Source organism: Myodes glareolus, chromosome 3, assembly GCF_982192425.1.
Source record: "Myodes glareolus chromosome 3, mMyoGla1.1, whole genome shotgun sequence".
Classification (NCBI taxonomy): domain Eukaryota; kingdom Metazoa; phylum Chordata; class Mammalia; order Rodentia; family Cricetidae; genus Myodes; species Myodes glareolus.
The window spans coordinates 64,706,777-64,778,865 of NC_142028.1; the positions used below are offsets into that span (position 1 = coordinate 64,706,777).

The following is a 72,089-nucleotide window of genomic DNA, read 5'->3' on the forward strand; positions in this document are numbered from 1 at the left end:
CACCATGGTTCTCACTGAGTGAGAGGTACATTGGGTGGCACAGTCAGCATTTCTGTTTTGGTTTTGGTTTATTTGTTTGGTTTGTTTGTCTGAGACCAGGTTTCACTATGTAGCTCAGGCTGGCCTGGAACTCATGTTCTTTCTGCCTCAGTTTCCTGAGTGATGAGACCGCAGACTTGTACCAGCATGCCCCGCTCAATCAATGTTTCTGAACGAGACAAGTAAGAATTACGGCTCTGCTACTTCCTAGACATATGACAGTGGGCAAGTCACCACTCAGTCTGAGCTTCCATGCCCTAGTGCATAAAACAGAAACTATCACTGCCTGCTCAAAAGATACTGGACTTAAAACTGCGCACAGTGCAAGGTACATGGTAACTAACCTTCAGATACCATACATATTACTTAAACGAAAAAACAGGACACATAATTATACAATTACAACTACTCATGAGGGAGAAAGGAACCCTTCTTGTTAGTAATGGTGGTTACTGGGTGACAGGACAATTTTTCTGCTGTTTTTATTTGCTTGTTTGTTTGTTTTTGAGACAGGGTTTTAGTATGAAGTCCTGGTTGGTTTAGACCAGGCTGACCCTTGAACTCAGAGATCTGCCTGCTTCTGCTTCTCGAGAGCTGTGACTAAAAGCTTGAGCCACCACACCCAGCTAGGACAGAGTTTTTTTGTTTTTAATTTTTTTTAAAGGTTTCTTTATTTATTGTGTGCACAGTGTTCAGCCTCCATGCCTGCAGGCCAGAAGAGGGCATCAGATCTCATTACAGGTGGTTGTGAGCCACCATGTGGTTGCTGGGAATTGAACTCATGACCTCTGGAAGAGCAGTCAGTGCTCTTAACCTCTGAGCCATCTCTCCAGCCCCCAGGACAGAGTTTTTTAATACAATACTGAAACTTTTCTTCAATAAACTCATTTTAATTTTCATCCTGCAAGTATCTTTAAGCTCAGTATCATGTCTCATATCTATAACTCCAGCATCAGGGAGGCTGAGGCAGGAGGACTGTGGTAAGTTTAAGATCAGTCTGGACTACAGTGAGACCTTGCCAGGAAAAAAAAGAGAGAGAGAAAGAAAAAACAAATAAGCCTAAAGAAAAAAAGAAAATCCAAAAACTTTTTTTAAAAATGATTTTATTTTATTTGCTTTGGTGTTTTGCCTACGTGTATGTCTGTGTGAGGGTGTCAGATCTTGAAGTTATAGACAATTGTTAGCTCCCACATGGGTTCTGGGAATTGAACCCCAGTCCTCTGTAAGAGCAGTCAATACTCTTAACCACTGAGCCATCTATCCAGTCCTGAAAAATCCAAAAACCTTTAAAGATTTATAGGAAGGAAAAAAATTGTCATTTAGAAGACAAAAGAAGCCAGGTATGGACTGGAGACAGTCCAGTCCAGGGGCTCATCTGGGAAGAGCACTGGCATCTCTTGTAGAGGACCTGGGTCCAGTTCACAGCACGAGTTGGCTCCAACACCTACCTCTGCCCCCAGGGCTTATTCATACATGCACAGACACATACATAAATAAATAATTTTATTTTGTATTTTAAAACCTCACATGTGGTAGCACATACCTGTATCTGGACACTTGGGAGGCAGGGCAGGAGGACAGATTAAATGGCTGGTCTACACCGTGAATTTGAAGGCAGTCAGGCTTGTAAAGTCAAGACTCTGACTCAAAACAAAAACAAATACAAAAAAATCCCCAAGACCAATATAATAATATAAAAAGGATCTATATTCTTAGAACATGGAACAAAACGTCTTCTTGCTACACATATTATTTGACATAGCCCAATTATTTGCAAAGAATGGAGGCAGAGGCGGGTAGATTTCTGTAGTAGGTTGAAGTCCACCCTGATCTACATATAAGTTGTAGGCCAGCTAGGGCAACAGTAAAATTCTGTCTCCCCAAAAACAGGGTGGGGGGAATAGAGGGATGGCTCAGAGGCCAAGAGCACCCACTGCCCAGCAGAGTGTTAGGGCTTCATTCCAAGCACCTAAATGGGGGCTCACAGTCATCTGTAACTCCTATGCTAGTGAACCCCATGTCCTCTTCTAGCTTCTCAGGTAGCAGGAACACACAGTGCACATGCATACCGCAGGTAAAACATGCATACATATAAAAACAAACACATCTTAACAACAATAACATACGCCAAGCTCAAAGCTCTCTCCTCACCTATTTCCTGTCTTACCCCGTGAGTTTTCAATGTCAGGAGGATATGAGTAAGGAACAAAGAGGCTATAAATTAACCTAAACATGACTCAAATATTTATATATTCATTAAAGTTTACCTATTATCAATCTTAGGGTTCTAGGTGTTAATAGCAACTCTAAATGAAAGTCAAATATAAGCATTTACATAAAAGCATTAGAAGATGATTAATAGGCATTTCCACACAGCTGCAATCTATTCTGCACTTCTACAGATGAAAAAATGCACAACTAAAAACATTTACCTATGCTAATCCTCATGAAATTGCAGAAAGAACACCCTCCAGTTTTCCATGCACTCAACTTTACTAACAGTGTTTTCATTACTGAGGTCACACCCCACACTCCAGATTTTGAAAAGGCATGACAATTGGGCACCCTTGAAAATCAGGCTGATTTCCATAATAATTCCTTGAATATTTATGTGTTGGGTTCCAGAAGAAGAGAGTGATTCGATCAACTCATGTTAACAAACTCCCATTTATGAGTTTTAGCGTTATCTGGAAGACGTTTTCCAGTTGCATGGGGCCTAAACTTGAAACACCCTAAGAAGTCGGTGGACTTAGGTAGGAAATGTTTTTTTCAGAAAAGTGATTTATCTATGCTGACTGAAAGCTGGGCCACTGGCAGCTCAGATCCAGTTACGATTCCTAAAACACATCCAGGCTGGTTTTATCTGATGCCTCTGCAGGAATTGAGGCCACACATTAATGCACTGAAGATAAAATCAATTTGAAAATTTCCTAAATCAAATACCAATCCTGGGGTAATACTCTATGTGCAGGAAAGGCAGCCAACAGTAATAAGAAGCCAATTATAAACTATAAACCACTCGGCTCAAATGTCCTGGTCTGTTACTGGCAAGGCCCATTACACACAGTTTGCACAAGTTGAAGCCACTGACAAGTCAGAATTGCTATACACACGCATATGCACAAGCATGCCAACCCTCTCCAGCCCCCACACTGAATATAAGGATGCAGCTCAATTAACAAGAGCTCCTTTGCAACGTCCTATGCCCAAGAAATTCCCAGCAGATCTCTTCCCAGTCTACAAAGCGGTCCAGCTGGGCAGCAAAGGGCCCAGTTTAGTCAGTTCCAGGATTAGTATCCTGACCCTGCCAGGGCCTGCTCACTCTTTACTTTGTAGTCTGTCACTTATAAATGGGACCGGCGGTGAGGCCTATGAAGACTAAATTCCAATAGGCATGTAAAACCCTAAGAACAGTAGAACTAGACAGATACTGGTAGTGTTAGTCCCTTGCTTTTCCCTATTTCTAACTCCCTACCTTTAAAACAAGGAGACAGCAGTGCCAGTGTGCTACACCTGCCAGTGGCCTCTCACAGGGCAGATGGCAGAGCTGCAAGCCTGAAGTATTCTAATTGCTTTCTGTCTATGTGATCTGTGGAGACGGGAGACAGGTGGGCATGGGAAAGGTTAATTACACCTTTCTAAGGCCACCAGTTAACTCCTTCAACTGTTAACTGAGAATATACTGCTTGCCTTTCACACAGATCTACAGTGTTGGTGAGAAGTGAACTTTTCTACCCTAGGCCTCTCTTGCTCTATCGTTAAGGCCTGAAACTTGTCCTGGACCACGGCAGCCGGTCATTAGTCGTTAGGATTCCTCAGCTTCTAGCCTCTTCAGTTCGTTCTTATTTAGTTGGCTGACGCATACCATATGCACAGTACAGACCTTACAAATATAGCCTCTAACTCAAGGAGATTCTTACATAACCTTTTCTGTACAGAGATCTGACCTTGTAACTGCTGGGACTGCTGACCTTCAGTGGCTCTGCTCTGCAACAAGCAACAATCTGCAGGAAGAAGTTTCTATTCAGCTGATGTGTGTGCCGGATGTCATTCTGATCCCGTGATTCCAGCCCCTTGGACACTGAGACAGGAGGATTGGGAATTCCAGCCTAAACTAGGCATAATCTTGTCTCAAAAACAAAACTAGTAGTATAGACTTGTGACACCAGCACTAGGAGGTAGAGGCCGTAAGATCAGAATTCAACATCATTCTCCATTATTCATAGCCCAGTCAAGGCCAGCCTGGGTGATATAAGACCCTGTCTCAAAAAAAAAGAAAAGAAAACCTCCAAATAATATCAATGTATCTAGACATGAATATTTTGAATAAGACACATGACTAAGCCTATCCCCTCAAGAAATACACTGCCCATTTACTGAGATGCCTGTCTGCCATATAAATCAATCACAAACCACCTACCCAACTATACTCATTGGATCTGCACTGCTGTGCCCAAACAAACCAAGCAGCATTTCAAGTTTACACAAACTGCTTGAAAAGCAGGCTCTTCCTGCAGTCCCCTGGCCATCCTACCTAACTTCATTTATAGTCACTGCTTACTATGCTCTGTGCTTTTTCTTCCTGTTTCCCCAGAACTGATCACGACCTGAAAACTTATCCAGAACTGACCAGTTTGTCATATTCCCCTCCGTATTCTTGGTGCCTACAACGGGAGTAAACGGGTGGTGGGGCATCATTTTCCCTCTCAGAGGGGGTTCAGTGTCAGCACTCAACAAGCTGTTTAATCTCAAATCATGACAGGAGCTATTGTAGCCCAGGTTACACCAAACTCAAGGCCTCCACCTTCCAAAGGCTGAAATTATAGGTGTATGCCACCACAATGTGCCTCTTGGTTATTAGGAAACCTCAGTAATATGTAGAAGCAGAAGAAAAGCCACTGGGAGCTCTAGGCAAACCTGGGTTACATGATCCAAAACAAAACAAAATTAAGAGCTGGTGAGATGGCTCATCATGCCCTGACAACCCCAATTCAATTCCTAGGACCCACATGGTGGGAGAACAAACTCCTGCAAGTTGTCTCTGACCTCCACACAAATGCTGTGGAGTACACGTGCGTGCGCACACGCACACACAAGTGTAATTTTTAAAATTAAGGTTCAAAGTCAGGTGTAGTGGTACACACCTTTAATCCCAGTACTTGGGAGGCAGAAGGCATTCAATGTCATCTTTGTCTATCAAGTGAGCTCCAGGACAATCAGAGCTAGCTACATAGTGAGACTCCAGTTTGGACAGGGATAAAAAAAAAAAAAATGAAGGTTCACAGTGAAGTATGATGGCACACACCTGTCATCCAGAACTATCACCAGGGTGGGCGTTCCAGGCCAGTCTGAGCCAGAGTGAAACCTTTCTACAAAACAAAGAGCGGAAGTTCTCATGCTACAGTTCTGTAGATTTCAGTGGCAACAAAGCCCAGGTGCTGCAGCCCCCCCTTGGTTCTTTCCTTGCTTTCTTTGGGCCCTAGGTACTGCCAGTAATGCTGGCTTGTGTCCTTCATCCATCTTCAAAGCCATTCAATTGTCCTGATCAGCCAGATCACCTAAGAAGTGCCTATTTTGATGACACAATCACATTCACACCAAGTCACCTCACCCTCAGGTTCATATTCATAGGGCCCAGGGACTTTGAGGGACCATTAAGTTAAAATGTCACTAATTCCATCATGTAGACATGCCCAAAGAATGGAGAATCTATCACTGAACTAGGAACAACAGAGCTTCTGACAATCCCACCAGGCGGTAGTGATACATGTCATTAACCCCAGCACTCAAAAGGCAGAGGCAGGCAGATCACTGAGAGTTGGAGGACAACATGGTCTACAGAGCAAGCTCCAGGACAGCCAGAAATGTTACAGAGAAATCCTGTCTCAACCACTACACCCACCCAGCCAAAAAAAAAAAGATAAATCCAGTAAAGTCAAAATCTCCACTGGGCACCAGCAAGGATAATGAATTCCTGACTCCCAGCACTTAAAAGGGGCAGGATGATAAAACCCCAAGATGAGACTAACCTTGTCTAAATAAAAAGGGGCAGGATGAAAAGACCCTAAGATGAGACTAGCCTAGTCTAAATAAATTTTAGACCAGCTTAGACTAAAAAGACCCTGTCTCAAAAACAAATTTATTATTTTTATGTTCGAGATTTCCTTTGATCAAAAACAAATTAAAAAAAAAACACACAAAAGAAAATCTTTGCTGGACCAGGTTCAAGAGAATACAGGTTTGGTTTTACTGCAGTTAAGGAAGCTTGATGGTAGTGTTTGCCCAGCATGCTAAAAATCTTAAATCTAATTCCCAGTAAAAGGGATGGACGGCAGGGGTGGAGGAGCAGAGGAAAGGTAGGCATGGAATCAATCAGGTTTCTATCTTTTTACATGTGTACAGGTACACATATGTAGCATAGCATGGGCTCCAAGAATCAAAACTGTCAGGCCTGGTGACACTTGCCTGTAACTTGCTAAGTCATCTTGCAAGTCCTCAAAAAGATGTTTCTCTTTTTCAGTTTTTCGAGAAAGGATTTGTGTAGGCTTGGCTGTCCAGAGACTAGCTCTGTAGACCAGACTGACCTCAAACTCAAACTCACCTGCCTCTGCCTCCAGAAGATATGAACTACCACCTCCTGGCAGGTTTTTTGTTTTCTTTTTTTAATGACAGGGTCTCTCTACATATCCCTGACTATCCTGGAACTGACCAAGGAAGTCTTGAACTCCAGAAGCTGGAATTAAAGGAATGAGCAACCAGGTCCAGCTCATTTTTTGTATGCAAGAAATAGCATGTTTATAGGTTGGTAGGAATGATATAGAAAGAAAATAAAAATAAATAAAAAGGGCATCAGAGAAAGGAATTTAAATTTGAACCCTTTATTCAAACAAGGGATGAAGTCAAAATCAATGAAAATGCTTTCCTTAAGCTTAAAAACAAAAACAAAACAAAACCTGAGTGAGAGGGCTGGGCAGAAACTTGATGGGCAAGTGCTTTGCTGGTTCTGTAGAGGACACGGAGTCCTGAAGCACCAGTTCCAGGAGATCCAATTGTCTTTTTCAGCTTCCATGGACCCCAGCATACATGTGGTACACACAAACTCAAGCAGCCACCCACATATGCACACTTTTTAAATCCTAAAAAGTGTTTATAGAACAGACCCTTTAAACAGGGGTCCATTGTGTTGGTATTAACAATTTAAGAGTACCATAGGTGTCCACCATAGATGGGTGAGATGTGTGTCAGAGAGCTGTGAAGGGTTTTAGAGCTTTGGTTCAGTGTTGGCACATTAGCCAAGGCACAGTGTTTGCTTGTAGTTGTTTCAAAGCATCACGGTTGAGACTATGCAGCACTATCTGTGCTAACCTGGGAGCTTCCAGACAGTTCTGCCTCTGCCTTCCATCTCTCCACAGAAGTGCTGGATTATAAATATCCAGCTCTTTAAGTGGCTCCCGGGATGAACTTAGCCTTTTCCCTGCTGAGCAGTCTTTCTGGCCCCTTGTTTCTAGGTTTAAAAACCAAACAGCTAAAAAGAGGGTAGAAAAAAGGCATTAAAGATATTGGGACCCTCCAAGAATGAAGAGTAAATCAGATAGATGTGGCAGGTCTGTGAGATAATGGCACGAGGCCACAAGACTTTAGACTCATCAGCATATTTAGCTGCACAATTTTAGAGACGGTGGAGTACTTGGCTTAACCACACACAGTCCAGGCAGAATGACAAGGTGTAACAATTTCCTGTAGAGCTAAGAGCAATTATAACAACCAGCCACAGAATCCAAGGGGGCTAATACAAAGGACAAGGTTAACGCTAAACTGTGGGACAAACAGCTTGTAGCTGACATAGCACAAAGCCATCCACTATAACCTTGTTTACCAAGACAGGCTCTTGTCATGTAGCCCAGGGTAGCCTTGAATGCCCTGATCCTTCATGCCCCTAGCCAGAGTGCTTAGATTACAGATAACCCCACACCCAGCTTCTATCCACTATAACTCTGTTTCCTTATGACTAAGGTCCTCTAAAGTAGCATTCATCTTTTCTTTGTACCTTGGCACTTATCTAGCTTACCAGCGATTGAAGAGAAATTATATGATACATAAAGCAGCTAATTCTCCACTTCTAAGAGTTTAAAGAAAAATCATTATGCCTTATCCAAACCTATGATGTAAACAAATTCTTTAAACTGAGATGCTGGAATTACTATGTTGCACCCAAGAGTTGAACCAGAACTGTATTACTTGTATCCGAACTGCAGTCGGGCACATCCTACTGAACACCTCACTTCACCTCTGGAAGCACAAGATCAGGACACAACTCGGGCCTTGAGAATACCAGAGACAGGAGATCAAACAAAGTCAATTTGGAGGTGGGGAAAAAATGCACAAAGAGCATGTAAAATATGTTTTATTGTTCTTTAAAAGGGTTCAGGGTTTGGTTTTAAATCAGGCTGCACACCTTTCAAAAGTCTGACATCTCTCACCATGCCAAACTGGCTTCCGCTAGCAATACTTCATTAAATCCAAAAGAAAAATAAAAAAGTTTTAATTTTGAGGAAAAAAAAAGTCCAGTTCTGAGAACAATTAACATTAGTCTTATTTAAAACAAAATGAGGGCTGTTTTATGCTGTTTTATACACCTTTCTCCTCACACAGAACGAGGAATGTAACTCTGTCTCAGGCAGGAACTGATACTGACGGACACCTGCATGCACACACCCTCAAGGCGCACACGTGCTCATGCACAAATGCACACAGCAAAGTTCTGAGCATGTCTAGTGGAAAAGGCTTTGCTGGTTTTGATCAAAACCCCTGTAGTCAACAGTAAATCTAAACTTAGAGGGCAAGATATTTTGATCTTGAGTCTATGTTAAAGCAATCTATTGTCATGTTCTGAAATAAGAAAATTTTGGATTGTATCATCATTTTCTACTTTAAATTCTAGAAACAATGTAAAAAAAAAAGCATTATTTTTCATTTTCTGGAAGGCAGGAAGGATTCCACAGATCTAAATTGAGTTAAAAGCAGAACAATTCCAGCAACAGTAAAGAGGCAGCATACAAAGCTGCCAGCATCTGAGGGACCAAATGAGATGTCCATCCTACTGGCCTAACCGATACTAACAAAAAGGGAAGTTTATGGTTCTGCATAATAAATTTCCACTGGGACAAGATGATGCTAGGCCTGCACTCAGGGCTTGGGCAGCAGGGCACTGTCAGTAAGGAACATTTAGGGGAAGAGGTCCAGAGTCCCTGGAGATGCCCCTCCACTTGCTTTGTCACTGCAGCCTGGCCAACTGCCTTCTGCAAACAGGGAAAAGCAGTTTTCTGTGTCAGCCCATTTAACAGAGAATACGAAAAACACTACCACCTGATGCCATAGCGCAGTCCCCTTCACCACTCACTCTAGTGCTGACCACTGCCTGTGACAGCCTGTGGACACACACTCTCAACACATTACTGGCTTTGACAGTGATTTTTTTTTTTCCCTTTAATCTCAGAAGAATCTAGTAGTAACAAGGTAATAGGTGGTTACACTAACTATACCTATAGAGAATAATTTGGAAAACCACCACCAGACATTCCTCAAGACCAAAATACTGCAAATGTTCTGTTGCTCCTCTTTTCTGAAATCAGCTCTAAAGTTTTAACTATTGCTTTCCCATGACACTGTCAGAGAGCAAATCCACAGCCCACAGTTCTACAGTTAGAAGCATCCTAACTCTCCTGGACAGGCTAACGATGACCTGGGGTTGACTCTTCAATAAAGTTTCTGGGATGCCCACTCCTTCCACTGTTGGGAAAAAGGACTCTACTCTCAGCTAAGTTCCAGCAGACAGACTCCTCTTTAAGATGTCATTTCCACACCATTTACCAAAAAAGGTTCCTGGCTAACTTTCATACCTAACTAATGTCAGGCAGGGTCGTGATAAAAAGAAACTAAGATGACCGCCCCACCAAAAACCTCTTATATGGCATAAAATATTTGTACTGCTTTTCTTTTGCTCATTTTTTTTGGGGGGGGGGAGGGGGGTGATGGGCTTTTTTTGTTTTGTTTTTTTTTTAATTTTCCTAAAAGTGCCCAGGTGGGCTTAAGGCTGCCAGACACACATCTACAGCAACAAGGCTTCTTTCTATTCCATCTACATGTATCAGGAGGTGGAAGAAAGGGTAAGGGGCAGGAAGGAAGAGAGAAGATGGGGAAAATTCACCTCCTCAAATCCCACAAGAAGACCTATGTGCCAAGCATAATGGAAGTGTGTGCTCCCCAACAACTGGCTCCACACTGGTTTTCCTCAGACATCTATTTTGGAAAAAAGTTTAAAAAACACAGGAGATTTTGAAATAATTCAATCCTGGCAGAAATCAAAACTCCAAAACTAGGAGCAAAATCATCTTTCACTAAATTAATCCCCTTTCCTTTCTTTTTTTCTTTTCTTAAACATTTTATTCGTGTTATAGAGGGATTTATCGTTTGCTTTCTTCTCAATCATTAGGAGTTGAGGAGTACTGAATCCATCACTACTTTGATGACACAGGTAAGATTCCAGATTCACATTTCCAGGTACCAAGAGTTCCCTCTAGTGCCACGATCCAGTAAGCCTTCCTCTACTTCTACTGAACACAGCAATGCCCATTGGTATCTCTGAAGCGTAATCGCATCTTAGGTCGGTATTTCTCCAAGTAAAGCAGCTGTTTGGAATTGAATGCTCCCCTTCTTTTTCTGAAAATACAAGAACAGTACACTATTATCATGTAGCCAGAGCTGCATGGCTTACAGAAATGTACTATTTATAGTATAATGCCTTCTAGCTAGCTCTCCCCAGATGAAAACCTGAATATTCCCCATATCACATCACTTTTAAAAGTTAGAACATGAAGGGGTCTTTTTTTTGGAGGGGAGGGTTAATGTGTGTGAGACAGGGTTTCCCTGTGTAGCCCTGGCTGTCCTGGAACTTGATTTATAACCAGGCTGTTCTCAAACTCATGAAGATCATCCTGTCTCTGCCTAGTAAGTATTGGGATTAAAGATGTATGCCACTACCTACCTCTCTCCACTCCACCCCCCCACAGGGTTTCTCTGTGTAGCCCTGTCTGTCCTGGAACTCACTCTGTAGACCAGGCTGGCCTCAATTCAGAGAACTACCTGCCTCTGCCACTAAGTTTGGTTAGATTAAAGGCGTGTATTACCACCGCCTGGCTGAGTAGGATGTCATTCTTTGCCTGTAATAGTAGTTTATTTAAACAAAGATCAGCAAGGTTTATCGGTTTATCGAGAACAGCTGGCTATATTCTTTCCAATTAGATGAACAGATTCTTCAAAACAAATATTTAGTGCACTCTTAAAAACTAAAACTAGATCATACTAAGACAAAGCCTCAGGTTCAGGACAGACTGAGGTGGCAGACAGTGGACACCACTGTCCCAGAGCTGAGAACCATACATTTCATGTTTCCTGTCAGCCATCTGTTTCCTTTGTTAAAGAAAGGAACAGCATGATGATCTATTATTTCAGACCAATGTCAGGAATGCCAGGTTACTACCATTACAATTTTGTATGACAACAGGTCATTAAAAAGTACCAAGTGGCTGGGTGGTGGTGACGCATGCCTTTAATCCCAGCACTCGGGAGGCAGAGGCAGGCAGATCTCTGTGAGTTCAAGACCAGCCTGGTCTAAAAGAGCTAGTTCTAGGACAGGCTGCAAAGCTACAGAGAAACCCTGTCTCGAAAAACAACAAATAAAGTACCAAGTGGGGGCTGGAGAGATGGCTCACTCTTCAGAGCTCTTCCAGAGGACCTGGTTTCAATTCCTAGGACCCACACGGCAGCTCAAACTACTTGTAACTCCAGTTCCAGGGTATCTGACATCCTCACACATACATGCAGGCAAAACGCCAATGTATTGTGAAGATTTGTCACTCATACTGGTTTTTAAAAACGCTGACTCATCAGTAGCCAGACAGGAAGTATAGGCAGGGCAACCAGACTAGGAGAATTCTGGGAAGAGCAAAGGCTCAGTCGGCAGTTACCAGCTAGACACAGAGAAAGCAAGATGAGAATGCCTCACCAATAAAAGACAAGAATTAATGGGTTAATTTAAGTTGTAAGAGCTAGTTAATAATAAGCCTAAGCTAATAGGCCACAGTTTATAATTGTTATAAGCCTCTGTGTGTTTCTTTGGGACTGAATGGCTGCAGGACCAAGCAGAACAGAAACTTCGTCACACCAATGCACATAAAATTAAAAATATAAAGTTTTCTTAAAAAAAGCACCAAGTGCCTAATCTGTTTTTCCATGTACGCCTTTTGCCTGCTGGTCATACGAAATTGCACTGGGTGCTATTATGGAATACACTGATCAATCTACTCATTGTCAAGATTCCTAGACATCCAACCATATACTATTATGCCCAAATTTGACATTTAAATTATAAGAACAATATTAAAAACTCCTGGTAGTCTTTGTCACTTGTCTTTATCTTTCCCTCTATTTTCAAATAGTATTTTAAGCCCAAATCAGCCACTTCTTACATATTCCAAATGACTGTTTTCTATAACCTCTTCCTCATGCATAACACCCACTTGGGATTTCTGAACATACAACTTCATACTCACTGTCTTATAAACTGAACAGCATCTTCATACTTCATTCCACATTCAATCAATGCCAGTGCCACTAGCACAGGAGCCCTGCAGAGAGGAGGTCATCATCATAAGTATCCACAAGAATGTAAAGGGTTTGTTTTTGTTGTTTAAACTGAATGCTTATACATTCCAATTTGAGTTTTGTGCTGGGTATGGTGGCACACGCCTTAAATATCCCAGCATTTGGAAGACAGGCAGATATCTGTGAGTTCAAGGATAGCCAGGTCTACAGAGTGAGCTCTGGACAGACAGGACTATAAAATAGAGAGACCTTGTCTCCAAAAAAGTTTAAAAATAGGAGAGGGAGAGAAAGGGGGAGAGAGAGAAGATTAAAAAAAAAAAAACTCAAGATTTTCCTCTTTAACTTAGTAATCTAATGTTTTCTTTAATTCTGAGACAAGGTCTCACTATGTAGACCAGGCTGGCCTCACATTCACTCACCCAGCACCACTATACTCAGCTTCCCTACACCCCACCCCCACCCAAAGAAAAGCGTCTTGGAAAGCCCATTAATAGGACACCATCTCTGAATACCTGAGAAAAGCAGTAAGCAGCGCTAACGGCCCAAATCACCATCACCTTGAGGCAATGGCATCTCACAGTAATATTCTGAGTCACAGGGCACACTATAAATTGGCATTTAACCTTCTGTTGATCAAAGTGTTGAAACACTATCTCAAACAATACTTAGCCAAAAAAAAAAAGGAAGGTTCTAAAATCAGTCAATTCTCATTGTCCATACATCAACTGTTCAAGAGTTTAAAAGTAACCTGTCAAATTCCCTTTCATCTCAATCCAAACTCAACTATGTACATATAGTTTAACCTCTAAAATTATTTTAATTTTAATTTGTTGCTCATTTAATGACCTAAATATGTCTATTTCTTGAAATGGGGTAGGGATCCTCATTACAGGCAATATAACATTAGAATCAGATCCAGACCCAATACAACTGGCTCTTAAGAGAGCTTATTACACTGGCATTTGCTCATTTTCTTTCCAGTAATTTAGCATTATTTAGTTACTAAATGCAAGTTCTACCAAGGTGAAATTTTCAATTGGTTTACTTAGATTCAACAACTTCAGAAAAAAAAAGTAGAGTTTTTACCTTCCCAATCCTGCCACACAATGCACTGCAACACAGCAACCTGGCTCTTCACGAAATTTGGTTTTTAACAGGTTTAGCCAATCATCTACTATTTGATTAGGGGGTGGAGCTCCATCATCAAATGGCCAATCCTGAAAAGAAATGACTTCTTATATTAAATTGGGACTAACACCTTAATACAGATGAACTGAAATTAGCAGTCAGGACAGGCAGGCAGGCTTAACTGAATTAACTATATCACTTAAACTTATTCTTTTGTTTGTTTCTGAGACAGGGTTTCTCTGTGTGGTCTTAGCTGTCTTGGAACTTGCTTTGTAGCTCAGGATGGCCTCGAACTCATAGAGATCTGCCTGCTTCTGCCTCCCTGGTGCTGGGATATGCCACCACTGCCCTGCTCTGTACCTATTCCTAACACAATTTTGATCACCGCTGAAAAACTATCCAAGACCAAAATTTGAATCTGTCAAGTAAGTCTCCTCAAATGAAATATAATCAATGTCATAAACATCTAAAGACAGACAAATATACACATAAATACTGTAAACTGAACCTAGGGACTTACTGATACTAGGCAAGCATTCTTACCATAACACCGAGCACTATCTTTCTTTTTTTTTTTTAGGTTTATTTTATTTGTTATATATACAGTACTCTGTCTACATGTCTATCTGCACGACAAAAGAGGGCTCCAGATCTCATTATGGATGGCTGTGAGCCACCATGTGGTTGCTGGGAATTAAAGAGCAGTCAATGCTTTTAACTTCTGAGCCATTTCTCCAAAACCCCCACACTCCCATCCCTGCCAAGCACTGTCTTAACCAAAATCTCTGTCACAAATTCAGATGTTGTATGGTCAGAGTAGCAGGTAGACATGATAGAAATAACTACTAAAGCTAAGGCCAAACATTGCTAATGTGATATAGGTCCCACCTGGTCATGTGTGCCAGATGAAATCCCACTGGTTTATTCACAAGTGCTTCTGAGAATTATTCCCCTTGGCTATATCTCTTCCTTAGAAAAAGGTTTCCTGAAATCACCTTTATCATTTCTTTCTGAGATACTATTATCCTCGTGTGAATAAAATTAGTTTTAGGTGGGGAGAGATTAAACCACCCAAATTATACATATGTCAGTTAGTAAGGACAATGTCAATGATAGGCTCCTGAGACTGTTTTCTTAAACATTCTCTTTATGGTCCCAAGTAATCTAAGCTGGTCTTGAACTTGAGAATTCTTCCACCTCCCAAATTCTAGGATTACAGATATGTGCTGAAATAACCTCCCCTACTATTTAGTGAAGAGACAGGGTCTCTAGATAGCCCTGCCAGGCCCTGAACTTCTCAGCGCCCTCTGTCCCCCACTGCTGGGACTAAAGGTGTGTGCCAACAGGAGCACATCCAGCCCCTCTGTCCAGCAGTCCTCCTTGCACTTCCCTAACAGCACACCTGCTTGTCAAATCTTCCTTGATACTAGGCAAGAGTTCCTAGCCAGGCGGTGGTGGCGCAGACCTTTAATCCCAGCACTTGATAGGCAGATCTCAGTGAATTTGAGGCTAGCTTGGTCTACAGAACTGGTTCCAAACAGGAAAACAGGCTCCAAAGCTACACAGAGAAACCCTATCTCAAAAAACCAAACGAGTTCTTAGTAACTCCAACAGAAATGGACAGGATTTATCACATTTTATGCACTCTTTCCCCCCCTCCCTAAAGGACAAAAATGAAATGGGAAATTGTTTTATAGTTCTTGAGACTACTATACTGAAACTAAAAACCCTAGAAAATCAATAGGCACTAAACCGATCCAGCAATCATTATTGGCACTAGTGGAACATTCTAAGTAGTCCACTGGTCACAACAGCAAATCATGTTTGAATTGTCACTGATGTCTTATATGAAGGGCTACCACAGTATTACTAACAGTTGCCACTACATTTCAACTGTACACAAGCACCCTAGAGGAGAGCTGACTTCCTCCAACACTTCCTTACAGCACACCTGGATACGAAACAATGTGCAGAACATGCTGCCCTTACTAATAATAAGCAGTTTCTTTCTGTGGTTTTTTTGTTTGGGTTTTTACATTTTTAGACAGGGTCGACTCAGTATATAGCCTTGGCTGGTCTGGAACTTATATAGACCCGGGTTGGCTTCAATTTCACATATATTTACCTGCCTCTTCCTCCCAAGTATACCACCATACTTAAGCTCTTTCACTTGTTAAATGTAATTCAAATTGGCTTCCCCCACCTCCTGCCTCAGTTTCCCAAGTGCTAGGATTCCAGGCATAGCCAACACAACAGCAGTAATTTTTTTTTTTCCTTGAACAGGGTTTTGCTGTAGCTTTGGAGACTGTCCTGGAACTAGCTCTTGTAGACCAGGCTGGCCTCAAACTCAAGATATCCACCTGCCTCTGCTTCCCAAGTGCTGAGATTAACAAACCGACTTAACAGTCCTTTTTAAAAAAGCATTATAATTTAGAAACATCAGAACCTATACACTAATGATACTGACATCACCACTAGCTAGCTTATCTCAATGTACCTGGTGACTTGCAAGAGTACTTAAGGAATTGAAAGGTGACTACCCTTCAAGAGGACTCTTTCCAAAACCTTTTTTCTGGGAAAATACAAATAAACCTGTGTAGGAAAAAGTAACTTCCCTATTTTCTTCAAGTTTAAGTTAGACCTTTAATTTTATCTGGGCAAAGCTATTTAAAACAAAACAGAAAGCCAAACTTAAAGGACTGAAATAAATCCTAGATCTAACATTATCTTCTACAAACTAATTTAGGGTTGGTAGTTCATTCTGTTTTATAAAGGTGTTCGTCAACATTACTGATTCAAAGAGTGTGGTCAATCCAAAGTCTTCTCATGCTGCTCATTATCAAAACAAGGTGATTTCTCATGTACCCACTAAAGAACACAGAAGAGGAAAAATTAACTCGCATTCAGCCTAATTTCAGAATCCGAATCTTCTGTTTTTTGAAACAGGGTTTTATTATGAAGCTCTGGTTGGCTTTTACCTTCCTTCATTGTAACCAATCTAATCCTAAACTTATAATTTTCCTGCTTAGCTTCCCAAGTGCTGGGTCAGAGATGCACCACAGTTCAAGATTCTAAACTCTTTCCTTAAAATACACAGGGCTGAGGGAGGGAGAGCTAGATGGTTCTACATATGAACACAATAATGAAAGAAAATTTTATTCATAAAAGTTTAAAACAAGGCTAGCGAGATGGCTCAGTGTTTAAGAGCACTTACTGCTCTTCCAAGGACCCAGGTTCAATATCAGAATCCTTATCAGATGGCTCACAATCACTTGTAGCTTCAGCAGAAGTGTTCTGCTGAACATGCTGAAGTGTTCATCAGAACATGAACACACAATATGCACAAAATTAAAAATATTAATATTTTAAAATTAAAAAAACAACAACAAACAGAACTAGGCTGGGGACATAACTCAGTTGGCAGAGCGTTTGCCTAGCATATACGAAGTACTGGGTTCACGCCCCAAAAGTGCATAAATCAAATGCACCAGCATATAGCTGTAAATCCCAGCACTGGGAGGTAAAAGAAGGAGAATCAACTACAGTGAGTTTGAGGCCTACCTACAACATAAGGCTTCCTCAAAAGATAAAATCACAGGGCTGCACTGTACACATGTATTGTTACCAACAGCAGCTACAGTCCAGGGACTGGAGTCTTTTAGAATAGAAATGCAAGCCAATTGTTTCAATGCCATTCAAATTGTTTTAAAATTATTTATTTGCACTTTATGTGCATTGGTGTTGCCTGCGTGTATGGTCTGTGTGAGGGTGTCAGAACCCCTGCAAAAGGAGTTACAGTTATGAGCCATCACCATGTGGCTGCTGGAAATTGAACCAGGGTCCTCTGAGCAGTCAGTAACCTTAATCACTGAGTCATTTCTCCCAGCCCCACAGTGAAATGATTTTTTAAAAAACACAATGTGGCAGTAGTTTTAATGTTTTTACTAAAGTAAAAGTCAGAAAAGTATGAATCACATACATGAAATGACTAACTACCTATCTGCATCAACCTTTCAAAGTCAGGCAGTACCTGGGATCACAAAGATCTACCTCTCCTTATTCCCAGTTACTTACAAAAGCCCCAGCTCTCTTCCTCCTACACTGCTCTAACAGAGGCACATAAGACCTCACAGCCCTGAAGACTGCAAAGTCATTTCATACCTAAGAGTTAACTCTTGTGATCCAATTATTCAGGGGAAATGGCAGAGCTTTTTTTTTTAAACTAATCGAGTCTCTTATTGTCTGTAAAGAAATAGCAGTTGGCAAACTTGCTTTGTATTCAAACTGAACTGAACTAGCTCTAACCCTACTAGAGAGCCTAAAGAAACCTATTGAAGCGTTATTCTATACTAAGATGCCTTTAGCCCAATCTTTAGCCGATTTTTGCCTCTCTTTTAGTTCTCTATAAATTATCCACAAAATATTAAGTCACTAATCTAGTACTTACAAAATGGAAGAGGATATTTCCATATGAAGTATTTCTGATGGAAATTACTTTGTTATATTCAAATCAGTAGCCTAGAAACAAAAGCTAAATACTGCATTAATCTCCAAAATACAAGAATGACAGTTTTCATTGTGTGTGTGAGCACGTGGAGAGTCTTGAGACAGGGTCTCACTGTGGTAGCCTTGGCTGGCCTGAAACTATGTGGACCAAGATGATTTTGAAATCAGAGAGAGCCTCCTGCTTCTGCCTCCTAAATGCTGGAATTCAATAAAGACAGGAGCTACCATATCCATCCTTTTTTTTTCTCTAAAATTTCTAAGACATGATCTTTTAATTCAGATTCTGGGGGTCAATCTCAGGTTCACACACTTTGACTCAAGCACTTCATCCTGTGAGATATTCCCCAGTCCCCAATTTCCATGTTTTAAAAATAAATTAAAAATAAATGTGTACTCAATTTTGCTTTCCATTTGTTGAAAATACATTGCAGTTGTAGACTCCAAAGACACAATGAATAATGCTGCTCACGTATTAATCCAAAGAAACTCAAAAAGACTGCTATTAAAACTGCCTATTAATGTGGCACTTGAGTAACAAGGTTCATAAATATCAGTGTGAGAATGTCAGTATATATTTGTAGGAACGAACAAAAACACTATACACTCACTAGAACGTGGATTCCTTCTTTTTCAACTGGAGCTTTGTCATATGTAGCATCACAAACTCGAACCAAAGTTGTCACTCCGTACTTCTTAAGTTCCTTAAAAAAAAAAAAAAAGACATCAGGGAACTTTTTGGGGGCTCTGAAACCTGATTTTTTAGAAATGTACTATTATAAACAGAAACTACACGGTGTCATTCTTAGGCAAAGTTCAAAACTGATCTCACTGCAGCAACACCTAACAGACACACTCCTTGTGGGAAGATTCATCTTTCTATAGGGCAGTGTAGTAGCACAGCACAAAAACTTCACAGTTCATACACACACTGACCTGAAAATTCTACTCTTGGAATTTCATTTTAAAGGGGTAATTAAGACAAAACAGCTTACACAGCATCTTCATCATAGGTAGAACAGAATGCTAAACACTAGAAATGTTTATTAATGTTCCCCAAGAAAGGGAATGGCTGAGGGATGGTACACCCATACAAATATTATGACAGCTATAAAAGTAATACTGAAGAGACTGGGGAAAGTTTTAAATATGTGATATGATCTTACATGTGCATACACAACACGTAGGGGGGAAATCTAGAAGCCAAGTTATTTAACAATTCATTATTTTTTGTTGTTGCTTTGTTTTTATTTTTTTGAGACAGGGTTTCTCTGTGTAACAGTCCTAGCTGCCCTGAAACTCATTCTGTAGATAGGCTGGCCTCGAACTCACAGAGATCCACCTGCCTCTGCCTCCCTAGTGCTGGGATTAAAGGTTTGTTCTGCCATGCCTAGTCAATTCGGTGTTTTGAGTTTATATTATTTTTTTTTTATTTATTTATTATGTATACAATATTCTGCAGGCCAGAAGAAGGCACCTCATTACAGATGGTTGTGAGCCACCATGTGGTTGCCGGGAACTGAACTCAGGACCTTTGGAAGAGCAGGCAATACTCTTAACCACTGAGCCATCTCTCCAGCCCCTATTATTTTGCTTCTGTTTATTTGGATTTTGTTCTTGACTATTTTTCAAGACAAGGTTTTTCTGTGTAATAACCCTAGTTGCCTTTGGAGACCAGTCTGGCCTCAAACTCAGACATCGGCCTGCCTCTGTCTTCTGATTGCTGGATTAAGAGTATTCAATACCAAGCCTGGCTCTTATTTTGCTTTTCTGTATGCTTTGTTATTTGTGTAATAAGCACTTATTGATTTTCTCCAAAAGTTTAATTTTGAAATTAGAAAGAAAAAGTGATTTAAAATTATAGACAAATGCCTTGCTCTTTTAAGCAGAAAACACAGCCAGGAATGGCTCTCCAGAGGCAATGTCAGGCAGATCTCTACAGCTCAAGGACAGACAGGGTCATAGAGTGAGACCCTGTCTTTAAAAAAAAATTATTTACATTTATTCATTTTTGTGCCTGTGCTTATAAATATACCACAATGTACACATGGAGATTCCAAGACAATTTTCAAATTTCAGTTCTCTCCTTCCATATGGGTTGATGGCCATTAGGTCTGGTGGTTAAGTACCTTTACGCACTGAACCATCTCACGAGCTCCCAGCTAGGAATTTTAAAAATTAATTTCAGTTGGGCAGTGATGGCACATACCTGTAATCCCAGTACTTGGGAGGCAGAGGCAGGTGAATCACTGTGAGTTCGAGGCCAGCCTATCTACAGAGTGAGTTTCAGGACAGCTAGGACTGTTACACAGAGAAACCCTGTCTCAAAAAAATAAAAAACAAAGCAACAACAAAAGATAATGAATTGTTAAATAACTTGGCTTCTAGATCCCCCCCCACGTGTTGTGTATGCTTATAAGTACACATATGTACACTGAGAAATTCTGTCTCAAAACAAAACAAAAAAATCTATTTGACATCAGCTTTTCCCTCAATAAAATGAGAGTCCCAGCTGCTCTACCCTATAACACATCAACAGAATTCGCATTTGACGATACAATCTATAAAAGATTAAAAACTTTACATTCAAACATTTGCTAAAGAGTAGAGTTTCTGGGCTGGAGAGATGGCTCAGTGGTTAAGAGCACTGTCTGCTCTTCCAGAGGTACTGAGTTCAATTCCCAGCAACCACATGATGGCTCACAACCATCTGTAATGAGATCTAGTGCCCTCATCTGGCCTGCAAGTATACAGGCAAACAGAACACTGTATATATAATAAATAAAGATTTATAAAAAACAAAAAAAGAGAGAGAGAGAAAAAAAAAAAGAGTAGAGTTTCTTCATTCTAAAAGGCGGGGGGAGGAGAATGAGACTCTGTTCTACTACCAATGACCACTTCCTTCCCCAAGTTTCTGGGTTCCTATACTGTGCTAACTACTGTTACTAAGTAGTTTGGAGTATCTTTTCACTGAGATTTGAAGTATAACATAAGTTTTTATTTTTTTAATTATTACATTTTAATTTAATGTACATGGGACACACACGTTTGTTATAGCATGTGTATGAAGGTCAGAGAACAACTTGGGGGAATCAGTTGTCATAGTCCCAAGGATAAAACTCAGGTTGTCATACCTGACAGCTGGCTCCTTTACCCATCTCATCCACCCCTTAACCTAAGTGTCATTACGACAGACTTCAGTGTCAGTTCTACCAAATACAATGAGCCACTGGGCAAATTAAATAAATGGGTTTGAAAATGAGTGGTATTATCTGTAAGAGGAAGGGAACAAGAGTGCCTGTGTCATATCAAATTTTTGCACCTAGACAGAAACAGTGCTCAGTGCTTATTGCAATGTTGGGTATAGACTGTGCTCAACAAATGTGTTTTATTACTGAAAATGACAGAAAGTACTGTTAATAAATGGAGAAAGAACACAAGATTTAAAGTACTAATCATAGTATCCCCAAATTTCCTAAATATTCTTTCAAAAACTCTATAGAAACAATTCAGCCCAATATAAACTATGACAGGATAAACCATTTATAGTTAGATTACACAATTTTATGTTAATTTTAATAGGATTTTAACTATAAAAATCAATCCCAAAAGTAGACTACGCTACAATCTTACCTCTGTGAACTTGTTGAGAGTAGCGTTGGTGGGGTTGTGAGTTATCAGAAAACGCATGTTCTCGTAAGAGATCTCCACAGGGGCTGGACGGTTCATTATGGCAAATAAAAAGTGTGAGCGTGCGTGTGTGAGTGTAGTAGGGAAAATGGGGTTGGGGGGCTTCAATAAATCTTGAAATGTTCCTCAGCAGAAAACATTAAAAAGACCACTAAAATGCCTATTATTGATCACTATTTTCTCTATTCAACTTGTTTACTCCTTACAAAGCTTCTCTCTTCAACACAGGCAGAAGTATTCAGAATCCACGTCAATCCAAATTCAACTTGGGCCTCAATGTCTGCAGATGGATACCTTCAGCCTCCAAAAAATCCAACTACATACAAAATTTAAGCAGCCTTTAAACTACATTTAGGCACTAGTGAGACAAGTTAAAAGTGTAGGTTCTTTTCCACTTTTGTTTACTTGATGCTTAATTTTACTGGAGTCATTAAAAGAAATATGCTTGCAATTAAAAAGAAAAAAAGCCTACTACTTCTGAGGCCAGTCTCGGTGTCCAGAGTCTTCAAGGCAATGTTAATTATGGCACATATATCCCCCAAGCTCACTTGTCAGCGAAAATGCTGTGCTGAGCCTGGCAGAAGTCTGCCCTCACACTCAGAATCGCCATAAATGTGCAACGTATATTCCAACGAAAAACCTGGAGAAGAGAAGCATACGGAAAAGGAAGTGAGATTCAGAACAAAATAAACATGAAGTCTTAAATAAGAATGCATTCTCTAAGAGCCCAAAATAGGTCAAAGGAGGCCAGTGACAACCACCTGTAAAGATTAAAAAGGTGCACACATAGTAAGAGTCTTAAACACCAGTCTTTAAGTCTTTTTTCAAAACTGATTCAACACAGTTAATGGGGGAATAACTTATTTCTAACTCATTTTTCAATGTCTAGATCTTAAAATTCGTTCAAATCCTAAATTACTTGAAAACTTTCATTAAATAATTTTTAGCTGTTCAGGTCACAAAAATACTATATTTTTCTGCTTTTGATAGACCTTTCACATATATTCTTTGTTAAATGTGGTATCTATTTGTAAATAGGCTGAGGACATTTAACAAAATCCTACTTCAAAGATTTGATCTTATTAAATTGTACGCATCGCCCTCCTCAGCAATACTAATCCATCAAGCATGTCAAATATTTTATTTTAGGGCTGGAGCTGTAACTTAGCTGGTAGAGTGCTTGTCTAGCATCCACAAGCCTAGTTTCATCACCAGCACCTCATATAAACTGGGTACAGTGGCATATGTCCAGTAATTCTAGCACTTGAAAGGTAGAAACAGGGATATCATTCTTGGCTGCACAGCAAGTTCAAGAAGGCATGTCTGAATAAATGAATAAATAAATAAATGGAAAAAAGGAAAAAAAAAAGAAGAGGGCAAGTCTGGGCTCCCTCCGCCCCTGTAGCTTGCTTGTTTATTTATTTATTTATGTGAAAAGAAGAGAAAGGACTTGTCTCAAGTCACCTGAATTAACTGGGTCTCAATCTATTAGCCCTGTGGTTTTTATGATTTACCACCATTGTCTGCTGACCACACATGTACAAACCCAACCTCCTATTTCCAACTCACTTTACCCTTACTACTATTTTTCACATCACTGCCTCAAGATTACAGAATCAGCAGGCATGGTACAGTGCACCTGTAATCTCAGCTCTCAGGAGGTTGAAACTGGAATGTGAATTTTTAGGCCCTCCTTGGTTACACAGTTACATAGTGAGCCCCTGTATTAAAAATAATGTAGGAAATTTTTAAAAAAGAGAGCTGGGAAGTAAAGGAAGATGAATTTCTGTATGTTTGAGGCCAGCCCGGTCTACAAAATGAGTTATTACACAACAGCCAGAGCTACATAGTAAGACCCTTTCTAAGAAAATATAAACAATAATTTTAGGGCTGGAGAGATGGTTCACTGGTAGAGAGAGTATACTGCAAAAATAGAACCCAACTTCAAATTTCAGTATCACACTGGGCAGCTCCCAATACCCTGTGATTCCAGCTCCAGAGAGATCTAAAACCTCTAGCCTCCAAGGGCACCTACATTCATTCATATGTGCATACCTAGCACACATACACAAATAAGGCTAGAAGTGTTAATAAATCTTTCAAAAAAATAATTATGGAGCTTGGTGTGGTAGAGCACACCTTTAATCTCAGCACTCAGAAGGCAGAGGCAAACCAATCTCTATGAGTTCAAGGCTAGCCTGGTTTACATAGCTAGTTCCAGAACAGCCAATGCTCCACAGAAAACCTGTCTAGAAAAACCTAAAAAAATAAAAACAAACAAAATTTTTTAGGACTTATTTTATTATGTGTTTCGGTGTTTTGCCTGCATATCTTTACATCATATACATGTAATGTCTATGAAGGCCAGAAGAGGGCCTAGAACTGGAGGTACAGATGTTGTGAGACACCTAGTTGGTGCTAGGGATCTGGGCTCTCTGGAAAAGCAGCCAATGCTTTTAACAAGCATTGAGCCATCATCTCTCCAGGCCTTAAAAAAGTAATTTTAAAAGGAAAAAAGAAATGTGAAATCAGTAGTTAACAGTACTTCTTGGTTTTTCAGAGGACCTGGGTTTGATTTCCAGCATCCACACTGCAGCTAACAACTGTCTGTGGCTCCGGTTCCAGACAACCTGACACCCTCTTCTAGCCTCTGAAGGCTCTTGCATGCATGTTAGGAGCAGTTACACATATAAGCAAAACATCCACATACATTTAAAAAAACAAAAGAAAATATAAGATATCTGAAGGTCAGTGATCCCACAGCATTCTTCTCTCCAAATATTACTAAAACACAAGGCAAGTCAGAGCAGTAGCAGAATCCTAATTTTATTTTAGGCCTGCTGCTTTGAAACAGTTTAAGATGTTTCATTACAAACAGGCTCATTCAAATGGTAGGTTCCTCTGGAAACAGGGACATGGTCTAAAAAGTTCTTTTTCTTGCCTCATCTATAAATCACCAATAACTAAACGCTTATTTGATATTTCAAGGCTGAAAGTATAACCCAGAGGTAGCATGATTGCCCAACAGGCATAAAACCCTGGGTTTGACAACCCAGCACTGCAAAAATCAGTGTAATAATAATTTTAAAAGCTGGGCATAGTGGCACAGGTCTGTAAATCCCAGTACTTGGGAAGCAGAAGCAGAAGGATCACCAAGTTCCAGGTCAGCCAGGGCTACATTTTTAGACTTTGTCTCAAAAAATACATTAAATTTGTAACAATAAATATATTTGTGCTGGGTATATTTCAGTGACAGAGGGCTTGTCCAGCATGCACAAGGCCTCAGGTTCTATCCCCAGCACAGAAAATAAAAATAAAGGCTGTATATGACCAGAAAGAAAAGAGTATGAAAGATATATTGGTGAAAGTCACTTAGTGAAGAAAGTGAAATACAGAGAACCTGGGCTGACAAACATCTTCTATTCTCACATCTTTCTTATAGTCTCATTTTATAAATGGCATTATTTGTGATATTACCATGGACACAAAACTAAAACATTCCTAAAATATGGCCCAGCCTGGTGGTGCATATCTTTAAACCAGCACACAGGAGACAGAGGCAACCAAATGTCAGCCTGCTCTATACAGCAAATTCCTAGCCAGTCAGGGCTACAGAGTTGAGACCCTGTCTTTAAAAAAGGAAAGAGCTGTGCAGTGGTGGTTCACGCCTTTAATTTCTAGCACTTGGGAGGCAGAGGCAGGAGGACCTCTTGAGTTGGAAGTCAGCCTGGTGTACAAAGTGAGTTACAGAACAACTAGGACTATACAGTAAAACTATCTCAGGAAAAGAAGGGGGGGGGCAAGTTCAAGGTCACTCTTGGTACACAGAAATTTCTGACCAGACTAACTACAGATCTCTGTAAGTTCAGCCAGGTCTACATAGCAAGTTCCAGGACAACCAGGGCTACATAGAGAGATCATATCTTAAAAAAAAAAAAAAAGCAAACAACTAGTCTTATAATTCTCAATTCTAGTTGCAATCTCAAATACACGCTTACACAAGACATTTTACAGAACACTCCTTGTGCAGCCAAGGAGTTTTAGAGCAAAGCTGGGAGAAATGCAGAAATAAACTAGTCTGACCTTTTAAAAATTCAAAGATCTTGTTCAAATAGGTTAAATGTTTTAAGTAAGACCAACACTATTAATTAGGAACAAATCAAGACAAGAGCCTAGATCTCCTGACTTATTTTTTTTCCTTCCATTTTGGATGCACTAACATATTCTTCAAGTTCCATTCTTTCTGCATGCAAGTCTAACTTTTCTTCAAGTATCTGCAACTGCTGACTTTTGTGAGGAAAAGATTACAAGAAACTACTCAAAAACAATGGTTTGCATACACTGCACAGCAAAACACAAGGAAACTCTAACCTGCATTTGAATCTTTTGGTTCAGTGTTATCACAGCTAATGTGTACCAGCTGAGCTGAGGCACTAAAAGGCTTGCATTGTAGTGGCAGCCAGACTTAAAAGCTCACAGTCCTAGCATCAAATTTTCTACCTAGTCTCTGGTGTTTGCCTGCTGAGCAAACAAAACAAGTTTTATCCCATCTTCTTCCTCTTACTTCATTTTGGAAGAGCCATTTCCAGGGACAATGATAGCTTTTTATTAGATTTTCAATTCTTAATTCTGAAGAGCTCCAACAACAGAATTTCTGCCAAAAGAAACAGTATGTTCTATCAAAATTCACAGACACATAATAAAAGCAAGTTTCTGTCCCACCCATTCTCCCAGGAGTTCCATTACACACCAACAGTACAAGTTTTGCACCTATCATTTCAGATGAACTAATGTTAACTGCAGTTGACACTCAATGCAAAGCAAACAACCTGTTTTTAAAGCAAAATCTCCACCATAATCTACCACAGCTAGGATGCTCAAACATTGCAGAATCCAACACTGTTCCCAGCACCCATGTCAGGCAGTTAGTTCACAACAAAGCTGGCCTCCAAGAGCACTCTCACACTGGTATATACCGCCATAGACATATACACAGCTAAAAAGAAAGTTATATTTGATACAATTCCATTTTTATGTAATATTTAAATTTCAGCAAAAGAATATACTTTCACAGAAGAATTGAAAAGAATAATCTGCAACAGAAATCTCTTTGATCTAAGCGGAAGGCTAGAAAGAAGGATAGAAAGTAGAGGGGAAGGATGTAGGGTTTAGGTTTAGAAGAATAGGCAAGCAAGCAGAGTCCTAACTAGCTGAGACAGTATGGAAACTGCTTAAAACTCCGAGGGTATAAAACAAAGAGATAAATCCTGGGGTTAATATTCTACTGCTTGTATCTAAATGAGAATCTACAGCCAACTTGTATGAAATAACCCAGTACCCATCCTTTAACTGGAGTATATGTATGTATGGTTTGTTTTTCAAAATAAGGTTTCTCTGTGCAGCCCTGGCTGTCCTGGAACTCACTCTGTAGACAAGGCTGGACTCGAACTCAGAGATCCACCTGCCTCTGCCTCTCAAGTGCTGGGATTAAAGGGATGTGCTTCCACCGCCCTGCAACAGGGTACATTCTTAAAATGGAGAACTAGGCAAAGGTAGTAAACTAGATCTATAATAAACAAGTATGTAAAGATAGATGAAAGACATTAATTTAAGGCAATTCTAAAGATGCAGGGCAGAGTAAATGGCATGCTTTTAGAAATGCATGTGTGCACTTTCATAACCATGAACTATCTGAAAGGTTACAAAGACAAGGGGTAAGGTTTCCTGGAGGCAGAGAAAGGGTGGGGAGGGACTAAAGGACAGAAGCGTAATTTGCTTATCTTAACATACACCTTTTGGATGATTTTAGCTTTTCCATGTAATACTACATATCTTTTTTTAAAAAAATTCTAGAGTGATAAAGAATCTCTAATGACTTAAATTTATGTTTCAATCAATGCTGTAATAATCACAGGGTTAGAAAATACTTCCAGAGGGCTAGTCCCTCTGTCCCAGGCAAGTCTGTTACTACAGTTCTGAGAAGTTTTCGTATTTGTTAAAGACTCAGCAAATTTCAAGTCATGCCTTAGCAACTACAGTCCTGTTAAAACTCTGAATACAACATTTCAAAGGCATGAGAAATCAGCCCTATTTAATTTGATCCAATCTTAATAACTTCAATCCACTCTCATCAAGCTTTCCACCTCTTCCAGCTCCAAATTAAGTCGTATAAACCTCTAATGTGATGACCTATGCCAGTAGTCACCAAATTAAAATAGCACATCAGAATATAAATGCACAATAAAAGAATTCTAGACAGAAGGAAATAGAACCTGAACCCCAAAGTCTAAAACAAGTTTACATACTCTTATTTTTTTAACAGGAAGTCATGCAAATGAGTCTGATTAGTCTCTATAGTCAGGCAACTTAAAACCAAATGTACACTGTATGCCCCGCCAAAACCTTGCATTTTCCCTAAAACAAATCCAACCTTCATGAACAAAAATATCTGTGTCTCCCATTAAAATAAATACAAATGACCTAATCTGAATTTATCCAGATGATCTAAAATTTGTGTCTAGATAATATATTAATTTAAATATTTACTGGATTTATACTGTCATATACTCTTAAGGCAATAAGCAATTAACAAAAACAAAAAATTCCTTTATTGGAATACATTTTATATTTTAGTGGGGAAAAAAGATAAATATAATACCACTCCTTAGAGAAAAATGCAAAGCAAAACAATCTGTAGTTCCAGAAGAAACAGGGATTCCAATTTTTTAAAAAGAAAGAACTTGCTAGAAGAGTGACATTTTTACCAAGCCTAGAGGGTGTGATCCAAAAAAATACTCAAGAGCATTTTAGACAAGCAGATAAGCTGTAGTTACAATCATAAATGACATGCTTTGGGTGTTCCAGGAAAAACAGGAGGGCCAGTGCTACTGGAAAGAGGACAAAGAAATGCAGAGTCAGAAGTGAGAACCTTACAGGCTCCATAAGGTTTTGGCTTTCATTCAGAAAACAATGACCCTCAAATGAAACCAATTAACAGTTTCCTTCAAAAATGACAATTTGTTTTAAATAAGAGATCACTCCAACTGCTTTATAAACACACACTGGAAAAATGATATGGGTAGAAACACAAAGATGGATGAGGGGGGCCTGTTGCTACAATCTAGGAAATAAGGCAACTTAGAACAGTGACAACCCAAAGGATAACGTAAGTCAGTCTTCAGATATATTCTGAAGCAGAACCTAGAAGGCTGTGCCCACAAACTGAATACTGAAGGTGAAATTCAAGGTCCTGAGTAACTGTAAAACTCATAGGCACCTACTCAGACTAGAGACCGAAATCATCTTGACCATCAAAAATAGGGAGACTGTTGAATAAAATATACTGTACTGTTTTGATTATTTGAGAAAACTTCTGAAGAGAACTCATTTTTACCAATTAAACACTTCTCATTTGGTTAACTAGTCTCAAACTAAAATTGCTTCGTTTTCCTGACTTACTCCAACCTGAACACTGCTGAGGCACAGATTCTCCAGCATGGGTCACCAAACTTGTTTTATCCTCTAAAGCTACAATTCATCAAACAAAAACTAGAGACACAACTTCTTGAAACTTAGAAGATTCATATTATTTCCCTCCTTCTACTGACTCTGATCCCAGACAATAAAGTATCTACTGTGTTTTTTACAAAGCAGGAACCAAAATATCTGTAAATAAGATAAAAATAGCAGGGCAGCATCTTTAACTGGTTAAAGAGAACAGCTCTCACAGAGTTTCAGAGGCACTCCTTGCTTATTCCCACTCCTGCACTTCCTCCTTGAAGAAGGGAACTTGAGAACGAAGTTCCAGTACAGAAATCAATAATCCGTTCTATAAAAAGAAGCCATGACCTTGATGGTAGGAAATGTCTTCACATTTCAGAATCAGCAAAGACACATGGCCTGCCACTCAAAATGAAAAGGAAAGCAATTAACCAACAACCACCTGCTTCCGAGAACACTGACAGCTGCTCACTCACATCCAGTGGGTCCTGTTTCCACCCAAATGAAAAGGAATGGTTTCCAAATCAAATCCTAATGATTAGAAAAGAATCCCTTTTTTAGTGATATATTCCTCTACAAAGTTTTAAGACAAGCGCTGTAGTATTTTCCAAGCCACATTTGAAAATGTACTTTTCAATAGCATGATGTATTTTTCCTCTAAAAATTAGCATCTCTCCAGATAAATATCTTGTCCTAAAATGTCATTTTTCCTTCCATAAATGAAATTCATCTGGGCTTGGTGACACATGCCTGTAATACCAGCACTCAGGAGGCAAAAGCAATAGAACCACCATAAACTAGAAAGTCAACCTGGGTTACAGTGAGTTCCCGGCCAACCTGAACTACAGAATGAGACTTTCAAAACACAAAATGGGCTGGAGAGTTGGCTGAGGTTTAAGAGCTTTTACTGTTCTTGCAGAAGGCCCAACTACAGTTTTCAGTACCCATGCAGGGCAGTTCACAGCCACCTGTGACTCCAACTTCAGAGAAACCAACAACTGTGGTCACTACAGCCACCTGCACTCATGCGCGTGCACACACACAATTTAAAATAACAATCTTTTTTTTGAAAAAGCTCAAAAAACAACAACAAAAAATACATGAAATGCAAATTATGTTATGCAATATGCAGTATTATGTAATATGCAGTATTAGGGTTAATTTTTATTTTTTCTTTAAAAAATTATACTGGTTAATAATATGAAGAGACCTAATGGTATAATCCTGACATTGGGTGCTGATCTAATTATTTTCAGTTAATCTTTTAAAAATTAAAACAGCTGGGCCAGATGGTGGTGATGCACTCAGGAGGCAGAGACAGGTGAATCAGAGTTCAAGGCCAGTCTGGTCTCCAGAGTGAGTTCTAGGACAGCCAGGGCTACACAGAGAAACCCTGTCTCAAAAAAACAAAAACAAAACAAAACAAAAAACAAAATAAATAAAATAAACTCTTGTTATACTGATTCTACTCATCCATACTGTCATTTGTAAAGGAAAGTATCAAGGCCATTCTTTCTATGGGCTTTATGTTTAAAGACTAGTTATTTGCATTTCAGGACACCAAACCCCTTTTATTGTAAAGTTATGTTCATTCGTTTTCTAAACAACTGTGGTAACCTTCTCCCACAGTAAGAACTACCTCCAATTAGTTCCTCTGCCACAAAATAAACATAATTATTTTTTTTGTTCTTTCTATCTTTATTTCTTTAATCTCACTAGACTAGTTTCCCTGGGAAACAATTTAAATCTTAATCATTTTAATTCAGCTTTCAACTTCACCATACACATTAATTCAAAACCTGCTTACTAAATTATTTCATTAACAGATACACTTGGGAGCTTAGGGTATTATTATGTAGTAGAAGCACTTGCCTAGTGTGCTCAAGGCCTTGGGTTCAATCTCCAGAATCAAAATTCTAAACCAAACCAATCAACAAACCCACCCAAATCCTGACTTTCAACTGTTAATAGTTTTAATAAAGCAAATTAGAAGCAAAATCCCAAAAGACACCTGGCTTCTGCCTGTCAACACCACTTTGAAATGTTTCCTACACTGCCATCAGGACAGTTGAAATGACTGAGCAGCTGCAAGTTCCCTGAGGTTGCAAAACAGACATTTGGAAAAGGTTATATGAATCACCTTTCAAAATAACCCACCACACAGGAGCAGCATGCAAAGCAAAAACCCAATGGCCCTTTTAAGATCTATAACACAGTCTTTCAGAACTTCCCAGCTATGCATAGGTCAACAGAACTTTCCATTCTCGGTTTGACAAATACATTGACAAAACCACAGTTTGTCCAGTACCCATCCCTGAAAGGGGGAAGAGATTCTCTATGTTCAGGATACCAAATAAGACATTCCAAAAACCCATTTTGTCAGCATAAAGTCCTTTGTTTTGAGCCCCAGAGAAATTCTGTTGTTAGGGCATTTTTGTCTACATTTCGATGAAAACTGGTTAAGTTACACCTCACTTCCTCTATGCTTGTTTTTATGAATCATAGTCATATGTGTCTGTAGGTTTCTTTAATATGCTCTTTAATCACTAGTTGTCCAATAATGGCATGTTTTTCACTAAACATAGAAATATTTCCGATTTAAAAAACTCACAATGAAAATAAATGTATGTTATGTATGAGTGTGAAGTAAAATTGGTGAAATCACCGATGTCTTGCCAAGAATCTTTATTGCCACTTAGTTTAATATGGGCTCTAACTTAAGAACATAAAATCAAATCTTTCTTGTCCTCTTCTTCTAAATGCTTCCTCCATTTGTGAGACCCCACCACTCCTAAATGATACCAAAATGAAGCACACCAATCTGTGACCAGGCATCTGTACCGCTGTATACATCACACACACCCTAGTCAGGATCAAGCCCTTTCCTGCAAGATCAACATGACGTTTTCATGTTAACACTACATAGGTTAGGAAAAGAGTGAAAAGGGATCAAGAAGATCAAGACTTCAAGAGAACCAGCAAATTGGCTCAGCCTGTAAAAGTACATATTGCCAAGCATAAAAGTGGGAGTCCACTGGGTCCAAGGAGAGAAACAACTCCCATTAAATTGTCCTGTCACACACAAATGTACATTATGTACACACATATGCACAGAGACACACACATAATAGAAAGTAAAGACTCCTAAAGAAAAGTATGAACAGTGAAAAAGTAAGCACCGTGAAAGACCTGAGTAAAGATTTGCCTTTGGTTAACCAGATTAACACTGGAGGCGACCTTGACCATACAAGAGAATTTCAGGTCAGTTCAAACTGCACTTAAGATCCTTAAAAATTCTAAAGCGGAAGAGTGATCATAAGAGCTGAGCAAATACTGTCAAAGTGGGATTGCCTCCTCTGACAGACACACAGACGCGCATACACACACAGAGACAAAACTTCACAATAAAAATATCCTCAGCCAGGTGATGGTGGCACATGCCTTTAATCCCAGCACTCAGGAGGCAGAGGCAGGCGGATCTCTGTGAGTTCGAGGTCAGCCTGGTCTACAAAAGCTAGTTCCAGGACAGGCCCTAAAGCTACTTACTGAGAAACCCTGTCTCAAAACACCACTCCCCACAAATTCTATACTCATTAACCACACTTGATCACTGATTTTTTTTTTCTTCTCCCAGAAACAGAATTTAACTAAAGATCTCATCTCACTAGAAATGCAAAACAGAACATAGCTTAGCTGGGTATGGTGAAACATGATGAATTCCATCCAGGTCCCAGAAACTGTCACAGAAGTACTGACAGTTTGGGTCCGGGGTCACATAGCAAGACTGTCAAAACAGTCAGGAATGAGGATATACCTTAACTAGAATACCAAAGGCTGTGTTAGCTTCCCATCGATCACAGAACACACACATGTATATGTACATGTGACTCATGTTTGAAGTACTTCTCATATTTACATAATTTAAACTAACAACCAGATGAAAACTACACATGTAAGTGGAGAATCATGTCACTAGAATCTATTGTTCCTCTATCACATTCTTCTCAATTTGCTGACAAACCCTGCTGATGACTCATATCCTTCTGTACTAACCAGCCACTCTGTTCCCTTATGATAAGCTTTTCACTGTAATGCAAGGTAGAAAACACATCAACTAACTCATCCTGCTACTAACAACCATAAATACCAAACATGCATATAGGTTAAACATACAAATAAGGATATAGTACCTCTTCTAAAACAATGGGGGGAGATGTTCAAATTTTACCTAAAGCTGTAAGACAACTAGAAGAAAGCAAATCTGATTTTGAACTGTCAAATGATACATTACTTAAAGCTAACATTTTTACCACTGCAGAAATAAAAATATAATTTATCAGAACTGCCAAAACAAATATATCATAGGTGTATTTTATGCCAAAATAATTAATATTCTGAGAGGAATGAAATTTCAATCCAAAAGTACTATGAAAGGAATTAAACATCATTTCTCTAAAGGATATTACTCTAATGGTCAAAGTGTGTTATTTCAGACCAGGCTCAACTAGCAAAGAAAGGAGCACAGTAAAGCCTCATCTTTAAATACCTGATAGATTTAGAGTTAGAAAACGAACATTTTGAGACATAGCCTCAGTGTGACCTCAAAGCTCCCTTACATCCTCAGCCTCTAGATTAAAAATTATGCTTCTAAAAAAAATCTTTTTTAATTAAGTTCCTGTGCATGCCTTTAATCCTAGCACTCAGCCAGGCAGATCTCTGTGAGCCAGCCTCGTCTACAGAATGAGTTCCAGGACAGTCAGGGCTACACAGAGAAACCCTGTCTTGAAAAAACAAAAATAAATTACAGCACAAACTGCTCTTCCAGAAGATCCGAGTTCAATTCCCAGCACCCACATGGCAGCTCACAACTGTCTGAAGATCCAGTTGCAGGGGATCTGACACCTTCACACCAATGCACATTAAATAAAGTTAAATAAACCATCAAAAAGATTTTAAAAAAGATTTTAAAAAATTAAGTCTCTAGGTTGAACCTAAGTATAAAAACGTGCATACAAACAAAAACATGCAATCAAATAACAAAAACTAAGGTGTAACTGGTCAACTTTTCAAAATAATTTTTCTTGGAAAGATTTTGATACTTTAAAAATCTACAATAATTGAAAACATAATACAAGGGGTTCCAGATGTGATAGCAAACACTTTCAATTCCAGCAGTAGGAGGTAGTGGCAGGTGATCTTTAAGAGTTCCAGACCAGCCTGGACTACACAGTGAATTCCAGGACAGTCAGATAGTTAGAGAGACCCTGTCTCAGAAAGAAAATGAAAGGAGGAGGCAAGAAGGAGGGTGAAAAAGAGGTGGGACAGGAGACAGAGAGACTATAGTAGAGGGAAAATGTCATCAAAAGGTATAGAATGTACAGAAAGGTTATTTTTCTCATCCAGGTTCTGGCAACTTCCTGCGGACTTGGGGGAAGAAGACAGAAAGCCTACATCTGAATGCAGCTTTTCTTCATGGAGGTGCAGGAAAAATGGCTATTTTAACAATGGCCCAGACCTCTACAACTCCAAGGAGCAGGAGCTTTATGTACAACACCCACTTCAACTCTATACCAGACAATCCTTTGGATAAGGCATCAAAGCCAAAAACACAGTTCAGGAAGCCAAGTGAACTAGAGAATATAATGCATGGATAATCATGTAGTTCATGAAGATACCAGACACATCTGTGTATAATAGTTTTGAAGTTGAAAAAGGGGGGGAAACTCTTCCTGTATCCAACAAATTAAATTCAAATGGCCATTTCCCAAAGTAAATTAGTAGCATCCACTGCTTCAGCAGGAGTGTAAGAGCTTTAATTCCAAAAGGAAAACAATTTTTCACTCACCACCTTGTTCTGTTAGCTTAAATTCTAAAACTAGGAATCCAACATTCTACCACTATCCTCCTTACTAAGCTTATTTGCTCTACCACATTAAACGGAGTCCTGATTTCCACTCAAAATTTTATTTAATGATCCCCAACTTCTACCTATGCATTACTTAGGTTTGACTCTAACTGAAATTTCCATCTCCAGAGTCAAAGTCTGAAAGCTGTGCGTCACTCTCTTGAAGCGTTCTATCAATGTTTTCTCCAGAGGCTTTACTGATCTCCAACCACAAATTCCAATAAACAAATTCCAATAAACGGGGCTCAGCGGTTAAGAGCAGTGACTGTTCTTCCAGAGGACCAGGGTTCAATTCCCAGCACCCACATGGCAGCTCACAACTGTCTGAAAATCCAGTTCCAGGGGATCTGACACCTTCACACCAATGCACATAACATAAAGATAAATAAATCATAAAAAAATTTTTAAAATTCTAATAACAATCAAACTGTAATGTAAATCCCTACTGAATTTCAACTTTGTGTCAAAACTGTAGTCTATAATTACTACATAATGGAAAACTATCTGTGAAGGACAGAAAAAGTTCACTCAGAGGGTTGAAAGTGCAGCTGAGTATAGTCCCTAGGTGTAAGGGGGGGCTAACTCAAGAAAAAGAATTACAATTTACTCTGCCTCTGCTCACAATTTTCAGCAAGTATATAAATACACATATGAAACTTTGACTTTAAAAAACATGCAGGCTGGGCGATGGTAGCACACCCCTTTAATCCCAGAAGCAGGAGGATGGATCTCAGGGTGGATCTCTGGGAGTTCAAGCTCAGACTAATCTACAAGGGAGAATTCCAGGACAGACAGCCAGGGCTCTTACCTAGAGAAACCCTGTTTTGAAGAAAAAAAAAAAAAAAAAAAAAGCAGAAGCGTTCATTTATTCTTCTTTCCCTAATGCCACCAAATTTCAGTGATGTTGTAAATGGTTTCTGCCAATAAACCTGGTTCAATCAAATTAAATATTACTTGACTGACTCATGGAGGGAGTGGTCTGACTTCTGTTCTGAGTCAGAAAATACCCAGTTCAGCAGTTGTGAACTATTTTCACTGGTGAAGGTGTTCTGAAAGGTCAGTTTTTGTAGACACTAAATGTAACAAGCTGTTGTCTTAGTAATACTCTGCATCTGGAGTCCAACTTATAATTAACAGAGTACTTTCAAGTGTATTCTCTTACAACTGATTTGCAATCTCTTAATTATTTGCACATCCCAAGAGACAAACTTTCAAAGTGGCAACTTCAGTGGACTCCTCAGCTCCAATAAACGCACCCCATACTACACACAAAATCAACAAAGTCTGCTACATTTCTTTAATCAGACTTTCCTCCCAGACATACCCCAGGTGCCTCATAAAAACTGTCTCAAAGCACACACCCTGGGGCCCCAAGACAGTTTCAAGGCAGAATCTCCTCCCACATGAAAGCCTAGCTTAGGCCCCCAAAAGCCTCAAGTCAGCATCTCCTACAATGATCCTCTTGCCTCAAAGACACTTAGTCGTCTCCATTAGCTTCCACAGCTCCAGTGTGTGCAAGCTGCTGAACGACTATAACAACGAGAAATTTCAAAGTCAGACACGATGCTGACAGAATGGTTTGGTGTGCTGGAAAAAAAAAAAAAATCAGGGGCTTTAGATGACCTTAATTTTTAATCCAGTTCTTGTGGAACAAATTACTGAACAAAGTAACTGCTCCTCATATATTTCATGCCATCACTCTACAGTCCGGGGGCATGTCACCAAATCTCTAGCAGCTGGCAAACAAGCATCTCACAAATGTGCCAAGGTATCCAATGAGGATATCCTCCAACTTTATTGTGTCTGTGAGCAGGGAATGAGTATTTAAAAAATACTTATAACTAATCATTCCCATCTTCCAGGGAATGACAAAACCACTTCTCAAGCTCAGTATGAGAAAAGGGACACTAAGAAAACCATTAATTTCTCCCTAAGCTTGGTGGATCATGCCTGTCATCCCAGCACTGGAGAAGCTGCAAGAGTACTACCACAAATGCCAGGCCAAGCATGGGCTGCAGAGTAAGTTCCAGACCAGGCTACAGAACCAAACTTTTCACTTTTAAAAAAAAATATTTTAGCAGATATTACACACATGTAAAATTTCTAACTTCAAGTAATATACTGATTTTTGTCTGTAAGTCTATACTCATTATCAAAAAGAACCACCTTTTTTTTAACTTCCCTTATTCCCAACATTTTTTGGTAGTAGTAACACAGGGAATTAAACCTAGGATTTCTCTATCAAGGAAAGTGCTCTACCACCGGGCTATTTCCCCAGACTCCCTTTTAATATTTTCAGATAAGCTCTCAAAGTTTCACAAACTGCCCTTGATTCGGCCACCCTCTGACCTCTGACCCCAAAGTAGGGCAAATTACAGAGCTATGGCACCAACTTCAACTTTGCTTACGTATTTCCAATTACCATCTATGATTACATCATTAAGGTATAAAATTCAACAATTCTTCATCTCCAACCCCCAATTCAGTCTACTTATACACCTATAATCTTAATATTTGGAAGACCAAGATCAGAGTTGAAAGCCAAACTGTGTTACAGAGTTTGAGACCATACTGAAACTAGGATCCTATTTGGAATATCTAAAAGTAGTAAAATAAAACAAATGAAACGAAGTAATTCCTTCTTCAAGCGCAAAAAGAGAAAAAAATCCAATAACAATAAAGTCAGATCATTCAATTCGAAACTAAAAACGTCCGGATTAGAAAACAAAGCCTTGATAATGTGTTCTTCTATAGCCTTAGTTTCCGTTTGCACCCTGACAAGGCTTAACTTCTCTCACTTCCTGTCTGAAACTGCTCAGGGACACAGAGCGCGGAAACAAGTAAATACCATATACTAATCCAGCAATAGCGACGCATTTGCTGAATGCCTACAACGACACTAGATTAGTCACTTTATATTTCGTGACAAATCCAGAGACAGAAACTCGACTATGGCACTAATCGACATTTTATACTACGACTGTTTCTTAGGCGCTTTCCTGCAGAAGGGTAAAGAGTCACAGCCTCAAAGGAACTGCAGTTTACCTCACCAAATATCCTTGACCTGGACACTAAGCATTTACCTACCAAAATAAAAAAGTTTACGCTTCCCAATACGCTACCGGCAAAAACTCGGGATCCTGGGCAGGAGTCAAGCTCGATTAGTTGGCGCTGGGAAATGGGGGGGTGGGGAGATGGCAAAGCCACCTCTAAAAATTCAGAAATTTACATACATTTTTACGAAAGGAGGAAAAAAAGCGCCAAAGATCAGCGTCATGGGAGACTCAAACCCTTTTCTCTTACTTGACCGCAACTCACGGATCCCACGCTTCTGAGCGAGTTAAACCCTGGACACGGAGGTTCACTAGCAACACAAAGACCAAGGGGCCTCCAGGATGCCTGTTCACGCGCCGGACAAACGCAGGCGCACCCCTGCACACCTCCTCGCCCGCCACGCTCCTCCTCACCCCCGCTCGCTCTCGCCACACCTTCGCCCCCACAAGGACACATGCTGCCCGCACACGCACCTTCTCCCGCATTCTTTCACGCTCGCTCGCTCGCTCCCCCACCTCGAGCCGCGCTCCCCGCCCCTTGCCCGGCCCGGCCCTCCTTCCGGGGACGTGTCTCGGGCCTGCTCTAATGGCAGCGGCGCCTCCCGCCCTCCCCTGCCCGAGGCCCGGGCGCCGCGCGGGGCCGCCCGGGAGGGGTGCACTCACGCTGGCGAGCTGGGGACTGGGCATTGAAGGCCGGCGGAGGCGGGAGCGAGGAGGCGCCTCTCTCCTCAGTCACCTCGGCGGCGGCGGCGGCGGCGGGAGCGGCGGCGGCGGCGGCGACGACTCCCCCCCAGCCTCGGCGCGCGACACCCGGCCCGGCCCGGCGGCGGCGGCGGCGGCGCGTGTCCACGAGTCCGTCTTGCTGCTGCTACTGCCGCTGCTGCCGCTGCGTCCCCCGCTGCCGCCGCTGCCCCCGCTACCGCCGCTGCCTGCTGGCGTCGCCTCGCGCCGTTCCCGGCCGCTGCTGCCGCTCCAGCCGCTCCCGGACGGACGACGGTTACAGCCTGGCCGATCGCGCCGCCGCCACCACCGCTGCGCGCGCAGCCGGACAAGCTCCCGCCGCCGCCCCTCAGGGGGCGCTGCGGGGCGCGGCGCGCGCGGTCATGGCCACGCCCCTTGGGCCGATGATTGGCTACCGGCGGCTCGCGGCGGTTGGCCCCGCCCATCCTGCCTACGGGGCGCTGACCCACTGCCCTGGGCGGCTGCCGTGCTCCGCCTCTTCGTGGTTTGCTCCGCTCGATACTGGGGGCGACGGAAGAGGCGTCCATGTGACCGGCGTGGGGTGGGGGAAGCGGGGTGACAAACGTGGCCGAGGAAAGCGCCCGCCTACGCCGCGACCGTCCCATCCACACCTGGGTGTAAGTTAGAGCCTCTGGCCGCCCAGTGACCCACAAGGTCGCGGGCGGATTCCCGTTCCCGGGTGGCGCGTCCTCGGGCCAGATCCCGCTGGGACTGGGACTGGGCGGCGACTGAGGTCTGAGCATGGGGATTTCCTGCTCAGAAGTGCGGAACCGAGTAGCTCAGTACTTGGCTGCCCTTCCTGGAGGCCTCGAATGGCGTGTACTTCGCGAAGGCTCTTTCTGTCCGGCTCTCCAGCCCACTCCCCCACTAGCAAAACACAGACCTCTTGGCAGATGGAAATACAGACTTAAGGAGCAAGTTTTTTCCTAAGTATTCTCAAGTATTAAGTGGAAATAATCCCATCTTCACAGATGCTCTTCATAAATTATGAAGAATACGCGTGATTTAAAAAGAGACTGAAAAAAAAAAGAAAAACTGTGGAACTGGTTCTATAGCTCCCTAAATCGACTCTTGGCCCCTCAGAAAAAAAAAGGGGGGTTGGGTTGGATGTCAAGATTGCCGATCTAATCAATGCCGCTTTTAACAAGTTGAAGATAATTCTAGAGATTCTCCGTCGGAAACATTTTTGCCTTTTGCATTTGGAACCTGGCCAGAAATTCTTTGCCAGTTCATGCGTCCTGAGTTCTGGTTAGGAAAATGTGGTTACCCGTGAGTTGGGAGACTGGTTTGGGCTGTTGCCAGAGGGAGCAGCAAAAGGCCCTGGAGGCTGGTTTGAGAAGTGGATAGACTTCCCCCCAGAGAGACGGGAGGGAGGAGAAAAGTCAGTACTTACTATCCATCCTGGGAAGTCTAACCTGCCCAGAATTGACACCTATTTACACGAAAATGAAAAAATGCCCCTTGAAGTCCAGCGGGGGTGGTCCACACTTTCACTTGGGTGGCAGAGGCAGGTGAATCTCTGTGAGTTCGAGGCCAGCCTGGTCTACAGAGCAAGTTCCAGGACAGGCTCCAAAGCTACAGAGAAACCCTGTCTCAGAAATAAATAAAAAATAAATGCCCCTTGGGCTGCCTATCCCCAGCACAGCCATCCTGCCCTTGCACTGTGAGGAAAAGTCGTGGTTGGTGTCCATTAGCCCTTCCCCACAAGGCAGACCAGAGCCTTCCATCGCAACTTAGATTTAAAAGGAAGGATCTTTTTTTTTTTTTTTTTTTTTTTGAGGGGGGTGGTAGTGAAAGGAAAGATCTTAAAGACCGCCTCATCAGGCCACAGCACAGAACTCAGCTTGTTTACCACCAGCAGGTGGCCCGGGATGGGGTATTTTAGGGCAAAACTCGCTGTCCTTGGTGCGTAGGAGTTAAAAGGCCTTGAGGAACCAGAGAGACTGCAGATTAGAACCAAGGCCCCTGGTTGGCGGTGTGGAAGGAAGCTCGGAGGCTAGCTGCATCATTCTACCAGCCTCAGTCAGGCAGTGTTTTCTCAAAGGACAGCATGAAAAGGAAGAGCTAACTCCCCTGCAGAATGTTTGCTGCATTTCCTGGTTACTGATGCTCCCTTTATGGTCTCAAAACACCTTATTATGCACACTCTATCATAGCAAGCACAACATCCTAGAAATGCCTGTGTTCATGATTCTCCTCTGCTTGGCGGGTCTACTTAGGGCAAACTAGTAGATAGCCAAGCGAGCGAATCTTCCCTCCATCTGGCTGTCAGCCTGGCCCTAAAATAAAAATAAGTAACGCAACAACATGAGGATAACAATAATAGCTACACTAATAGCCATTTTTAAAGCATTTACTCTACTCCATGCTCTGGGCAAGGTGCTTTTAAATAAATTACCAAATTTATGCTTCTAAATAACCCTATGAGGAAGGTATTATTAACTCATTTTAAAAGAGTACAGAGGCTTGGAGAAACGAAATGACAGAAGCAGGACTTGGCCCAGGTTTGTCTGCCTCGGGGGTTCAAATGATCATGTTAGTTTCTGACTTCCGTCAATAATTGGTGTCCCTTGGATTGAGCTGGAAAGTCTTCAAGTCTTCGGAGACCTGCCTCTTAAGAGACCACAGGGTCATCAAAATTTTGCCCTCACCCACAGGCCAGCATGGAGGTCTGCTAGTCTCTCCAATCTAGATGTATTCCCAGAGAAAGTTGTTTTGCGGCTTTACTGCCTCCTCGCCATAAACAGACTGGGAACCAGGCTGCAGGTGCCTTATTAAACACAAACCACCCTTGGCAGCGAGTTTCACACATAAGTACTCCGAGTTTATCCAGGGCCATTGCTGAAGCAGGTCCAAGTGCCATTAGCTTATTAATCCTCCCAGCACCCCTGTGAAGCTAAGCTGGCGGTATTCCTGGATCATGATCTCTTTGGAGGCAGAAGCTGTGTGTGGGCCCATCATACACACAGTACCAAAGAAGTAAGGAGGGTATGGCAGAGAAACTGAGGTGCTGAGGTTGGGAGACAGTCCAGGTACCTGGTTTCCATTCTGTGGGTCTATACCCTTTCACCTGGCATCCTTGCATGGTCACAAAGTTGATATGTAACCTCGGATCCTGGTTAGGTTTTTATTTGTTTGTTTGTTTTTGACAACTTGGGACAAGTCAGAGTCATTCAGAAAGAGAAAACTTCCGTTGAGAAAATGTCACATTAAAATGGTCCATGGGAAAATCTGTAGTATTTTCTTCCTTAATGATTGATGTGGGAGGGCCTGGCCCACCGTGGGTGGTGCCAATCCCTGGACAGACGGTCCTAGGGTATATAAGATAGAAGCTGAGCAAACCATGAAGAACAAGTCAGTAAATAGCACTCCTCCATGCCTGCTTGAGTTCCTGCCCTCACTTCCCTTCAAGATGGGCTGTGAACTGTGAGGTGAAAAAAACCCTTTCCTCCCAGCTTCCTTTGGATCATGGTGTTTATAGTAGTACTAGCAGGCAAACTAAGACCTCTTAGAACCTTATTTCAAGTTTCAGAGTCTCAGTTTCCCCTTCTGTGAAATGCAAAGGTAGGGCTAAGTCTTAGTAAAGTACTTGTCTCAAGCTTGAGGACCTGTGTTCAAGCCCCAGAACTCACAGGAAAAAACCCAGGTGATTTAAGTGGTGATAAGCACTTGAAATCCCAGCACTGAGGAGGTGGACACAGGTATATCCTTGGGACTGACCAACTAGCCTGCCTAGCCTATTAGAGAGTACCAGGCCAGTGAGAGACCCTGCCTCATAAAAGACAAAATGACCAGGCATAGTGGTGCACACCTTTAGTGCCAGCACTTGGGAGGCAGAAGCAGGGAGAGAGGTCTCTGAGTTTGAGGGCAATCTGTTCTACATAGTGAGTTCTAAGACTGCCAGAGCTACATAGTGAGTTCTAAGACTGCCAGAGCTACATAGTGAGACCCTGTCTTGTACACTCCTTCCCCCACAAAAAAAAAAAAAAGACAAGGTAGGTGGCTCCTAAGAAACACCACCCAGGGTTGCCTTCTGGCCTCCATGCTCACCAGCACACATACAAAATAAAAAGATTAACTTTTTCATTTAGTGACACACCATCACTAAAAAACTTAAGGGGGAGTAGGAGATGGCTCGGAGAGATGGCTCAGTGATTAAGAGCACTGGCTGCTCTTCCAGAGGTCCCGGGTTCAATTCCCAACACCTACATGGCAGCTCACAACTGTCCATAACTACTGTTCCAGGGAATCTGATACCCTCATACAGATATACATGCAGCCAAAAAAAATCAATGTACAAAAAAAATACAAATAAATTATAAAATTAACAAAATCCTTTTTTTTAAAAAAAAAAAAAAAGCAGAGTTTAGGATATAGCTTAATAGTAGAGCAGTTGCCTAGCATGCACAAGGCCCTGGGTTCAGCTTCAAGCAACATAGAGAAAAGGTTTTTTTAAAAAAGTGTTTTAAAAGATTGCCACAAGTTTGAAGCCAGTCTAGGCTACATAGTGAGTTTCAGGGTAGCCTGGGCTACAGCGTGAGGCCCTGCCTTACCCCTATGGTTTCAAAAGGAACAGAGACTTCATACTATAACTCTACAGAAATTTTAGCTCTTGAAACTCAAAATTCCTGCCTGCTAAAGCTTTCTCATCTAGACCAGAGCATGGTGGTCACATCTTTTTCACCCTAGTTGTGGGAGCCTAGAAATTTAGGACACCGTATTTAAATAAAAGTATCTGGCACAGTGGCAGTGGTTCATCCTTTTTACTTTCCTACCCCTTTTACAAACAAGCCTTGCCTTTCAATGACCTCAAGTAAAGGAAGTAATTGGGTGTGGTGGGAAATACAGGCAACCAACAAAACTGAAGTTATTCGAGGCTCAGTCACTGTGTGACCAGGCAGAAGTTACCTAGCCTTTCTGAGCCCAGATTTCCCTGCCTCTGATACTAAATATAAGTTTATAAGCACTTAAGACCAATTGACACCGTGCTAGGGGCTCCTGATAAGTGCGCCTACAGGGCCAAGTTGGAAGTCCCAGCTAAAACTCTTCGGCCCGAAACCAAATGGGTCATGAGCTGCAAATTAAGTCAACCAGGCTCTACAAAGTTCAGATGAAACATGGGAAATCCCCGCCTAGCATTGCTCAGTTTATCCGGATCCTGCCAGTGAAGCAAGAGAGAAAGCTGTGAGAAGTGGCCCAACCCTCCCAAGAGTGATAACCCTAGAGGAGGAGGCAGGGGGAGGAAGGAATGTACTGATTCACCGCCCCACCCATCCCCTGCCTCTAATCTCTCTTCCGGAATTTTACAGCTCTCTTTCACTGGGGTGAAGTGGAAGGGACGGGGTGCTGGTTCCAGTCCTCAGCGGAACCCGCTCTCCCCCACCCCCGCCCGCAGGTCCTCGGGTACAGGAAGCCCGGGGGCCGGGGTGTCAGACGCACACCCGATGGCGTGCTCACAGCATCCTCCCCAGCGCGCAAGGGTTTGGGGGAGCCTGGAGGGGAGTGGGAGGAGCTGTGGATTCTGGAAGACAGAGTTCGTGGTGTTGGTGTCAGTTGGAACAGGAAAGCTTCGGCTAGAGCCTACTTTGCACCCAATGGGCAGTCACAAGGCGAGCTGCTTTCCCTGAGCAGTCAGCAATCCAGGTGACATCTTCGAGTCAGGTATAACTGGATTTCCGGTATAGAAGAAAAAAACCGGCTTTTAGAACTGTCAGAAGAGGGGAAAACTTGAGAAATGAGGCTCAGGCACCGCTTTTCTTACAGATGGAGCAACTGAGGCTTAGAGAGTGTCTATCTACCCCAAGAAGGTCCTGAGAACCAAACATAGACCCCGCGCTGGTATCTGCCCGCTCGGGTTCAACTCACAGCATTCCCTTATGCTTCGCGACTTGCTTTCCCTGTTTGGCAACAGGAAAATGTCAAAGATTTATTAATAACTGAAGCTAAAACTGTTAGGCTCAGCAAGTCTCCCTACACCCACAAGGCATTCGGAAATAGTAGTTCTTGCTAACCCTTATTAAGTACTTCCTGAGTGCCAAGACCCTGTAAGTCTAAACATTTTACATACGCATTAATTTGGGGGCTTTTGTTTGTTTTGAGACAGGGTCTCACTATGTCTTGGAATTCACTATGTAAACCAGACTGGACTTGAACCTACAGAGTTTGCCTTCTTCTGCCTCCCAGATACTGGTATTAAAGGAGAACACCACTGTGCCCAGCTTGGTTTAGCTTTTTTCTTTCTTTTTGATTGTTTTGTTTTTCAAGACAGAGTTTTCTGTATAACAGCCTTAGCTGTCCTAACTTTTGTAGACCAGGCTGGCCTCGAACTTGGAAATCCGCCTACCTCTGACTCCCAAGTGCTGGGATTAAAGGTGTGCACTATTACTGCCCAGCTAGATATTTTAATTTTAGTAGCCCCAGAGAATGGGTAGTATTATCATTTTGCACTATTATTCCTAGTTACTTTTTATATTTATGTGCATTTGTGTTTTGCCTTAGGTATCAGGTCTCCTGGAAATGGAATTATAGACAGTTGTGAGCTGCCATGTGGGTGCTGGGAATTGAACCCAGGTCCTCTGGAAGAGCAGTCAGTGTTCTTTTTTATCTTTTTTATTTTTTTGGTTTTTCAAGACAGGGTTTTTCTGTAACTTTGGAGCCTGTCCTGGAACTAGCTCTTGTAGACCAGGCTGGCCTCGAACTCACATAGGTCCACCTGCCTCTGCCTCCCCAGTGCTGGTATTAAAGGTGTGTGCCACCACTGCCCGGTCGCAGTCAGTGTCCTTATCCCTGAATCATCTCTCCAGCTCCTCCTATTCTTTCTTAAAGATTTATTTTTATTTTTGAATGTGTAGGTGTTCTAGAAAACCCCTGGCTCAGATGCCCCTGGAGTTGGAGTTAGAGGCTGCTGTGAGCCTCCTGATCACAGGTACTGGGAAATTAACTCGGGTCCTCTGAAAGAACAGTGGGTACTCTTGGCCATGGAACATCTCCAGCCCATTATCTTATTCTTACCTTTCAAAACTGAACATTTATTTATTTTGTTAGGAGAGCCGGGTGGAGTACAACAGAGGACATGGCAGAGGTCAGTAGATAGCCATCAGGAGTCATTCTCTCCTTTCAACATGCAGGACCCCAGGATCAAACACAGGTCACCAGGCTTGGCCCCAAGTGCCATCATTACTGAGCAGTCTAGGGGTCCCCCCATTCTTACCTTTTAATCAGCTAATACATGATAGGGACAGGAGGATTTGAACTCCACGAGTATTTTCCCAGGGAAGTCATGCACAGTGTGTACTTTTCCACAGCCCCACATCTCTACCGCTCAGTTAGGCTCTCTCTGTGTCTGGACTGCAACTTTAAATGGCTAAACCTCCTCCCTGGAGCAACAAGATTATCAGTGCTTGTGTAAATCTTTAATATGTGCGCCCCATCCGGATCATGTTCTTGTTCTTACACCCTGAGAACTCAAAGCGCCAGGTTAAGCAAGGCAATCAAGGTCAGCCTCCGAAACTGAGACGATCCCTTCCCCACAGTGCTCAGCTTTAATCTCCAGCATCCATTGCTACCCACATCAGAGATCACTTATCTCCTGTTGCGTTTCCAAAGATGCTGTAGAAACTGTCAGTGCAACCCTCCCTCTGTCCCCCGCAATGTGTCCCTTACCCTGTCCTCAGCTTACATGCATGGAAAGTGCACAATGGTAGGAGTCTTTCTTGGTTTAAAACCAAAGCTGGCAAGCTAGCTTTCCTTCCAATGCAAACACCACTAGAGAGAAAAGCTGAGTCTCCAACCATTCTCCCTCTCTCTCTTTCCTGCGACAGGGTTTCTCTGTAGCTTTGAACCCTGTCCTGGAACTTGCTCTGTTGACCAGGCTGGCCTCGAACTCACAGAGATCCACCTGCCTCTACCTCCCAAGTGCTGGGATTAAAGATGTGCACCACCCATGTCCAGCTAACCATTCTCATTTAACAAGACTGAAATGACCAAATCTTCCCTCTCCAAACACACACTTTGAAAATGGAGAGACCAGAGCTACCAACTCCCCTGAATTCATATCTGAAGGAAACTCAGAAGTCAGACACGCCTTTTAGAGTGCAAACACGCCGTTTAGAGGCCCAGGTTAACTGGGCTGAAGAGATGGCCCTGTAGTTAAGAGTACTGTTGCTCTCCATATACCCTGACTTTAGTTCCCAGCACCCATGTCATCCCGATGTGAGCTGCAAGGGGATGTCCCTAAAAATAACTTAAAATTCTGTTTGTTTTTATTATGAGATAGGGTTTCTCTGTGTAGCCCTGGCTGTCCTGGAACTCCCTCTATAGACCAGGCTGGCCTCGAAATCACAGAGATCTAAGTGCTGGGATTAAAAAAGACCCAGAAAATGAGGTCCCTAGATCACCAAGGGATATTGAGGGCCTGACACAGGGCTAAGAGGGAATGGAGTCATGGTGGGGAAGGGATCTGGTTAGAACAGAAAGTCTTTCTCCTATTGATGTTTTTGAGGGTGTTTGTTTGAGGCAGGATTTCACTGTTGCTCAGGCTAGCCTGTATTTTGTGATCTTCCTGCCTCAGTCGCTTTGGTACCTGGGACTACACACATGGACACATAGACACTTCTGTACCTGACAAGACATGCTTCAATTTTTTTTTTTTAGACATGGTTTCTCTGTGTAAAAGCCCTGGCTGTCCTGGAACTAGCTCTTGTAGACCAGGCTGGCCTCAAATTCACAGAGATCTGCCTGCCTCTGCATTCCAAGAGATGGGATTAAAGGCGTGCGCCACCACTGCCTGGCTTCTTTTTTTTTTTTAATTACTATCATCATTACTAAAAGATGAATGCTTAAAAATGGGAAAGATCCGTGAAACTCTGATCTGTTCCAGAGAAAGAGCCACTATCAACACTTCGGGTTATATTACCCTTCCGGATTTTCTGCCCATTTCTCCCCGCCCCCTTCCTCTTTCTCTCTCTGTGTGTGTAGAACAGAAATAGAACCGTTTTCCTTAACAGCGTGTCTCTAGCAGTTTTCCACACCAGTGTGTCCAGGTCTACTTTGTTCTTTGTAGAGGCTGCCTACGGAACATGGCTGAACTGCCGTGAACAGGTTCCCTATTGATTGGTATTGGGGTTAGTGCCAATTTTTTGCTATCACTAGCAGTAATGCTACACATTTTTGCACAAACATCTTGAAACTACCCAGAGAAATGTCCTTTACGAATAAAGTATTTCATCCACTATCATTTTCATCTTCTTCCAAGGGCCCTGATGTAAAGCCAGCTCCTTGTCAAAATCACATAAGCACACATAGCACACAGCAGCGCTGCTTAAGTTTCCACTGGTGACTCCCCTTTGCCTAGAATTTTCCACATGACCATAGCTAGGTACACAGGTGTATTAAACAGCAGCGGGGTATGGTGGCACATGCCTTTAATCACCGTCCTTAGGAGGCAGAGGCAAACCAAATCTGAGTTCGAGGCCAATATGGTCAACACAGGGAAGCCCTGTCTCAAGAAACAAGCAAACAAAACAAAATAAGCATAAAATGGATACTCCCATTAAGTACTTACTGAACGTAAATTGCAAGGAAGTTATTTCACATGATGAGGGTCTACACCATTGATACTTATGTGACATCCACAAAGCCCTGGGTTTGATCTCCAACACCACCTGATAATGGGTGTGGAGGGACACACCTGGGATCTAACACTCTGGAGGTAGAGGCAGAATTAGAAATTCAATGTCATCCTCTACTACATACTGAGTTGTAGCATGATTAATAAAAGCCTAGCGACAAAAATTGGGGTTCTAAACCGGGTGGTGGTGGCACAAACCTTTAATCCCAGCACTTGGGAGGCAGAGGCAGGCAGATCTCTGTGAGTTCGAGACCAGCCTGGTCTATAAGAGCTAGTTCTAGGACACGCTCCAAAACTACAGAGAAACCCTGTCTCGGGGGGGAAAAAAATTGGCATTCAACCTTAAGGTCAGAAAAGCAAAAGAGCAAGCCTCTGGCTCTTACCTCGGTCCAAAATGGCGATCCTGCCTCCAAGAATCTCAGAATGAGTCTGTGTGTGAGAGCTGTCTCCTACCATTTTATATTCTGCTCTAGTGCTGGGATTAAAGGTGTGCACCCCTGCCACCCAGTTTCTAGTGTGTGCTACTGGGATTAAAGGTGTGTGTCACCACTGCCTGGTCTGTAAGACTGACCAGTCTGGCTGTTTTACTCGCTGAACTTCAGGCAAGCTTTATTTATTAAAATGCAAATGAATTATCACTACAGTGAGTTTGAGGCTAGCCTGAGTTATATAATACCTGGGTCAAAAATTCAAAAGCAATTTTTTGTTTTGTTTTGGTTTTTTGAAACAGGGTTTCTCTGTAGCTATGGAGCCTGTCCTGGAACTAGCTCTTATAGACCATGCTGTCCTCAAACTCGGAGATCCAACGGCCCCTGCCTCCTGCGTACTGAGATTAAAGGTGTGCACCACCACTGCCCTACTCAAAAGTAAAATATTTTGGGGCTAGAGAGATGACTCAGCGGTTAAGAGGTTCTTCCAGAGGACCAGAGTTCAATTCCCAGCACCCACATGGCAGTCTAAACTTTAACTGCGCTGTTATTATGATAATTATGATAGTTCCTGCCTGAGGTCAGCATGGTTCAGCGAGAGCCGCTTGTGCCTCTGAGCCTTGCACACAGCTCCGCTAGCATGGCAGAGCTGCTTGTGCCTCTGAGCCCCGCGTAGTGCGCCCCTTTCAGGCACAAAGCGAGTCCAGTTGCCATCAAGCAAGCCCCATTGAAAAGCTCTGTCTCCCGCAGGAGCCAGACAGTGATCGCTATGGCGGCACAGCCCAGAAACTGGTATTTCAAAACCGCCACTTTCTAGTAGACCTGATCCCACTGCCTACCCAGGCAGGAAGAGCTGAGCCAAAGGAATGGTGGCTCCCATTTACTTTACTCCCAATCCTGAGTGGGCACACAAACATCCGAGCCCACAAATGCTCGATAGCCAGAGTTTGCACCAGCGGCAGGGCCTTGTTTTAAAATGGCGCGGCTTTTTTTTTTTTTGGCTGCTGAGTCAGGAAATTCTCTCTGCGGCATGCAATCCGCAAACAGCAAAAAGCTGTGTTAAACTCTCTCTCGCTCCTTTTTAAGCCCTCTCAGGTTTTACGCGGAATTAGTAGACCACGCTGGAGCGCCACTCTGTAACTCCAGTTCTAGGGGGATCTAACACCTTCACACCATTTCACATAAAATAAGGTTGAAAAAAATTTTTAAAAAAAAGTAAAAAAAAAAAAAAAAGTAAAATATTTTTAAGAGTTGAGGACTTAGCTCAGTGGTAGAGCATTTGCCTAGCACAGGCAAGGCCCTCGTTGGGTCCTCAGCTCCGAAAATATGCATATATATTATTTTTAAATAATTTGGTATACATAAATTCCACTATTTATTCAAGACTAGTGTAAATTTGTATACCTATGAGACAGAGGGGCTTGTTATTTTCACATAAAAAAATTAAATCTTAGCTTAATATTAGATATGGCAAAACACAGGTCACCTTCAATGTTTTCCTGGTAGATAGACATTTTGAATCTATAATCATCAATGCTGAGAATGCCACTTTGACAAATATGTAGTGCAAAATGGCAGAAGCATGGCCGAGTGGTGGTGGTGGCGGCACATGCCTTTAATCCCAGCTCTTGGGAGGCAGAGGCAGGTGGATCTCTGTGAGTTCAAGGACAACCTAATCTACAAAGTGAGTTCCAGGGCAGCCAGGACTATTAGATAAAGAAACCTTGTCTTGAAAAAAAAAGAAAAGGAAAAAGAAAAAGAAAGGCAGAAGCATGTTTAGAACCATTTCAAAAATTGTTAGAACTTCCTGTCCTAGTACCAATCCAAAAGTTCATGTAGGGCTGGCAAGATAGCTCAGAAGATAAAGGTGTAGGTGGAGTTTTTCATCAGGACCTCCTGCTCCCAAATAACCACATAGAGACTTAATATTAATTATAAATGTTCGGCCAATAGCTTAGGCTTGTTACCAACTAGCTCTTATTAGATTAGCCCATATTTCTCATCTGCGCTCTACCGTGTGGTGATACCTTTTTTCAGCACAACATGTTCATCCTGCTTCTTTATGCTTCTCCTGGTGACTCTGCCCTCTTCTTCCCCGTAAGCCCTGCCTAACCTCTGTCTACCCAGCTATTGGCCATTCAGCCCTTACTAAATCCATGAGAATAATGAATATCCACGGTGTACAGAAAGCTTGTTCCACAGCATAAAGGTCCTTGCTACTAAGCCTGATAGCCCGAGTTGAATCCCCAAGGACCACATAATGAAAGGAGAGAACAGGCTCTCACAAGTTGTCTTCTGACCTCCACATATGAGCCAGGCCATGTGTGAACAGTAGACAGTATGGTCCACATGTATTAAATAAAAATAAAGAAAAATGGTAATGAAATTTATTATTTTCTGGGAGAAGGAATTTATTAAAACAGAGTCTTATGTAGTACAGGCTGACCTTCAATTTACTATGCAGCTGAGGGTGGCCTTGAACTCCTGATCCAGTCTATACCTGTGTGCCACCCTGCCAGGCCTCACTTAATGATTTGTTTGTTTGTTTGTTTGTTTGAGACAGGGTTTCTCTGTGTTGCTTTGGAGCCGGTCCTGGAAGTAGCTCTCTAGACCAGGCTGGCCTCGAACTCACAGAGATCCACCTGCCTCTGCCTCCTGAGTGCCTGAATTAAAGGTGTGCTCCACCACCGCCCGGCTAACGATTGTATTTTTTAAATGAAACTCAAGTCAGCAAATTTCTATGCCAGGCATTCTAACACAGTACAATCCAAAGATATATTAATTTGATACTTAACTTACAGCTGAGGAAAGACAGTGAGAAAATATTGAGTCTTTGCTTTCTGTAATTAAACCATTATGCTTTTGTAAGAACAGAAAGCTTTGTGTGTACAGTAAAAAACTGCAGTTCATAACATTGATCTCAAATCTAAGCCAAGATGTTTCAGGCAAATGTTGGTGCTGCGAGGCTTGATTGTATGCACACTACATACATGCTGCATATTCAGAACCAAACAAACATTGTATATATATATATATATATATATATATATATATATATATATATATATAGTGAACATTGACAATGCAACACAGATAAATATGATGAATCCAAAGGGTACCTTTGGGTTCATGGGGCGGCGCATTAATTTTTGGTCAGTGGACATTCAGAAAGATTTTACCATTGCCAATCTTTGCATGGCTTCCCACAGTTAGTCATGAGGCCCCCCTAAGTTCATCACCCACAGATTAAGAACCTTGGGCTGGAATTGAAGAAATGACTCAGCAACTAAGAACACTGCTCTTCCAGAAGACCCAGTTCCATTCCCAGCACCCACATAGTGGCTCACAACCATCTATAATCCAAATTCAAGGGGATTTGATGCCCTCTTCTCGTCCCACACAGGCCATGCATGCATGTACAACACATATGTGCTAGCTGTAGGTGAAGTTTTCCGTCAGGACTGCTGGGTCCCCAATAAACAGACAGAGACTTAAAATTAAATTATAAATGCTCGGTCGATAGTTTAAGTTTGTTACTAACTTGCTCTTCCAACTTAAATTAACCCATATTTCTTATCTGTGCTTTACCATGTGGTGGTACCCTTTTTTAGCTTGGCATGTTCATCTCCTGCTTCCTCTGCATCTGGTTGTCAACCCTGTCACTCTGCCTTTCTATTTGCCAACATCCTCTCAGATTGGCTCTCCCACCTAACCTCTTACTGCCTAGTTATTGGCCAGTCAGCATTTTTATTAAGCCAATCAGAAGGTGCCTTGGCAAAGACACATCTTCACAGTTTATAAAAGATTATTCCATAACATCTGGCAAGGCACCTGTACACATACAAATAAAGTCAAAATAAAAAGAAGCAGAGGCAGGGGAGATGGCTCAGCGCTTATGAATTCCTACTGTGAACCAAGTGCAGTTTCTAGCACCATGTCAGATGGTTCTCAACTGCCTGCAACTCCAGCTCCGAGGGGATTTGACATCGGCCTACTCAGGCAGCCACATTCACATGCATACACCTCCCCCATAATCACATACAATAAAAAAGACATGTTTTTCAGAAGGTGGGGGATATATTACACATTTAACAAATGTTCATTATTTTCTTTCTTTGTTGCTTTTTGTTTAAGACAGGACCCCATGTAACCAGACTGACCTGAACTTTTTTTTTTAAGATTTATTTATTTTTATGAATATGAATGTTTTGCTTGCATGTATGGTACATGTACCATATGCTTGCATGCCTAGTCCCCTCAGAGGTGAGAAGAAGGCACTGGATCCTCTGGAACTGGAGTTACAGACAGTTGTGAGTTGTCATGTGGGTGCTGGGAACTGAAATCCAGGCCCTCTGCACGAGCTTCCAGTGCTCTAAACTACTGTGCCTCCTTCTCCAGTCCTAGCCTGAACTTTGTATCCCCTGCCTCAGTCTGCCATGTGCTGAGATTATAGACAAGCACCACCATACCCAGAATGTTCATTGTTTTCAGGGTCCTCGGTCCCATAGTTTTGTGATATCGTTAATCTGGCAGATGAAGTTCACGATGGCTCTGAGCATACAGTAGTGAAGAGACACGCGCTCTGTCGTCAAGAAGTGAAGGCCCAAGTGACATTGGGCTCAGCCTGACAACTAGAATTCAGTTTCCAGGACCATATGGTAGGAAGAGAGAACCAATTCCTGTAAACTGTCCTCTGATCTCTAGATGCATGCCATGACTCAAATGTACACACACATACATACAGCAGAGAGAGAGAGAATAAATAAATGTAATTTTAAAATATTTACAAAGGGCTGGAGAGATGGCTCAGAGGTTAAGAGCACTGACTGCTTTTCTGGAGGTCCTGAGTTCAATTCCCAGCAACCACATGGTGGCTCACAACCATCTGTAATGAGGTCTGGTGCCCTCTTCTGGCCTGCAGGCATACATGGAAGTTGAACACTGTGTACATAATAAATAAATCTTTTAAAAAAAATATTTACAAAGAAATTGACATTATTGTATGGGGGATGACAACACTCTACAGTGAGGAAACAAGAATGATAATGCGGAAGAATAAGGAAGGGACGTGCCATCTGCCTGGAAGTGGGAGGGCAGAAGAAAACGGTAAGGAGTGGTCGCAGCTTGGTTCATCAAAGGCACCCCCCCATGTGATTTGGGGTCCTGGAATTCTGGCTAGGGCAGCGAGAGGGTGAAGATAGACACACATCCAGCCAAGCTAGGTTCAGGTAGGATTCTCTACCCACTGCTCAGGCCTCAGTGAGTTTATTATAGACAACATCGAGGGAGAGACTAGTTAGTTTTTTGTTTTTGTTTTTTGTTTTTTGAGACAGGGTTTCTCTATGTAACAGTCCCGGGTGTCCTAGAACTCACTCTGTAGGCCAGGCTGGCCTTGAACTCACAGAGATCCGCCTGCCTCTGCCTCCCAAGTGCGTCACCACTGCCCGCCCGGCTGGGAGTGACTAGTCTTGGTAGCAGATCTCTATAGGTGAGCAATCCCTGTGAACATCAGGGAGGGGGAAGCTGCAGCTGTCTGTCCTTGCTCACACTGGTCAATGGTTCATAAACACTCGTACTGGACCCCCAAGGAAAGCTTTGCCAATTCTCCTGAGCCTGGCCCATGTGGGTAAAGGCTTTGCCAAATTGTGTCATAGGTCCGAGGACTCAGAGTTCTCGCCATGACCATTGAATGTCAAAATACACCTTCACTTAGGACTTTGCTCGCTCAGGGCTCATCCCTACAAAAAGCAAAGGAAGTGAGTACACCAGCTACCAGAGCTAACCAAGCAGGTGAGAACTCTATCTCCAAGGATACTGATAAGAAAAGCAAACCAGGGGCTGGAGAGATGGCACAGTGTATTTACTGCTCTTTGAGAGGACCTAAATTTGGTTCCCAGCATCCATGTCAGCTGGGTATCTGATAATCTCCTGTGGCCTTGAAGGGCATCTGAACAATGTGAATGCATTCATTCAGACATAACACATACATTTAGATAGATAGATAGATAGATAGATGGATAGATAGATAGATAGATAGATAGATAGATAGATAGATAGATGGGGACTGTGACCCCTCTGTCTCCTGCCTACCAGAGTAAACTTGTTTTCCTATGCTTTCAGCTGCTCTGTGCAAACAACTTGTTTTGCAACTGCTCTGAGCACGAGACCCTCGGGAGTTCCTGATGGCAGGGGAGTGGTTTCTGGTGAGCTTGCATCTGAGAGTTAGGGCATGGAAGGAGACCCTATATAAGCTGCCCTAGAACACACTAAAGAGGCATTCTTGGCATTATCCGTGTCTGTGTTTCAATCTCCAGCCCCTTGCCCCACTCGCGAGCCATACCTTAGCACGTAGTGCAGGTGTTGCACTACTATATATATATGTAGAGAGAACAACAAACCACCAGCATTGATGTTGCACACCTTTAATCCCAGCACTCTGGAGGCAGAGGCAGGCGGAACTACAGAGTGAGTTCCAGGACAGCCAGGGCTATGCAGAGAAAACCCTGACTCAGAAACAAACAAAAGCAGCGAAGCAGAGCAGTAGATTTCGATGCCCGCCCTCTGTCTGGCGCAAACGCGTGGAACGAAGAAAAAAGCATGAATAAAGCTGAGCTGGCCTTGAGCTTGCTGTGTCACAGAGGATGTCTGTGAATACCGGATACCCCTGCCTCCACCTTCCAAGTGCTGGGACCACAGGCATGTGCCACCATGTCCCCGCGTAAGTGTGTCCGTTTGTATGCTGCATGTCTTCTGTTTAAGGCACTAAGAGAATGTAACCATCCTCTGCCCTTTGGTCTAGGAATGTAAAGCAATGGCTGCCACACAAGATAGCTGTGTGTATTTGAAATTTGTGGTTTTCCAGACAAAAAGCTCTCAGACATCTCCCTCTCCCTCTTCAGTTTTCAAACTTCCAGTTTTGATAAAGTCTAAACAATGGAGAATCTCTGAGCCAGATGACTTCTAAGATTCTTCCCATCTTTGCATTTATGAAATTCTCAGCTCAGCAGTAATGAAGGCGTGGAGCTAAAGAGAGTTTAGAATCTTCCAGCCAAATCCTCTCCAACAGATCCTGGGTAAAATAAAGACGGAAGTGATTGCTAAGGCAGGAAGATACAGGAACTTGGTACCCTCAAAAATCCTCCCAAACCACAAAATACCTCAGGTATCCATCTCCACTTGTTGTCCTGATCTGAGGAAATGTTCTAAAGAAGAGAGACCACAGAAATCACAGAGAGAAGAGATTGGGGGAGGGGGGACATGACATCGATTTGGTGCGGTTCTTGCAAACCTTTAAAATAGAGCAATTGAAGCAATGATGGGGTTTCATGACCGGCGGCGGCTCTGAAGGGAATGCTCACAGCTCCTGGCGATTCTCAGAGTAGGTGGGAGAGGAAGGAAAATGATTTTTCTCCTCACCTTCCACTTAGGAGAAAATAGAGGCAATGAAAAGCAAAAATCTCTCCTAATGTCCCATTCCAGGGGGGGACACATGAAATGCTGCGCCTTGCAGCTCCTCAGCCGGGCCCTGGGCAGGCCCTCCCATCCACGCTCCAGAAACTAAGTATTCACCAACACACCTGGCACTGCTGTTACCATGGTGACATTTTTTGCATTACCCTCACCTTTTGCATTCCTTAGCTTGGGGGCGGAGGCTGGTGCAGGGCACAGTTCAGTCTTCATATTTCTCCCTCCCAGCTTCTGGAAAATGGAAGGAGAGAAAAGGGAAAAGGATTCGGATCTCCTTTGCCTGCTTCCTTGACTCCGAGTGTTTCTCAGTTTCCTTACTAGACTTCATTGCCAAGGGACCTAGGATGGAGGCAGAGGATGGAAGAAACTCTGATGGATCCCAGTAGACCTACGTTCAAATTCGCAACCCCAGAGGGCTGGAGAGATGGCTCAGGGGTTAAAAGCACTGATTGCTCTTTCAGAGGACCCAGATTCAATTCATTGCACTTACCTGGTAGCTCACAACTGTTTATAATTCTAGTTCCAGGGAACCTGACACCCATGGCAAAATACCAATGTATGTTAAATAAAAATAAATAAATTTAAAAAAATTTTGGCTGGGCAGTGGTGGTGCACGGCTTTAATCCCAGCACTGGGGAGGCAGAGGCAGGCAGATCTCTCTGAGTTCTAGGCCAACCTGGTCTATGGAGCAAGTTCCAGGATAGGCTCCAAAGCTACACAGAGAAATATATATATATATATATATATAATATATAAATATATATATATATTAAAAACAATTGCAATCTCTCCAGGAATCCAAACTTTCCTGGGCCATGTACTGGCAGATCTGAGGGAATAGTAGTTGGTCAGCAACAGACAGCCGGCTGTCCCTAGGGAAAGTCGAGAGCACAGATGGCATGAGCCAGAATAAAAAGCACCAAAGCAGGTGCTGCTTTCTCTGCCTCCCGCCCTCCCTGGGATTGAACCTGAGGCCGGAAGATGCTGGCAAGCCCTGTATTACTAAGCTGAGCTATCCCCCTGCACCCTCCCTTCTTCATTTTGAGATGGTGTCTTACTGCATAGCCCAGGTTCGCTTTGAACTAGCAGTCCCACCTCAGCCTGCCACCCGATCTCTCTAAGCGCTGTCTCTATCACTTCGTAGGAAAACAGAAAGATGGGAAGCCCAAACTTAATGGGAGAGACTCAAGAAAAGCCAAGCGCTTAGGAGTCAGATGTGTGAGCTCACCAAAACTAAGGGTGAGAAGAAAAGCCAGGCGTGCTTATAATCCTGAGATCGGGGAGACGAGGAAGGAGGGACATGGGTTTGAAGCCAGCCTGGAATTCTCAGCAAGGCCCCGCCTTGAGAAACAACCAGCTGGGCAGCGGTGGTGCAAAACCTTTAATTCTAGCACTCGAGGAAGAGGCAGGCCTATCTCTGTGAGTTCAAGGCCAGACTGGTCTACAGAGGGAGTTCCAGGACAGTCAGGACTGTTGCACAGAAACCCTGTCTCAAAAAAACCAAACCAAACCAAACCAAACCAAAGACCCTAAAAACAAAAGACAAAATCAACCAGACAAAACACTCACATCCAGCACACAGACCCAGACAATCCAAATCTCAATTTAGTAACCTTGGATATCTCTGAACTTTGGTCCTTCAGTGTCTTATTTATTTATTTTAGATTTATTATGTATACACAGTGATCTGTCTGCTTTCATGCCTGCAGGCCAGAAGAGGGCACCAGATCTCATTACAAATGGGATGTGAGCTACCTGGTTGTTGTGAATTGAACTCGGAACCTTTAGAAGAGGAGGCAGTGCTCTTAACCACTGAGCTATCTCCCCAGCCCCTTTTCAGTGTCTTTACTTGTAAAAGGACGGTCCTAATCATACCAATCCCGAGGGCTGTTGCTGGAATTCAGTAAGATACGACAGATACGACATAGAAATCACCTAGGGTCAGTATACAAAGGTGGCTACGACATAGAAACCACCCAGGGTCAGTATACAAAGGTGGCTCCTTCTGAATAGGCGTCCCTGACCAAGCAGCCACTGTTCCCTAAGCTGGACTGCACCGCTCTTACTGTTTCATGCGTGTGGAACCTAGCTTCTGGCTGGCAATCCCGAAACACAACTTTCCAGCCTTTTTGGACTCTTGCCTTGGGCCCCTTCACTTTTGCTCTCTCTGCGTCTTTCAGGCTGTTGGGTAGTTTCCTTCCAGGTGCAGAAGTCTACAAACAATCCCCACCTGAGGCCCCTCCTCAGCATTCCCCTCTTCAACAACATCAGCCTCTACCCTAGACCAAAGGAAGAAAAGAAGGCCTGCCTGCATTGCCCTCCCCTGAAGACGGAGATGGGGGGAAAGGCAGGGTGTGCGTCACTCTTGACGCAATCTTACTCTCATTTCTTGGCCCACTTCCTGCTCCTCGAGTGTTTACTGAAGCCTGAATTCCACAGAAACCTCTGGAAGTGTGCACCGACAACAGTGGCAGGCAGCATGCATATCTGGCCCCGTTCCAGTTTAGGAAGAAAGTGATACTGTGCCCTGGGCTCGGGGACCCTGGAGAGAGAAATCCGGTATCAGGGGAATCCAGTGGGAGGGGCAAGGAAGGTAGATTGAGAGAAGGAGGCGTGGCTGAGAGATCGTCTTTTGCCTCCTGCCAGATCCAGCTTCCAGAACCCGCTCTGGAGAAACTAATAAATAGACTCTTTATCTAAGCTGTGTGGAGGAGGCTACCAAAAGGGGTCTCAAGTGACGGGAGCCTCAGAAGCAGCGTAGAGGCCCGTCTCTTCCCTGCCGGAACTCCTAAAGGAAAAGCAGCTTCTTGGAAGGGCCTTGTTTTCTAGCTATTTGCCCACGACTCTCTCATCTGAGGGGTCACAGGCTTGACCTGGTCGCCTGGGGACATCCTTAGAAAAGTAGGGCGCATTTCTAAGTTCAGGTTCAGGACGTGGGATTTGGGCAGGTATTTAGTAGCTGCCCTAGGCAAGCCATTTCATCTGCTTCTCAACTTCCTCCTGGCAAAAGACAACCGGCGAAAGCTCACCTCACAGATCCGGCCTCTGGGCTGCAGAACTGGCAAAGTTACAAGCTCTCAACAGCCATTAGAGCAGTGGTTCTCAACCCTTCTAATGCTGTGCCCCTTTAATTCAGCTCCTCCTGTTGTGGTGACCCCCCACCATCAAACCATTTCACTGCTTCTTCACAACGGGAAATTTTCCTGCTGTCATGAATCTTAATGTAAATATCTGAGAGGCAGGATATCTGATATGCAGCCCCTGTGGGGGGCAAGGCCCACGGGGTTGAGAAGAAGCTGCGACAGATGATGGTAGTCTTGTTTTATTTAAGCACCAAGGGTTGGGGAATCTTTTTCTGAAGGGGGGGGGGCTGGCTCAACAGTGATGCTTTTGTCAACATCTCATGACTATTTCCCAGTTATCAGGAGAGCCAGGCTTCCCCGCCCCCAGAGCTGTGAAACCCAGTACCTAAGCTTGCTCAAGCTCCTGAGTCACGCAGCAAGGCAAGGCCAAGATAATCAGATCAAGGAAACTCAATGCAGAGAGGGGAAAACCAAGCCACAGGGCTGGGGCCTTCACGTGGGACAGTTCCCACCGTGAGCTCCTCCAGTGAGCTTTCACTGCCGATGGCACAAACAAACCAGCAGAGTAACGTGTCAGAGACAACCTTACTTTAGCCAGTAGCTATGCCTTCCCCGGCTTGATATAAATTTTGCTTTTTCTTTCACATTTTTTATTTTATTTTATATGCATTGGTGTTTTGCCTGCATGTATGTCTGTGTAAGGGTGTCCGATCCCCTGGAACTGGAGTTATAGACAGCCGTGAGCTCCCATGTAGTAGGAATAGAATCCAGGTCCTCTGGAAGAGCAGTCAGTGTTCTTAACCACTAAGCCATCTCTCCAACCCCTGATTTTGTTTTTCTTTCTTTTTTTGTTTCTTTCTTTCTTTCTTCCTTCCTTTCTTTTTTTTTTTTTTTTTAATAAGGCAAGAAGGCAAGAGTCTCACTTTGTAGCTCTGGCTGACTTGGAACTCACTATGCAGACCAGGCTGGCCTTGAACTCACAGAGCTCCTCCTGCCTCTGACTCTGTTTTTAGATGACTCTCTTTTTCCTCCACCTCCCACTGCTGGAAGGAGTGACACCCTGCCTCTCATCTCTCTCTCTCTGTCTGTCTCACTCTGTCTATCTCTCTCTGTCCGTCTCTCTCTCTCTCTCTCTCTCTCTCTCTCTCTCTCTCTCTCTCTCTCTCTCACACACACACACACACACACGCCCACTCATTCCCAAGCCTCTGGTTTCTGCTCAGCTGTCCCTCCAACATTCTCAGATCACACTCACTGGTGGTTTGTTGACTGCCAAGACCTAAAGGTCACCTCTCTGCCTTAGCTCTTCTAAGTGGCTGGCACTCTTGACAACTTAGTTACTTATTTTGGGTTGGCATATACATGTACACGTAGGGTCAGAGGTCGATGGGTAGCTTTCTCAATTGCCCTGCACCTTATTTCTTGACAGAGGGTCCTTTCACTGAGCCTGTAGCTCCCGATTTAGTTAGACTAGCTGGCCAGCAAGCCGGAGGGACCCTCTCATCTCCACCTCCCCAGGGCATGCCACCACACCTGGCTTTATGTGGGTGCGGGGACTGAACTCGCGCTTGAATAGCAAGCTTTTTACCATCTGAGCTTTCCTCTCAACCCCTTTTGGTGTCTGAGACAGTGTCGAACTCTGTAACCCAGGCAGACTTCAAATGCTCAGTAATCCTTCTGCCTCAGTTTTTCAGGTAGTACAATGAAAATGTAAGCTACTACATCCTGCCACCTTAAAACTGTCCCTGCTGGACTTCTGGACTCCGCCCCTTGCTGTCCTACTGTGTGCATGCTCTAAGCACACCTCCATCTGCAGTGAATCCCCTCCCCAGGCCCTCCTCATCCTTCCCACAGTTACCTGTGTCCACTCTTCCCTCCTCCTGGGGACTCAGTCCATCATCTCCTCCAAAGGGTGATAGCTATCGCGTTACCCTATCTACACAACCCTGGGCACATAGCATAGTAAGCTGAACATTGCCAAAATCACCAAAACCAGCCTCTGTAGGTCATCTCCAGACCTGGTTCCTTATGGAATCTCAGTCTTTTTTGTTTGTTTGTTTGGGGGCAGGTTGTTTTCATTTTTATTTTGAGGCAGGGCCCTGTGGCCTGGAACTCACAGAGACCTGCCTGCCTCTACCTTTTGAGTGCTGAAATTAAAGTGCTGGCTTACTTTCTGTTTGTTTGTTTCCTCAGATAGGGTCTCTCAGAGCCCAGGCTGGCCTTGAACTCACTATAAAGCTGAGGATGACCATGAACTTCTGATTTTTCTGTTTCCACTCCCAAAGAGCTGGGGTTACAGGCATATGACCCCAAGCCTGACTTATGTAGTCTTGGGGTTTCTACAACCCTAGAGTTTCACGTGTGCTAGGCAAGGACTTTCTGACCTGCGTTCCATCTCTCCCACCTCTTTTCTGGAAACAGGGTCTCATTAGGTAGCTCAGGCAGACCCAGCAGTCAGTTCTCCTACCCACAATGCTGGGATTGCAGGCAATGTGCTATTGTGCCCTGTCCCTGTTTCCAATCTTGATGACCCACCTTTCCCCCTATTGCCTAGGGCAGAGGGGCTTGCGCCTTCCTAGATCAACTCAAACACCACGTTTTTAACATTGTATCATTCATCTCCCCTTCTCCCCCACATGGCTACTGTTTCTGCTTTGCAGAGGTCTCCTTTGTAACCTAAAAGCCTGAATTATAACATGTTCTGTGTAACAAGTGGGCTCTAGGCTTTACTTTTCTTTCCCTTGAACCAAATAACTCTTGGGGTGCCTGCCCAGTGACAGTCCTGTTTGTAAGAACCCACTGGGGTGCACTGGCCTGGCTGGAGGGGTGCCACAGGACCTCTTGCTGACCTCTCTGTAGCCTTCCCCGCTGTGGCCATAGGGCTGGTGCACACCCAAGCTGGAGTCTGAAGCTCCATTAGAGTGAGGACAGTTCAAATGTCACAGAAGCAATGAAGAGAAGTGGCGGCCACTGTGGCTCTGGAGAGCCTGCGCCTTGGCTACATGCAGCAGCTGTCACTCTGCGCTGGCAGATGGTTGCCATGGAAATACAGGCCCTTGTCAGATATTCTGATTTTCTAATGAAGAATTCCCCAATTTTGAAATTCCAGGCATCAGTGCTTCCTTTTTAAATATCACAGGCTAAGCGTTCTGCTTTGGCTGCTGTTGTCATATTTGGCCCACGGGGCATTCAGTTTGCAGCTGGTGCCATGGAGTCAGGTTCAGGCTTTGGCCCCAAAGGTGGAAACTTGCCTCTTCCTGCTGTGTGCTATGAAGAGGCAAAGGAAGCCCTCCACACAGAGGAAAGAATAGAGCCCATCCTGCTGACTGTCTGTCATGTGCATGTGTCCTGGTTACCTCCTCCTGCCCTCCCTCCGCTGCCCAGGACTATATGATAGCTAAATGTTACATGTTCTGAAGCCTGACGGACCTAGGTTCAAACGCTCGCTCTGTGAATCTCCGGCTATGTGTCTTGAGCCACTCACTCTCTGAGCCTCTATGGGTCACATTCCTCATAAGGTTATCGGCGTTCAGTGAGATTGTGCTTAGAAACCTCTGACCGCGGTTCTCAGTACTGACTAAACACCCAGTGCGTGTCTACTCATTATCCGTACTGCAGTAGATTCGTCCTCCTCTCTCCCATTTGTGTAACTGGTCATGTACCTTTTGCTAGTATTACTCACCTCTATTTTGCCAGCCTTCATACACTATTAAAACAAAACAAAACAAAACAAAAAACCGGGGCATGACTTTGATCCCAGCACCCGAGAGGCAGAGAGGCAGGCGGATCTCTGGGTTCAAGACCAGCCTGGTCTATAGAGCGAGTTCCAGAACAGCCAGGGTTCCACAGAAAAATCCTATCTCAAACAAACAAGCAAACAAAAACAAAACCACACAAAAGAGGGTTGAAGATGAAACTCCTGGCCTCGCACCCGCCAGTGCTCACAAGCAACTGAAAATTTCTAGAGAGAAAGAAGCCATTTTCTCTTTCTTTGTGTGAAGTGAGGTGGACGTGGGGTTGGGAGGAGTTTCAGACATAGCACAGGCTCAGTGAACAAGGGCTGTGGGCCCAGGACTCAAAATTTCAGTTTCACGGGAACAAGAATCCTGTCTGCGTGACTTATTCTTCTATCTCCCAGGCTCACAGGGATCCCTTGAAAAATGGATGTTGAACAAAAGAATGAATGGTGGTGGTGCACGCCTTTAAGGGGGGCAGAGGCAGGCGGATCTCTGTGAGCTCAAGGCCAGCCTGGTCTACCGAGTTAGATCCAGGACAGGCTCCAAAGTTACCGAGAAACCCTGTCTCAAAAAAGCAACAACAACAACAACAAAAATTGCTTCTCACAGCCCTTACCAGCCAGGGCCTGCAGAGGCCAGTCAGACAACTATGAGCCATTGTGTGTGTGCTGGGAATTGAACTCAGGTCCTCTGGAAGAACAGCCCATGCTCTTAACCACTGAGCTATCTCTCCACCCCCAGTACCATTCCATTTTTCTTTTGAGGCACTATGTCTCTGTATAAGTTGGGGTAATGCTGCTATGACAAAACACTGTGACCAATACGACTTATAAAAGAAAACATTTAATCGGCTTTTGGCTCCAGAGGATTAGAGTTCATGTCGGGCGGAGCCAAGGTATGACAGGAGGAACAGCTGAGCATTGGATCCAGGAGGTAGAGAACACACTTTTGAAATCTCAAAGCCCACCCCCAGTGACACACCTCCTCCAACAAGACCACACCTCTAATTCTTCCTAAGCAGTTCCACCAACTGGGGACCAAGTATTCAAATGTATGAGCCTGTGGAGGCCAGTCTCCTTCAAACCACCTCACCCCCTCCACAAAGTGGCTGGCCTCAATGCTGAGATAGTCACACGACCCAAGGCTAACCAATCAGAGATAGTTGTCTACTTGTCACAGGAACTGAAGACTCAATCAAATGCAGCTAGAACTGAAACTATTGGAAAGAGGACATTACTTTCCCTTTGAGGAAGCTAAGTCAAGAAACCATGAGAGAGTTCTGCCACTGACCACGACATCCCCTCACGAAAGAGTCTCCCTAGGCATGAAACACACAGAGAAAAGGGGCTGAGAGAGATACAAACGCTCCTTGGCAGTGTATTTGAGGAAGTCTATCTGGCTGCAACCAAAACCAAGCCCTTGACCTTTCTATTAGAGATCATCAAATGCCTTTGTTTTTTGTTTGTTTTGTTTTCTCAACTTCAGCCGGATTTCTGTCATTCAAATCCAAAAGATTCCTGGGTTAAGGTTCTCTAGACGAAGGGTCATAGTGGATATCCACCTATACCCTTGTCTCAGTCTGTGAGTCCACAACGCTCCCCTGTCCACAGAACAGACTGACAGCCTGGCTACTATCCAGCCCTGCTCCCCCAGGCTACACTTGGTTAGAACCCAAATGGACACACAGCTCAAGGTAATCAGGCCAGATTGTCACCTCTGGGGATTAGAGCTGAAGATGAGAGATCTGGGTGGCTGCGGGTCTGAACAAAGGCGACATGAAATTGGAAAGCGGGAGCAGGGCGTGTTCTTGGCACTGCAGAGAAGCCCGTCTGCTGAGGAATGATGTAGGGGAGCCTGCAGAAAGAGGCTGAAGGCCATGGTTTCCCAGGGAGAAAGAAACAGAAAGAGCGGGAGAGCGCTGCTTCCTCGGCCCTCATGAGACTAATTACTTCTCCTCCCAGACCCCAGGAGACTTCTCCTTGCTCATAAGTCGCCTCCCCAACCATTACTCCTTAAACTTAAAAGGGCGCCACTGTTGCTTCTGTTTTTGTTTTTACTTGCCTTGAAAAGGCCTTTAGACTGCTGCCCTAGAAACAAGATTACAGCTAAGCCCTCTTGTTCAGTAAGCTGACAACAGCCCTGGCTCACTGATCCAAACACCCAAACATCGAATTACTAGCTTAGTACCCTTGGCCCAAACACCTGGATTCACAATAACGGATCCGTCCTCTATACAACGCTCACAGTAACGGCTGGCTTGTGGGGTCCTCTGAGAGACAGAGCGAAGGAACGGTGGATAGGAGCTCTGAGCACAGAGAAGCCATGTGGCCAGCGTCTGTGAATGCAGAAAAGCAACTCAAGCCTAGAACCAGCCCTCTGGGAGGCAGGGCCCAGCAAGCACAAGAAAAAGAAGCCTACAGGGACACACGCTTCCTATTACCATCTTTTCATCTCATTTGTATCAATGTTTCAAAAGCATCAAGGAGCAAAGGAACATTCTGGAACTCCGCTCTAATGCTATCGTCAGACTAGAGAAAACACGCAGGCACAAGGATGCTCGCTGTGCCAGTGCTCAGATGAAGGAAGAACTGCAGTGACTTAATGTCCCACACTGTGCTCTGCTCCATCTGTGCAGCAGAATGTCACAGAGATGCGAGGGATGGTACAGGGGCTCATACCTGTACCCCGAGAGAGGCAGAGGTGGGAGTTCAAGACCGTCCTCAGCTATACGATGGGTTCAACGCCAATGAGACCCTGTCTGAAAGGCAGAATTGAAACAAAAAAAAGACAAAGACGTGGAGGAGAAAAGACACAGTATTTAATTTTTTTTAGAAAATTATGCTGGGCATGGGATGATAGAACACAATGGTTAAGATCATTGGTTGCAGCCAGGAGGTGGTGGCACACGCCATTAATCCCACCACTTGGGAGGCAGAGGCAGACAGATCTTTGCGAGTTCGAGGTCAGCCTGGTTTACAAGAGCTAGTTCCAGGACAGGCTCCAAAGTTACAGAGAAACCATGTCTTGAAAAACAAAACAAACAAACAAAAAAGATCACTCATTGCTCTCTCAGTAGACCTGGATTCAGTTCCCAGCACCCACACAGTAGCCCACAACCACTCAGAGCTCTTCTGGCCTATGGGCACCAGGCACACATGTGATACACATACATACATGCAGTCAAAATACTCATGCATGGGACTGGAGAAATGATTCGGTGATTAAGAGCATTGGCTGCTCTTCCAGAAGACCCAGGTTCAATTCCTAGCACCCACATGGAAGCTCACAATTGTAATTCCAGTCCCAGAAGATATGATGCCCTCTTCTGGCCTCTACAGACACCAGGCACACAAGTGATACACATACATACATGCAGACAAATCACCCATAAACAGTTTTTTAAAAAGATTTATTTATTATGTATACCATATTCTGTCTGTATGTATGCTGCAGGCCAGCAGGGGGCACTAGATCTCATTACAATGGTTGTGAGCCATCATGTGGTTACTGGGAATTGAACTCAGGACCCCTGGAAGAGCAGTCAGTGCTCTTAACCTCTGAGCCATCTCTCCAGCCTTCATAAACAGTTTTTTGAAAACAAAAAAAACTTATACACATAAAAGTAAAATAAATAGCTGGGCATAATGGCTCACTGCTTCAATCCCAGCACTCGGAAGGCAGAGGCAGGTAGATTTCTGTGAGTTCCAAACCAGCCAGGGCTACATAATGAGACCCATTCTCCAAAATACATACAGCTTGTCTTGTATGTGCACACGTATGTCTGATTGGGACAATGCCCACATGTCACTGTTGCACGTGGTGGTCAGAGGGTGACTTGCAGGACACTGCTCTTGCTTCCACTGTGTGGTTCAGAGGATCAAACCAGCCATCACATGTGACCTGAACCATCTTGCCAGCCCAAGCCACAATATTTTTAAATAAAAACAAGCACAGAATAGAATTCAAGATATTATCTTGTCTAACACAAAGTCTGTCTGGAAGTTTTAAAGATAAAAATCCAATATACCAAGCCACTTCCTCCTGCTTGTTTGCATTCCAGATCCACACAGCCTCCCAGATCCCCTGCCTGGGAAGGCATTCATCTTCTCTGCCTTTGGGGTTACCTGAGCCAGGAAAAAATGAAGCATTTATGTAAGCACCTGCCCTGAAGCTTCCAACACTACAGATATCGACAAGGATAGATACCCACAGCTTTCTTCAAATGAAAGAGCAGGTTTCTAAAATATTTACCAAATCCACAACTGGTGCATGTCTCAGGTCGCAGCACATCAGGTGATCTTTCTTCTCTACTATGTATTTTCACAAATCATTAGAAGATCCTATAATATACATGAAAAATTGCACTAAGCTATTTTCATGGAGGCTGCACACCTTGCGTCTACTCTCTCCTGTGTTGTCATTAGACCATATCCAAAGAGATTTCTTCTAACACATCATCACTCTTCTGGAATAGGAGGGTTTTCCTGGCTGCCTTCTCTTATGTGAGGTTGCTTCAGGCAGGAGTCTCTTTTACAGGGAAGAGGCGCTTCCTTGAGCCTGGTGGAAATGCTAGACGGCTCACTAGTGCCCTCTAGTGGGAAATAACAGGTGTTTATTCCTCCTAAATAACTCAGGGGCTCACAAGGTCATCCTCAAAGGCTGGTTAGTTACTGTTACCACTGCAGTCGGTGTGCTTGATGGGGGGGGGGGGCTCCCAAACAGGTCGTGATCTTGGCTAACCTAGAGGGCAAGCTCACATGGACAATACATACTACCTCCTTCAAACCAGAGGTTCCTCAAAGCTCTTTAACAACTGTTGGGGCAAAAACTTGGCAGCTCTCGGGGCTGATAAAGAGGACCAGTGAGCAGGACTAGGGTGGGGACAGTAGAAAGCAGGTTGCAAGGAGAAGACATAGTCATCCTGATCATAAAAGGTTTACCCCTGCAGGGGCTGGAGAGTTGGCTCAGTGGTTAAGAGCATTGGCTACTTTTCTAGAGGACCTGGGTTTGATCCCCAATACACGGTAGCTCAGGATCATCCAGCTCTGGGGAATCCGATGTCCTCTTCTGGCCTTTATCACCTGGTATGTACATACTACACCAAAGCACTTATATACAAAAATATAAAGTAAAAAAATTGTTTTTCTTAAATATTTATTTTATTTTATTATGTATACAATATTCTGTCTATGTGTATGCCTGCAGGCCAGAAGAGGGCACCAGACCCCATTACAGATGGTTGTGAGCCACCATGTGGTTGCTGGGAATTGAACTCAGGACCTTTGGAAGAGCAAGCAATGCTCTTAACCTCTGAGCCATCTCTCCAGCCCCCAAAAAATTGTTTGTTTTTTGAGACAGGATCTCTCTATTACACAGCTCTGACTTTCCTGGAATCAGCGCTATCCTATCTATGTAGACCAGGCTAGCCTCAAACTCACGGAGATTCATCTGCCTCTGCCCCCTGAGTGCTGGGATTAAAGTCTCAACAATAAATTTGTGGTGGTTTGAATAAGAATGAACATCGTAGGCTCATATATTTGAGTGATTGGTCACCAGAGAGTGGCTCTACTTGAGACCATTATAAGGATTAGGAGATGTGGCCTTGTTGGAGGAAGTGTGTCACTGGAGGTGATCTTTGGGGTCTCAAAAGCCTGTGCTAAGCTCAGAGTTTCTCTCTTTACCTACTGATCAGGATGTAGAGCTGTGCTATTGTATGTCACAGCTGGGCATGGTAGCGCACACCTTTAATCCATGCCTGGCTGTGCATACAATGTTTGTAAGATACAATCTTTCCTTTTTGGGGGGGGAGGATTCGAGACAGGGTTTCCTGGTGTAACAGTCCTAGCTGTCCTGGAACTAGCTCTTGGCCTCGGACTCATAGGGATTCACCTGCCTCTGCCTCCTCAGTGCTAGGATTAAAGGCATGTGCCACCACCACCCGGCCCAAAATTTCTTTTAAAAATTCAAAGTCTTGCTGGGTGGTGGTGGTGCACGCCTTTAATCCCAGCCATTGGGAAACAGAGGCAGGCAAATCGCTATGTGTTCGAGGCCAGCCTGGTGTATGGAGCGAGTTCCAGGACAGACTCCAAAGCTACACAGAGAAATCCTGTCTCAAAAAACAAAAACAAAAACAAGCAAAAAAAAAAAAATTCAAAGTCTCTCAACTGTAGGTGCCTATAAAATAAAGAATAAGTTAAATAATTTCTTACTTCAAGAGGAAAGAATCATGCTGGACAGTGGTGACACATGTCTTTAATCCCAGCACTTGGGAGGCAGAGACAGGCAGATCTCTGTGAGTTCGAGGCCAGCCTGGGGGCTACTGAGTGAGTTCCAGGATGGCTACGACTGTTAAACAGAGAAATCCTGTCTCGAAAAACCAAGGAAAAAAAAAAGAAGGGAGTGGGGGAGAATCAGAGCACAGTCATAACCTGAACAAAACAAAATTGCATTCCAACAGTGTAAATAATTAAACATCCAATATCTGAGATTCACTCAAGATCTGGGCTCTTCCAAGGGACTTGGGTCACTTCTCCAGCTCTGCCCACTGCAGCACACTCAGCTTTTCCTCTGGCTCCAGATGACTCCACTCCACTGCGGCTACTCTTCTTGATGTTCATCTCATGGTACTGGCACCTCCAAAAGGCTGGGGTCTTCTGCTGCAATTGAACTGCCTCTTATCGTTAGCCTCTCCTGGGTTCTCGTCACTGTGCAAGGCCTCGAATTTTTCGCACGACCCCTTCAGTCCTAGGGCTCCCACTGCTACTATGGTTGCAGCTTTATCCATGGCCTCTTGTGACCCTCACAGTGCCAAGCCTCAGCTGTTCTCCATGACTCCTTCATGCCTTCAAAACCAATACCACAGGTCGAAGAGATGGCTCAGAGGTTAAGAGAACTGGCTGCTCTTCCAGAGATCCTGAGTTCAATTCCCAGCAACCACATGGTGGCTCACAACCATCTGTAATGAGATCTGGTACCCTCTTCTGGCGTGCAGACATACGTGCAGACAGGACACTATATACATAATAAATAAATAAAATCTTAAAAAAATACCATCTGGAAGGCTCTTATACATGACCAAGTTTGACTGGTAGCACAAGATACAACCGTGCCCACCTCTGATCATGGCTTGTGTGTGCTGACCCTGAGGAAACACTTCCCAGAAGATTTCACCTTAATGATGCTAGCCTTTTCACCACTGACCAGCATCCACGGTCCCAGCAAAACAAAGGTTTTACTTTAGTGGTTCTGGTCTCTAATCAAAGCCAATTCTTCAGTTCTGGCTGATCAGAAACCACAACTTGTTGTATGTCAAATTGACGAGGGGTCAATTGCTCTGGCTAATTTTATGTAAACTTGACACAGGTTAGTATCAGCTGAGAGGAGGAAACCCCAACTGAGAAAATGCCTCCTTAAGGCTGGATTGTAGGCAAGTCTGTAGGGCATTTTCTTAATTAGGGGAGGGGAGAGGTCAGCCCATTGCAAGTGGTGTCATCCCTGGGCTGGTGGTCCTGTGTTCTATAAGAAGGCAGGCTGAGTATGTTGTAAGGAGCAAGCCAGTAAACAACATCCCTCTATGGTCTCAAAGTTCCTGATTCCAGGTTCCTGCCTTTCTTGAGTTACTACAATAGCTGCTTTTATTGATGAACTGCATCTTAAGGTTTCTATTGCTGTGAAGAGACACCATGACCATGGCAACTCTACAAAGGAAAAACATTTAACTGGGGTGGGTTATATTTTCAGAGGTTTAGTCCATTATCATCATGGTGTGGCACGGTGGCATGCAGGCAGACATGGTGCTAGAGAAGGAGCTGAGATTCCTACACCTTGGCTTTCAAGCAACAGGAAGTGGTCTGAGTATCACACACTGACCAAAGCTTGAGCAAAAGAGACCTCAAAGCCCGCCCCCACAATGTCACACTTCCTCCAACAAGACCACCCCTACATCAACAAGGCCACACCTCCTAATAGTGCCATTCCTTTTGGGGGGTCATTTTCTTTCAAACTGTTACATGGAACTGTGAAATAAACCCTTTCCTCTCCAAGTTGTTTTTGGTTGTGGTATTTCATCAGAACAATAATAACCGTAACTAAGACAAATATAAATCTTAAAACACACACACGTTAGACTTGCTTATGCTGCTGTGGAGCAAAATTCCTGATGTGTTGTTATTATTTATTTAAAAATAATCTGGGTGATGATGGTACACGCCTTTAATCTCGGGACTTGGGAGGCAGAAGTAGGCAGATCTCTGTAAATTTGAAGAGAGCCTGGTCTACAAAGCAAGTTCCAGGACAGCTCAGGCTACTCAGAGAAACCCTGTCTCAACACACACACACACACACACACACACACACACACACACACACACACACACGTAAAGGAGGAGCCAGAAGTCAGCTATGGGCAGGAGAATTTCTGAGAGTATTAGGCCAGCATAAGCCACACAAGTGAGTTTCAGGCCAGCCTGGGCTACAGAATGAGGTCAAAAATAAAACAGGTCAAAGACTAGAGAGGGGGCTCAGA

General features: G+C 43.2%; 1 protein-coding gene and 1 long non-coding RNA gene across 5 annotated transcripts; both read right to left on the bottom strand.

Moving 5' to 3' along the window:
• Positions 1 to 8,427: 8,427 nt before the first annotated feature.
• Positions 8,428 to 39,286, bottom strand: Ptp4a2 (protein tyrosine phosphatase 4A2). Of its 3 annotated transcripts, XM_087904570.1 has the most exons (7): positions 39,145 to 39,282; positions 26,588 to 26,677; positions 21,967 to 22,663; positions 18,945 to 19,037; positions 13,789 to 13,919; positions 12,651 to 12,725; positions 8,428 to 10,758 (listed from the first exon to the last, which is right to left on the bottom strand). In XM_087904570.1, exons 3-7 carry the CDS (start codon positions 22,060 to 22,062, stop codon positions 10,650 to 10,652), a joined length of 504 nt encoding a protein of 167 aa, XP_087760696.1. In that variant the 5' UTR covers positions 22,063 to 22,663; positions 26,588 to 26,677; positions 39,145 to 39,282; the 3' UTR covers positions 8,428 to 10,649. The 3 variants fall into 3 exon arrangements, with proteins under 3 accessions (XP_087760696.1, XP_048290231.1, XP_087760697.1); XM_048434274.3 differs by lacking the exon at positions 26,588 to 26,677 and having other exon boundaries at positions 39,145 to 39,286; XM_087904571.1 differs by lacking the exons at positions 26,588 to 26,677; positions 39,145 to 39,282 and adding an exon at positions 38,956 to 39,027.
• A 16,398-nt stretch (positions 39,287 to 55,684) lies between these two features.
• LOC125400503 (uncharacterized) lies at positions 55,685 to 59,345 on the bottom strand. 2 transcript variants are annotated; one of them, XR_015000934.2, is made up of 5 exons: positions 59,126 to 59,345; positions 56,901 to 56,976; positions 56,567 to 56,700; positions 56,436 to 56,480; positions 55,685 to 56,347 (listed from the first exon to the last, which is right to left on the bottom strand). It is a non-coding gene; the product is annotated as an uncharacterized LOC125400503 (long non-coding RNA). The 2 variants fall into 2 exon arrangements; XR_007231959.3 differs by lacking the exon at positions 56,567 to 56,700 and having other exon boundaries at positions 59,126 to 59,343.
• Between the last annotated feature and the right edge of the window lie 12,744 nt (positions 59,346 to 72,089).

Bases quoted from the DNA above. Each gene is read 5' to 3' on its own strand.
- Ptp4a2 (XM_048434274.3), bottom strand. From the start codon at position 22,062: ATGAACCGTCCAGCCCCTGTGGAGATCTCTTACGAGAACATGCGTTTT. The intron at 19,038-21,966 runs GTAAGATTGTAG...TTTTTTTTTAAG, and splicing joins CTCTCAACAAGTTCACAGAG to GAACTTAAGAAGTACGGAGT. The intron at 13,920-18,944 runs GTGAGTGTATAG...ATTTCTTTTCAG, and splicing joins AAGAAGGAATCCACGTTCTA to GATTGGCCATTTGATGATGG.